The following is a 61,218-nucleotide window of genomic DNA, read 5'->3' as shown; positions in this document are numbered from 1 at the left end:
GCATAATTCTTGTGGAATATAGTGGCAGGTTTTCATTTCTTATGCAATTCTCATGTATATATCCTATAAGATTTTAAATAAGCTTAAAGCTATCTTTGAAAACAATATTTGATTAAGTAGAGAATATCTACAAATATTTCAACGTTTTAAAATGAAAATTTTATACAATACCTTGTTTTTGAAAATGACTTACGCCAATATCATGCTGTTGAATCCGTCGTGATCAAGGCCTTAATTTGCATTAAAACTGGCGTGCATGTATGTGTCTCAGTACTACAGGAAAATAGACACTTCCTTTTTCATTGCAAATTGGTACTTAGCACATTAAATTCTCTTTTTTTTTTGTTGGCTTAAATTTGTAAAAATTATTTAGCAAGTTTTTTCCAAAAAATATTTACAAAAGTAGAATACAAAGGTAAATTCAACATTTTAATTTTATGCAACTGCAGATTTTTTTTTAAGAGTAAGTTTCCAATGTAGTCGAAGTATGTCAATACAGAGATAGCATATTATTTTTGTGCTGTTACATTAAAAGTTCTAAATGTCCACCAATTTCATAACTTTTTAAAACTATTAGCAATATGGTATAAAAGTAAACAAATATTACATCTGCATTTATTAACTTTTCTGCAATCATTAAACCATGTGGAACACTGCTTGAATTATTACAAAATTTGCGTCAAATTTGTGCTACATTCTGCTATAATTAGAAAAGCAGAATACCCGTATTTTATCCCACAAAGATCAGGTGAAGTTTCAAACTTATATTGCTCAAGTTTTGACTTTAATTCTAAGCACAAGGTGTCAAAAGATACACTACTAACTTTAAAATATTCCTATAATTCAGTACATACTTTTTTTTGTTCATTTTTAAAAGTAAACGACTAGTTCAATGGTAAAATTGGAGTATGATCTTCACAAACCAACGGGGAAAAGACCTGAATCAAAATGCTCTTGTTATTCGAAAACAGAACGTTTTTGGTAAAAAGTGTGGTTTCTAGTTTCAAGCCATGGGATATTTGAAAAAAAAAATAAATAAATAAATTAATTAATTAATTAAATTCCATATAATGCTGCAAATTAAAAGGAAGCAATTCAAATGCTGTTTTCAATGTCATTGAATAAAGGGTTTGCTCAATATAAATATCGCCTACCGTACTGTTGCAGGATCTGTTGATTGTAATTTGATCTCAAAGTCATTGCTGAGAACCAGTGACCAGTTTTCACCCTTGTTCTTAAAGGTACGATCAGTATCCGTAGACAGCTAACCCCATCATTAAAAATACGATTTTCAGTGGCATTGAACAAGGAACTTGTTCTAACGAAATACAATTTAGCATCATTGTGCAATTCACCTATTCATGCAGAGAAATACTATCTCCATTATGGAGAGCGCATATTTTTAACATCTGGTTTTTTAAAAATTATTTTTACGAAACATTAATGCGCTTTTTAAAAAATTACATAAAGCACTATGAAATGTAAATGCTTTAGTGCGACTAAAATTTGATCAGAGAAATATTAGGCTGGTACCCTCCCTCCCCCCCCCCCTCCTTATGGTTTGATGAAAGTTTCCGTATTTGACTTATGTAGGCTATGGTAACGTTGTGAAGATCACTGTCCAAACAGTTTGTTTTCAAACCTTTAAAGTGTTTTTTAATAAGTTTTCCAAATCCATTCTGTCACATTAATACTGATTTTAGAAAAAATTTTATGTGAAAAGAGATAAAAAATTTTTGAGTATGCTATAGCTGTAATATGTAAATTGGTGAACTTCACGATGCGCTTCAGTTCATTTCAGTGAATTAATAGAAAATGAGAAATTAAACAAATTTTTGTTTTTTGAAGTTGAGCGTTGAAGTTCTGTTGTGTGTTGAAACAAAATTTGCTTGTGTTGTAATTACATTTTTGTTGCTGTGAAATAATTTGATAAGTAAAAAAGAAGATAAAAGTAACAATTTTCAAACTCATAAATTAAAGCAGTTTTTTTTTTTTTGAATTTTTAAATTTTTCCAGTTTTAAAACTTAGAGTGCAACAAACATTTAACTTATGTTACAAATGTCTGTTTTTTTTTCAATTATTTTTTATAACTTTAATTTTATACAATGTGATAAAATACTTAAAGCTAAGTTTTAAAGGGTATCAACCACCCTTCAATGTATCGGTTTTCAAATATCCTTATCAGAATTTTTAAAATTCTATTCCTTATGCAAGCTTAATACAGTCGAGGACCCAAAATCTAGCAACCTTCATATTCATTTTGAATAATCTAGATCTATCTTGCAAATCATTTCATACCTAAGTCAGATTTTTTATTCTATTCATTTTTCCTAAAGTTTAATCATATTATCTTCAAGGTGGTTTCACTAATGTTTTTTTGTATAAATATGAGCTTCCTTTCTAATGATTTTTTCTCCTTAATCGTGTCTCTTAATTTGTTGAGAAGCTTCCTTTCAGAAGCCTGCCAAGAACGGATGATTTCCTCTTTGCTCATGGAGTAGAGGAGAAGTTCATCAACTTCCAGCAGCTTCCTGACCGCTATTTTCGGTTCAGAAGCTACTGGTACAGTTTTTCTTTTTGGGCTGAACGTGATTTTTTTCCTCCAGACGGTTTCATCCAAGGATTTATGCCTCTTTAGGGAAGGCCATTCGTCGTGGGTGGATGAATCCATCAATCGGAGGTCCTCGACACTTATGCTGAGGACGGTAGTGTCGAAGGTTTGCTGCTGCAGCTGCTGATCTTCACCAACTGAGGAACTGAAATCTTCCAGAGTGGAATCGGCTCTTACCAAACAGTGAGCTCGCCGACACATTGGAGGGGATTCGTTCATGACTCTGTAGAAGCTGGACTGTTCTTCCTGCTGCTGCAAGTGACTGTAGCGAGTACTTCCAAAGAACGGTGGTCCCCTCCTATACAGATCTGTCCAGGAGCTGCGAGTTTTTGGTGGCGATGCTGAACTTTGTGGCACGAACAAAAGGCGCTGCTTGTCCAAGGGGGAGCAAATCGGAGATGCTATCTCTCGTTGTAGAGGCAGAGGATGAACTGGTATTGGTACTTCAGGATTCCGCCGCTGCTCTTTTTGCAGGCGAACACTGCAAAGACATAATTATTTTAATAAAGGTCTATATTATACATTATGGCATTGCGGTACTAAAGGTACGCAAGGGCTGCACGGGAGGAGAAGGGACACCTGTTAATCCGGGCTCGAGCATGAAGGGGGCCCGAGATTTTAATATGAGGGGTGAAATATATGTAGAGGCGTAGGGGTAAACAATATAGAGGGGGCCGGTAAAAGTCATTTGTGACGGGCCCAAATCTTCTGTGCACACCTCTGAAGGTACGTAAGATTTCAAATTCTTCGAAAATAAATAAATAAGAGCAAATGAATGAAAAAATAAATAAATAAATAAATAAACAGATAATAAAAATAAAAGAATCACATAAATAAAAAGTGATAGTTAGGATAAAAGGAAACATGGCGTAAATGGAAACAAACTATTATCGCACGTGTGGTAAGCTTTCAAAATCATTCTTTTCATAACTTAACATTGACTTTTCATAATCATTAAGAAGATGAGAATGTGATAATGTTGTTTTTTAATGTTTAGTGATTTGAAAGAAAAAGAAAGAAAAACCAAAGAAGCATTCATTTCTGAAAAATTGAAGTTTTTGCAACCAAGTACCACTGCAGCCTGGCTTTTTCAACAACTTTTCAAAAAGTTTTTCAGTTTTTATGGCTACATATTCTCTTTCATCCTCCTTTTTTTTCGTCTGTTAAAATAAAATAGTTATAAGAATATCATTGAAACTACAATATCTTGAGAGAGCATTTTAAGTTTTAAAGAAGATATTTTAAGTTACAATATCTGAAGAGAAATGTTTAAGTTCTGAAGAGAATCACAAAAATATATTTATGTATTGAACAAAGTCGTTTAAAATCTGAAGAGAATCGTTCAAATTAAAATAACTGAAGAGAAATGTTTAAATTCTGAAGATAATCGATTAAATTACAACAAGTGTAGAGAAATGTCTAAATTCTGAAGACAGCCGATCAAATTAAAGCAATGGAAGAGAGAGATTTAAATGCTGAAGATAATCGATTAAATCACAATAATTGGAGAGAATTTTTTAAATTCTGAACAGAATCATTCAAATTACAGTATTTGAAGAGAGATGTTTAAATTCTGAAGAGAATCGATTAATTTGAAGCAATTTGAGAAAAATGTTTAAGCTCTGAAGAGAATCAAGTTACAGCGTTTGGAGATAAATGTATAAATTCTGAAGAGAATCGTTCAAGTTAAAGCAGTTAGAGAGAGAAATGTTTAAATCTGAAGATAATCGATTAAATTACAACATTTGAAAAATAGTTTGAATTATATAATGTATTATCAGAAAAGAATTGTAGAAAATAAAACTTATGCGTGGAAGATATAAAAATATTCTTGAAATATTTTTAAAAATAATAAATATATAACACGCCAGAAATTATGGAAAATATGAAATGTATAATTTTGAAAAAGAAGCGGAACGGCACTCGTGGTGCAAAGAAAACATTAATTAATTTTTGATTTTCAAAAAACGAATTGAACGTTTTAACTCAAAATTTCCGTTTCACATTTGGTACATAAAAAGTTTTGTAAATGTTTTAGCAGTTTTTAACTTTAAAGTTAAACACACGTACTATCCCCAAATTCAAACTTTTCCTAAGATTTACCCCAAGAATACATTTGCCATTAACTACCGTTACGTTGAATTTGCTTCAAGAAACAAAGGAATAACCAGGAATGTTTTGGCGCGTTGTCTAATTTTCCCCATGTGTTATAATACTTTCTCTGGTTTTCTAAAACATAAAACGTTTACTTAGGCTGCGTAATAAGTCTTACTAAGAAGTCTTCCAGGGAGGCAGTCATCCTCTAACGTATTCTGATCCCAGGCAGGCCCGTCATTTGGGGGGTCTATTGCCCCCTGGGTTTGAACAATTAAACTTTTTATATTAGTGGGCGTGGCTATTGCTGTTTTCTGTTGAAATTTGCATCGAGTATTCTGCCGTGCTGAGCGCAAAAGTCGTATCTGCAGTTGAGCTCAAACTGAGAAACTGCTATTTAAAGTTTTACGCCTCCATATATTTGGTTCCGATTCCACTTTTTTTAAAAGAATTTTTGAAAAATATTTCCCATTCACAAATGATAATAAAACATTGCAAATAGTTGAAATATATTTTCAAGAACCTACTCGTGACAAAAACTCAATTTTGACAAAAGGTGTAGATACGACTTTTGCGCTTAGCACGGCAGTATTGCTCCCCCTTTGTCCCCTCTGGAAAAATTCCAAGACCTACTCCTAGTTCTTGTGCAAAGCACAAGGTAGACTTAGTAGCCGCAGCATCCATTAATACGGCGGAACCATTCCAGTATCCAAAAGAAACGAGAAAATAATAAAATGCATGTGATATGTTGTTATTGCTATTGGGAGACCCAAGCCCCATGTATGGGGTACGGATTTTCCGCAGAAGGGCAACAGAGAGACCTTCAAATGGGAAGGAGTCCGACTTCTGTCTCAATAGATGGCAGCCCCACCTATTGAGGAAACCTAAACCGTTTGAGCGTAGTTCTGCAGGGGTGGGAAAAACGCCTAAGTAAAACAAATTCTTGTACCGTAAATACATGCAATACAGTATTGCGAATCAGCAATAAATAAGTTAAAAAACCAATTGAAAAAAAAAAAAGATTTTTTTTAATCATTTTACTGTACCAAAAATCAACACATGACCACAAAAGTATGTTTTAATTGTCTAAAAACTCTTTTCATTCCTCTCCAAATGATAATACATACTGATCAAAGACTGATAACAATAGTGTTGAAATTATATTGTTTTAAAACTTAAATCAACTAATTTTTTATTTATTCATTAAAATCTCTCTCTAATCAAAAATCTTCTCTCTCTCCACAAATTTCTCTCTACAATCTCTTATTTTCCTCATGAGATATTATTTACTTAAAAAACAAAATTGACGAGTTTATCAAACTACTTCTTTTTTCAATGTGTTATTAACAGAATAAAACGCAGGTTATTGCGATGATACTTACACTTTACTAATCTCTTGAATTATTTCAAAAAACTGCGACTTGCTTTTCCTTCTTCTTGCTTCTTCTTTTGCTTTCTGAAAATAATGAATATTCAATTAAAACTCAATAAAATCGCTAAGAAGTTTTTATGGAAAAAATAATGTGATATTATTTAAGTGACATGAAAAGAAATTTCTCTAGCACGCTAACTTGTTGAATCCAACTGCTTTTTTATTTTAAAATAACTTATAGAATTTTATGTCATGAAGGTAGTAGTAAAATTTTCAATATAGGAATTGATTTCTATGCAACTAAGCTCCATTTCAGAACACACAAGTCTTTTCTCTTTTTTCAAATTTCGATAAAGATGAGTTATGTATACGTATCATTGTATTATTTTTTTTTTCGAGGCATGAAACTTATCAATTATTTACCTTCTGGATATTATTATTTTACAATTTATACAGGATGAACGATCTTTTATTAGCTAAGCTCTCTCTAGGGCAGGCATGCTTGTACTGCACAAGCTTGCAAAATTCAAACAATCAGCTTGAACAAGCATCTTAAAGTTTGCTTGCATAGATATAGTTGTACATGCATGCTTGTCGTACTCGTACCATGTGTGACTAGCTCTAAACTCGGTCCCACTAGCTCCTGCTGCAACAATGAATTTGTCGAAATAAACACATATACATGGATTAGAAGCAAAATGTTTTCCTCCATGCATCCTGATTTAAAATCCGTGGTGACATGTTTACTTCTGTTATAATATCTATGAACTTCCGCGAAGGAACCGGAAGCCATTAGAACGATCTAAAATTTGTTACTTACCCTTTTTACGCTCTTCTGGAAAAGGCTGAAAATTTGCCCTTCCCTGATATTTTCAACAATTTCCTTGGCAGAATGGTGTGGAGATACCAATTCCACTGTGTTTATGAATCTGTACAATTTCTGAAAGATTAGTGAACATTAATTGATTAAGAAATAGTGAAATATTTTAAAATTTAAACTAAATACAGTTGAACTTCGATTTACCGAAGTAATTGGAACCTGACCTCCTTCGGTAAATCAAAAGTTCTGAATATAAGAGAGCTCTTAAAAAGGCTCTAAGGAGACCACAGTGGCTTTAACTCTGTAGCTAAAAATTTACAGATTTACAAAATTAACACTAACTAAAGGTGATATTTTTAATAATATAATAATATAATAATAATTAGAAACGAAAAATGCGATTGAAAGATGCTACACAAATTAAAAATTTCAATGTGAATTTAATGGCAAACTTCAATTTTTATTGTATTTTTCATAATGAAACTAACTTGGTGTTTTGTTCTTTAGTTTTAAACTTAACGACAAAGTGAATGATAATTGTTTAATAAAATAAAATTCGAGAAAAGCACCGTTGGCCTTTTCTTTTGCAATAGAAACTGTAACTGTTCTTGGTTTATTCCAGAAAGTACATTTTAGAGGAGAAAGTGAAACTAGTTCTTCACAGCAATGTAAAGAACTCGCCGTTCTTTGAATGGCGTTTTTCTACCGAATACAATCGGTTCTCAGCTTTTAAGTAATTAAATTCCGTTCAAGCGGGGGGGGGGGGGCTCAGATATTTTCCCATGGTTTACCGGGATATTTTCCCCATTGAAACCGATTTCAGTACTTGATATTTTTAATAACTTATTCATTAATGGCTGAAAAAGAAATGTTTTTACATTTTTGCAAAGAAAAAAATACTAAAAGAAAGGAAATTCTAATTTTTAAAGGGGGGGGGGGCTCCTTGCCCCCTTCTATATGGGTGCCCATGGGGGGAGAAACCAAAAACTTTTATATTATGGTCCCACCGTATGTACTTATATTTTTCCCTTGGAACTTTCAATTGCAAGATTATATCTCATTTTACCTCACCAAAGATGCAAAAAGAAATTATTTTTGAATGTTACTTTATTTTGTTGAAATGTAGGAAAAATCTTTCACGTACTGTCTGGCTTTCACGAGAAAAACTCCCGCCGTCAAGTCTGAACCCGTCTACTACCATAAGAAACGGACTTCGTTCATTTTCTGCAAGGGTTAGCAGGAAGGCTTTTAGCGCCATTTCACCACTCGTCTGCTCGCCTTTGTGCAGTCGTACGGGTTTTTCCAACATTACCTTGGAAAAATTAGACGCGCCTCGTTGCTATAGCAGTAGACAGGAGCAGACATTTCGGCGGTGGCTTTTCTCGTGATGGTCGGACAGTAAGTAGTCCATCATAATAACAATTTTTTCCCTAATTCTTACACTCAAGCACTTTGAGATGGAATTTCACAATATATCTATGGCATTAGAACAAAATGTATACAAAAATACTGGCACTGAAATTAATAAAAATTTGACAGTAATAGCAATTATGAATGAAGCAAATAACTAAGATATATCAATTAAAATTTGAGGCAAAGTACCAAGTTTTGTTATGCGAGGGACAATAGGTGGGAGACAAAGCATTTACGTTAGGAGGAATTGAAATAATCGATACAGAAGGGGCTGTTTCGGTGTTTAAATTGTCTTGTTCAATACTGAAAAGGAAATTCTCTTTAGCATATTTGATTGAACGTGGAATCTTTTCAATGATGATTAACTACGGTTTTGAAATAAGTATTGATTTTTCTCTTATTTCCTTGAGTGTATATTGAGATTGTACTGTCTCTGCTAGTGTTATGAAATATGTGTTTCGTGAATCAATCGAATAGATAAATTTTTGACAGAAAAGAGTGCGAGGAAAAAAATTTATCTTATTTCTTTCTTATAAACGTGCTTTAATTGAAAATCAAAACAAGAGCACAAAAGGAAAACAAGAATTAAATAAGCAATCAACTTAGAAGATGAAATATAATTAAAATATTTTTATTTTTTGCTGCAGTTCCGACAATTATTATTCTGCAGTTTATCTTGTAAGAATAAAATATACTCACTGCATTTAATTTGAAATCATGGGCTATTTCGTTTGGCGGTACATAAAAAAAAAAGAAAATTATAAGCAAAACAAATTTAAAAAAAGAAGGGAGAAAAATTATTTTTCAATTAACCTCTGTATAACAAGATAAAAGTTTTCGTTTCCAAATAAAAGCATGAATGTAAAAATTTGAATTGAATACTACTTTAATATCATAATTTTTACTGGAACGGAATTTTTTTTTTTTCAAATTTTTTACTCGATATTGGCAATGAATCTTTTATGAAGCTCATTGTATTAAGATTAATACAATCATAAAAAACCTTTTCCAATATCCTGCATAAGTAAAGAGAAAACTGTAGGTTTACGAAAAGTGAATTTTTTAGCAGTTTGCGACGCACATCCAAAAACCTTTAAAAAAAAAAAAAAAAAAAACCGCTCGGAAAGTCATGAAAAAGGAGTACTATAAAATCCAATGCTAAATTTTAAAATTATTTTGTCTACATTTCTTTATTCTATTCTGTACAAAGAATCTAACTAGTTAAACCTAGTTAAACCAGGTGTTCTTAATCTTTCAGGTTCTGCGCTTCCCTATTAACACTGGTACGAGGTGACGCCCCCCCCCCCTTCCTCACACATGAAATATGCGGTCGATATAAGTAGTGAAATTGGCAAACCGGAATCTGAAATAAAGCTCATTAGGATAGCTGATCTTAGGAAGTTGTTAAATAAAAATATAGAAAAGTTCCTCTGAGACATATGGATGAAAACTGCATGAATAATCTCTAAAAGAGGCCGATAATGTCGAAAATACTTACACACGCCCTCAAATAGGGAAATCTAGAGTTAGTTTTAGTTTTTCATTTATTTTTTTAAACATTCATGCCTACCTTGAAAAAATATGAGCAACTGAGCCAGAAGTTAAAAATGGTCTATTTTATATTCTTCGCAAGGAAAGGAATTGGTTTTTGAAAAGTAGTACAACAAATAGCGTAACAAGCTCCGACTTAAATAGGGCTTTTTACGTCAGTGACTGTCTCAGTCGTCTTCATTGAGAGAGCTTTTTCTTTGATTGGCAGCAAGATATAGAAAAGATTACCTGCGAAATGAGTTTTTTTTTCTTCTGTTCCCCTTAATTTCTTTTTTTTTTTTGCATTTGTGCTCATCAACACTTACACGTTTTTCATGGTTTTTCGCCATAAAATTCGGCATAAAATGTTTGAAGTGAAAAAACAAAAAAAAAAAAAAAAAGGGTCGTTGGAGAAATAGAAACATTATTTCAATGTTTCAACTTTAGATCCTTCCATCTTTTTTTGATGAGTTAAGACCTAACAGTTTGTGCATTGTGTTCTAGACTACACATTTTGAGAGCATTTGGATATCAAAAAATTTGACTTTATGACTGTTAATTAGACAATGAAATCGTGTTTACAACCCCAGCGTGTTTTCTCCCCCTCCCCATAGAGTAAGTTTTTATTGGAAACCGATTTCTTTCTCCATGAGGTTGATGTAGGTAGATTAACACAGTAAACGCAATCGATTTTGAATTTTATGCATTTCTGCGTCAACAATACTTAATTTACGGCCCATAGGTAGCATGCGACCCATTAAATCCTCCAAATGTAATTTAAAATCGTCTAAATCATGTAAACAAAAATCATACAAAAAATAAATCACGCGCTAAATGTATGTAAAATACTCACTAAAGTCTAACTTACGTTAAAATTTAATCTTGCAATAAATCGGAGGAATGACAAACTTAATTGTTTCCACTTGCCCCTGAGTACATCATGTATGGGGGTTAAATGGAAACGTATAAAGTTAAAGTAAGAAATACATCACAAGTGTAGCAGTGAAGGTGAAATTCATTACTAAATAATTTTAGTTACCTTCCACATGACAAATAAAACTAGTTGACAATTTTTCTTTTTATTTAATAGCCGTCACAAAAAGTATTTGAGTGCAAAGCTGATAAAAATACTGTAGTAATTAAACGTAAAAAACATTTGAGAAAAATTGGAAAAAAAAACTAAAATTAATCGTGACACTTACGCAAAAAATGGCGTATAGTTCGTGTCGTTCGATATTATTATTTCTTTTATTTTAATTTTTATTTTATTTTATTTTATTTTACTTATTTATTTATTTGAATAAAGAATTTTTTTTTTAAACGTGAGTCAACAAAAAACTCTGATGACCGGTCAAAATTTTCTGCGCTGGGCCAGCGATTGAGAATCATTGTTCCAATACAAAAATAGTGGGCTGAAAATTTTCATTCTATACGTTTGCTTTTTGATGAACAACAGAAGGCTATGTTTACCCTTCCCTTTTCTTTTTTTCCCACTTTTTAATGGCGGAAAAGTTGTGACAACTATTTACTTATTCTCAGCATTTTGTAAAAGGCACTCACAAAACCTTATTAATGTTTTACCTGTAGCTCAAGTTTGGTTTATGGCCTGTTAATTAAAAACAATTGATGTAATTCTTCATGCTAAAGTTAATTAAATTTTTCACCTGAATGCTGCAAATCTTCAAACACTTTTGAGCATGTTTTGAACACGGACATTTGTCCCTTTTTTTAGAACTCTTTGGAACAGTTTTCAAAGCACTTCAAAGGACACTTTTTTAACACTTTTGGGACGCAATTGAGTTTACATTTAAACACTGATACAAGTCCTTTCTTTTACCACACTTTGTAGCACACTTTTTGGGACACTTTTACAGAAATTATGAAACACTCCTTTGTTATTAACTAACTAATAAATACCAATTGTGCTTGAAAAGTAAATGAATGAATTATCAACGTTTTAACGCACAGTTTTATTGCAAATTTGTTTTAGTACAACGGCAACGTTTTATTGCAAATTTTTGGGTTAAAACGTTGGGAAATCACTCATTTAAATTAATTTGATTATACCAGTATTTTTTGCTGCTAATTTTACAGAAATCTAGCGGTTAGTGGTAAATTGACCAGTGGATGGTCTTCGACAAGGGAAGACTTTTGGCAGCAGTAGCGACACCAACCAACAGCCATTTTTGCAGCAAAATTTCGATTAGTATCGCATTGAGAGATTTTACTGTCTGGAAGTCAAAAAAAAAAAAAGAAACAGCTGTTGAAATCATATTTGTACGAAAGAAATCGATAATTTCACAAGTGTGTCCAAATATGCCCCCTGCCTGGTCTCAAATGTTTTCCCACGTTTATATTTAACCAAAGTCCTGAGCGGGACACATTCAGGGCACGTTTCAGTACACTTTCTTTTTAACGGAGCACTTTTGGAATAAATTTTAGTGCACGTCCAGGGCAACTGGAACCCTTTTCTGAATTACAGTGTTCCAAACATGGTTATAATGTGTACTGAGAACTTGCTGTGCACCAAACTTACCTGGCTGAAAAACATGACATTCGGACTCTTCCAGAAACACTCCGCTGGCTTCTTCCGCAACTGAGGCAAGGCGTGTTTGAAGACCATGTGTTCGATGATGAGGATGACGATGCCGACGACGAGACCCAACACTAACATCACAAAAACTCCCGCCACCGCTCCAAGGCTCAGGGGCTTCGGCTTGTTGAGGCGATGCACGGAGTGGTTAAAACAAGGCACTCTTCCGAACCATTTCTTTTGCAGCTGCTCGATGAAACCATGCTCGTTGTACCGAAGTATCAGTGTGGAAATGGATTTCTTTCGAGGCAAAGAAAAAGTAAAAAAAAAAAGTGTTAATGTCCTGATCATTAAAGGTGTCTTACGTGATTTGATCTTTTGAGTAGAAGTAAGTTGTTTATGGTAGAAATGGTTTAAACAAGGATTTACTCTGAACCAATTATTTTACAGTTGCTCAGTGAAACTGTGTTCGTTATACTGAAGTATCAGTGCAGAAATGATTTTTTTTCGAAACAAAGAAAAATATTTTAAAAAAATGTATCAATGTTCCGATCACTTATTTTGTCTGATGTGATTTGATTTTTGGAGCAGAAATTAGTTGTTTGTGGCAGAAATGATTAAAACAAAGCCTTCTTCCGAACCATTTCTTTTGTAGTTGCTCGATGAAACTGCTTGTTTTGCCAATCTGGAAACTGATTTCTTTCAAAACAAAGAAAAAAAAAGGTATTAATATCATAATCATTTAAGATGCCTGGTAAGATTAAATTTTTTGAGTAGAATCTAGTTATTTAGAGTGGGAATGGTTAAAACAAAGTACTCTTTCGAACCATTTCGTTTGCAGTTGCTTGATGAAACCGTGATTGTGGTATCGAAGTATCAATGTGGAAATGGATTTCTTGTGAAACAAGGATTAGTGGAATTTATATTAATATCCTGATCATTTTAAGGTGTCGGAAATGATTAAATTCTCTAAGGAGTCATTAGCGGTACTCTAGAAAGGTCGAAAAACTATTTATGTTTTGGGAGAGCACGAGTCAATATAATATTTTCTTTCTTCAAAAATCATGAAAGCTGAAAGTATTTTTTTTTTAAATTAAAAATAGTTACTTCTTTTATATAAAAATAATCTATATGTAATTTTCCTATCTTCTCAGTTTCTTTTTTCGTTGAAATTCTATTGTGTTGAATTTCTTCCGCTCAGAAATACACAATTGTTACGTTTTAATTCATATTTTTCATGCAAATACATTACAAGCTTTTTTTCGCTTTAATGAAAATTATTTTTCCTGATAAGTGTCTAAAAATCTGCTTTTACAGGAAATAAAAATGCGCTTCACTTTAAATTTAGTCTGTAAGAATTTTTTAAGTAACAAATACGCCTCACTTAGCCGGATTCAGCATAAAAAAAGATAATTGGAAAAAATGGACGAAAAAAAGGCTCAATGTGTACAAAAAAAGTCAAAAGTTAAAGAAATAGTTGAATAAATATAAAAAATAAATAATTTAAAAGCAGGGCTATGACTTTTGGAATTGTGTATCTGTCTGTCTATCCATTTCTAATAACTTTTGAAAATATAGTGCAATTCAAGAAAATAAATAGATATAAATTACGATCTTGGTCAGAATTTCTCCATTCCCATTTTTCATTTTTCCACATCAATATTTTTTCGTTCAAGTTAAAATGGCACCCAAATCCTGCTTGATCTGACGGAGGGATTGCTTCAAACAGGCTTTATATTGGAAAAAGCTCTTCACACAAAACGTGTAAAAACTTTTTTTTTCTTTTGAATATTTTAAGGTTATTTTTTGAGCGTTCAAAAATTTTTAAGACGAGTTACTACGGAAAAATTCAAACTTTTTTTAAAACTACTAACACTACAAACATTTTTCATTCCCAAAAAACCCAGAAATATATAATATGAGTACATTTTAGTCTTTCTTTCAATTAATATTTAAAAAGTTAAGAGAAAATTGAAATAATTATTTTGGACAGCATCAACATGGTGATTGATTCAATGGTTCACAAATTTGAAGCGCTTGGTGGAGTTTACAGAGAAATAGTAGACACAATTCAAAGCGTGAATGAATATGCATAAGATAATAAATGTTATTTCGAATAATATAAAATCTTTTAAGCGTCAATTTACGAAAAATATTCTTTTGAAAATGAAATAAATTTTGATGAAGTTTTTTTTGACGGGCAGTGCAAGCTGTAATAGCTGTGCACTATCTACGAGATTAATCCCAAAAGTAAGATCTCTTTGTTTTAGAAATGAATAATGTTTAGTTTCCATAATGTTCAGACTAGTTCAAATCTTTCGGTTTTGTACATAATCACCATTTAAGGATCCATATTTATGGCTATCTTGTAGATTTGTGGCCATATGTCATATAAACCCCCCCCCCCCCGACATATCGAAACAGCTTTGAACTCTATATTTTACCCCGTCATCGTTTCTGAAGCGCAGTCCAATCAAATTTTCTTTCAGAAAAGGTGACAGTTTCTTCTAGCTTATGGCATTGGTGGTAAATGATTTACCCTTCAAACGATTGAAAGAAAGTCAAGGTTTGATGAGCGATTCCTTACAACCCTTGTGAAAATTTATGAGACCCATGCTCGATTGCCATACACATTTGTTATTTGGCATTTGATTTCAATTTGGTCTACCTTTTCCATACGGGATAAACTTAAAACTTCGGCACGGAATTCTCTGTAGAACGGGAAAAATCCCCAAATTGGTTTCCATCTCCTAACCGTTAGATGTATACTCTAGCTTAAACAAGAGAATTTGATTGTATTAACAATTGGGAATTCCACGTACAACTGTCTCGTCAAAATCAAGTGTCCGAGCAAAGGTAAATGCGAAGAGTCCCCCCCCCCCCCTGTTTTTGGAGAAGGGAAGGAATAAACAAAGCAATGTTGTCAACAACCGTTGGAACAAATTTCCTACCTTGTGAGATCTTCCTTTTGGGACCACCCAAGTATCTACTGCTATATGTTTGAGTACATGTAGAAGACTCACTTTGAGTCGAAAACCCTTCTGCATGCCTACCGCGTAAGCGTCGTCAAAAATAGATTGTCCAAGAAGATGAAGGCCGCAACCAGGATCATTTCCTCGAATGTAATCTAGCACCACAGTATCACCAATAAGCACATCCAGCTCCCCTTTCCTAGAGAAAAATACAATATTAAGGCAAAGAGAATTGAAGGAGCATAAGAATAGTGATATCTTTTAATAACGCAAAAGGAAAACCTATAAATTGCGATTAATCTTATCTAACAACGAGGAAAGCTTTTTCTAAAGAAAATATGCATACTGTTAGCGTTTGTGGAGAAATGTGAAAATAGTGTTAATATTGAGAGATATGAAATAATCTGCTTTCCATTTTAAGGAGTTATTGGAGAATGATTTCGTAGCATTCATTTATAATGAGTGAATAAAAAATAATACTTTTCACTCCAGGGTCACCCGTACCTACCACTATTTATGGTCTAACCAGTTGGATGGGACCTTGAAGACAGCTCTGATTTTTTTATCCAGACCAGAAATCGAGCAATCCCTGGTCCAGCACCCCCAATGATATCGTTTTACTAGGAGGACTTTGTGACTACGAGCATATTTAACGTCCCTCAGTCCCCATTAATGAAGACGGAGGACCTTCGGCTGGCCCGGAACCCTCCGGTCGCAAGTACGATGTCTTACCGATCAGGCCACTAGGGCCCCAATAATGAATAACAAAGGTCTCATACGTCAGACCAAACGAAAGTCAAATCTTTCTGGTACACTTAGTGGGTTACATTTTATTCATGCCACAGGAAAGCATGGATGCATGACGTAATTTGCTTTGTTTAAACCGGATTTCTTTTTTTTTTTAAAGTGCGTCTTTAAAAAAATTGACAAAATTACTGGTTGACACTCGGAGCAAAGATTTATTTTCCTAATTTTGTACACATTTCGTACCTTTCTTTCATCAGTCAACGAAAAGACAAATAAGTTGAAATTGCGAACAAGTTACATCAAAGCCACCCAAAATAAAATCGAACACTTTCGGACAGTTCTTTAAATGATTCTGATTCCAGTTGTATTTTTTTTTGTCAAAGATGGTCAATTACAGAACTTTTTTACTCTAATGTAGTTGAAATGCTTTTGTAAACAGTCATGGTCAGCTAATAGTGTGAGAGACTTTACTTCAACCCCTATGAAAGGATACCAGAGATATCAAATATATCACGATTCAACAAATTCCAGGATTTGGTTAAGAAGAATTTCTTGTTAATGTAATATCTATAAGTTTCTTCTGCAGAAGAGATTACTTGTGTAACATTAACTGCTTGATGGGATTAGGGTTTCTTTCAAACATTTTTGGTTTGTCTTAAAATAATGTCCGTTATACAGGTTGTTTCTGAATTCTTGGGCAATACTTTAAGAGGTGATAGTATATGTCTAGACAAACAATATAATGGCAAAAATAAGGGTCCCAAACGTTTTCCTAAGGCGATAGGCGCCATTAAAGTTTAGAGTCCAAATTTTTAAATGATCATAAAAAACGGAAAAATTGATCGATGGTCGATTCATTTACGCTGTTCGCTAAAATTATTAGTTTTATTAGTATTTTCTTGAAAATAATTGATTTGAAGATGTAGTTCAAAATATGCCAATAAAGGGCGCTTTAGACTTTGGAGTAACGAACAAGTATTTTTAACCGCTATTTTTGAAACTCATCAAATGTTTTCAAATGCTTGGACTCAATGTTAAATTTTGAGCTCAAAATCTGAATTGTTGGGAGTGATTAAGTAACGAAAACTGAACTGTCTTCAAAAGTTGAAATGCACTTTGTCACAAAAAAATGTATCAAGAATAAATTGAGTTGCAACCAATAAACTCGGCAGGAATGTAGTTTGGAAAGAGATGATTTAAAATTCGTCGCCAGTGACGAAAGGATAAGCGCACTATGTGCATGCAAGAGATACGCAGATAGGACGATTGAAAGTGTGAATGCCTGTGTCGAAAGGCACTTCGAACGAAACTGTCGAGTTGTAAGGACGCTATTGTGACCTTTTAGAGGTATACGAACAATTGTTGGACTTTTCAAAGGGACGTACAGTATGTCTCAGAGAAGCAGGTTGGTTGTACGCACCTATCGGCTGCCACCTCGGTCAGAGCGATATGGTAGTAACTTAGTGTAGGAAAAATAAATGAATCACTCCATTGCGGTCGGTTGAGGGACTCCAAATCGAAAATATTCTGCTTTCAATTCTTTTGTTTTTCGCGCAATTAATATTTGTTCTTCATCGGAACTTCTTAAAGTGGAACTTAATTATCTTAAAGCTGTGGCAATTGATAGAGACTATCCGCCAACTTTGGTTGATTAAATTTATAAAAAACTTTCAAATAAATCTCAAACTAATGTTCTCAACCGAACCTTCATCAAAAAGAATTTGGTTGTTTTGCCATTCTTTCCATCTGTAAGCTATCAGGTTGCTAAGATTCTAAAACGTTTCCAATCCAGGTGGTGTTCTCTCCTATTAATAAACTTTTATTCTCTTCTCTTAAAGATCCTATTCACCCTCTTAATTGTTGTGGAATTTATAGAATTAATTGTAGTTGTAAACTTGCCTATATTGGACAGACTCGGCGTGGTTTAAAAATTCGCTTGAAAGAGCATCAAAATTATGTGAAAAAACAACAATTAAATAAGTCTAGTATTGCTCAACATTGTTAGGATTCAAATCACTCTTTTGATTTTAACTCTTATCAGATTATCCAAAAATGCCCCAATTCATCAGATCTTGACTTTTGGGAATCTTTTCACATTTTGAGGAACAGTTGTCGGATGTCTTTTCATCCATAAGCTCATTACTTTTTGCATTGAAAAAGGCGTATCCTGTAACGCCGAAACACGTGTCTGCTGTAATTGGCAAATTTGTGCTTTTTTTTAACGTTGTTTTATTTTACTTTACTGTTCAGCACAAGGGTATTTATTTATCTTAACATTTTTAAAATTTTATTTTCAAGAAAACACCAATAAAAAGAATAATTTTAGCGAAAACCGCAAACGAATCGACCAATTTTTCCGTTTTTTATGATCATTCGAAATTTTAGATCCTAAACTTTAATGGCGCCTATCTCCTTCAAAAGACGTTTGGGGCCCTTATTTTTGCCATTATATTTTTTATCCGTACGTATACTATCACCCCTTAAAGATTTGCTCAAGAGTTCAGAAACACCCTGTATAATATTATTTCTTCGGTATTTATTTAACAGTTTAGTTAATTATTAATCTTCGTTAATACAAGAATTTTTCCCACACAATCAAGAACTTTCATTTTCAAGAAATCAGATGAATTTTCTTCACCTGAGTTTTTCCAATCCTTCTTCCAAATCTTCAAAGCCATATTTTTGAATATGCTGCCAAAGTTGAGGATTTTGAGCATGTATGTATGATTCCGCTGAACTTCCTTTCGTAGCCCCCGTTCTTTGATTTAAAAGCTGAAAATACAAATTTGAAACAATTTATGCATGGGCGAGTTTTAGAATATTGATAGTGGACATTAAATAATAATAATTGTTAAAAAAACAAGTAATGAAAACAATGTCTACAAGGCACAAATCTCATAAACAGCTACATAGAATCAGATTTCAAATGAGGGCAATACTAATTTATTAGATACCAAATGCAAGAAATATTCATGGACAGCATTAATACAGTTCAACGTGAGAAGCCAGAAAGGATAAAATGGAAATGATTTCAAAAGTGGCTCGAACTTGTAGCAGCAAACTTCATATTACACCTGAAAGCTGAATGTACCTGAAAATAATAGTACTGTGGAAGCACAAGCTAGTGCTAAAATAAGACCATATACATTGAAATACCTTCAAAGTTTTATCACCTGCTTAATACACGAGGAATGAGATAAATGGGGTTTTGTAGAAGCTTGTTCTTTTTTCCAACTGTTTGCGCTCGACATATTAGGCAACTACAAGTTTCTTCTAGCAACATTGAAAATTCCGAAAATATTTTTTTCCCATAATGTATAAGCATACTATTGAGTCCGCAACTGATAGATTAGAATGATGCTGTAGACAAGAGCAGTGAGTTCGGCATGCGAAACGATACGAGTTGGAACAGCTTGCAGCTTTTGGGGGTCGATGAACGGTAGAGAGCAGGGGGCAGTGGCCCTTAGGTTAGAATTAAAATTTATGTTTGTGCTTTTGTTCATCATTTGCATGTCTTTCATTCATGATAGTTTTTGCTGATTTTTGCATTCAAAACATCAGCTGACGAGTTATCAGCAGATGTTCTAACATTGAGATATTATGCGGTTCGATATAGACGGTTTTACCTTATGCTTTTCACGCTTTAGATGCTTGCTGAGTTTGTTTCCTAGCTAAGAATATTTGCAAAACAACTCATTAAGAGAAAAGAGAAATTGGAACAAATAGTTCTATCTCCTCCTTTTCACTCAGAAAACTAAACCAAAAAAGGAAAAGTTCTAAGTTCTTTTTTGGTGTTTTCTTTTAGTGTAAAAAATTAAAAATTAAAATCTGAAATCTGTATTAAAAAAACCATTATATATATATATATATATATATATATATATATATATATATATATATATATATATATATATATATATATATATATATATATATATATATATATATATATATATATATATATATATATATATATATGTGTGTATATATATATATATATATATATTAATTGAAAACTTACATGTGCGAAGTGATTGCGTTCTAATTATTTCTAAAATAAAAGTCAAAGCAGCTTTAACAATATCTAAAGCGAGGGCTGAATAAAAAATCACATAGGAAGAAACCGTATTCAAAGAAAAAATGCTGAGAGAAGAATAAAATGAACGTGATTCAGCTTTTAGTGCAAAAATTAGGCGAAAGTTTTTCACGTTAATTTGATGTGCCTCTTTTATCTTTTTCAGCTCATGTTTAGTGCTTGGCTTTGATTTTAGCTTCGTTATCTTGCTTCTTAAAACTTAATGATACAGGTGAACCTTGTTAATTTTAATCTTATTAGCGTATTTTCTGCGCAGTTGGTTATAAAGTATGCCACACGTCAAGCGAGTGAAACAAATATGCCTTTCACTGAACATGTATTGTCAGTGATATTTTTGTGCGTGCTTGTTTAAAAATAATGAATGAAATTTAAAATGTAGGGGTATGTGAGGAAAAGTGAAACGGCGGGGCAAAGTGAAATGGTAAAGTATTTTCAGTTTACAATGTCACCTATCTAGAAATATTTTGACTGGAATCCAAAGCATGCAGTGGATTTCAGGAAAAAAAAAAAAAAACTCTAAAGATAAAGGAAAATAAATAAGAAACATTCTATACACATACACATATTGCAACATTTTATTGTTTATCAAATGATTTTTCGTTATTATAGAATGAAAAGTTTGATTTACTTGAAGTTTGATTAAAGTTAGACATGTTTTGATTTTGAATGTTCAATGCGGTTTATCAAACACACGCAAGGCAAAGTGAATGGAATAAAGTGAAATACTTCATTTCGTTTACGTATTCATTGATTTATACAATGACTTACATATGGGTGATTCTGAAAAAACCAGACATTTTCCAATCACATTTAAAAAAAAATATAAAACTGCTGAAAAAAATCTGAAAAAAAAAAAAAAATCATACTTACGCTTTGCTAGGAACTTATACGAAGAAAAATAAAGGGTACTCACTTTAACCATGTTACACCCTCAAAAGAGGGGTCAAATTTTCATACAGCAAGAGACTGACAAGCAGCACCAGGAGAGTTACAAAATGAATTTCTTCATGAGTTATCTAAAATGTAACTATAGTAATAAAGAAATAACTGAAGCCCAAATCAAAAAGTATGGTTCTTAAATGACGAAACAAAATTTACTTAAAACCTCCCGTAACGGACACCCCCAAATTCTCCGAGTACAAGTCCCACATAGGTTTTTCCATATTATTCACTCTGAATAGCTTACATTTCGTATAACGGAAAAAAATCAATTGGTACAGTGAAACTTTAAGTTAGCCATACACAGTATGATAAAATTTACAAAAAGAAAAGTTAACTTCTCATTACCTGCGAATTGTTTTATGGTTAAAAGAAAAAGGGAATTAGCGATATTAATAACACATATTTTATTTTTAATTTATAAGCTACTAAAAAATTTATAGCAACTTCACTAACCTATTCGAGCAACATTTAGATAAACAAATGTCTAACTAATAAATCTCTTTTGGAACGATTCGTCTGAGCAACAACAAAAAAGTATTAAATAAATAGAATTATTCCACTGATACATTTTTTATTTATCGTTTGCCGAATTTAACTTTCTTTTTTTAAATCAATCTTATTTTCCTACTAATGTAATGGAAAAAAAATCCTTCTATTCTACGAGATGCATTACCAGTGCTTGAGAAATAATGCTAGGAGAGTAATTTTTTTTAGGACAGGAGTATGACATTTTCAGGGGTCGAAGTAGTCCTATATATCCTATATTTCCTATATTTTCAAGAAAAGCATAAAAATCGTCCTGTATTTCCTATATTTTTGAAAAATGTCGTATATTTCCTATATTCCCGTTTTTTGTTGTTGTTGTTGAACTAAGAGGACATTAATTTTACAAATTTTGGTGCTTTTTGCACTAAAGGAAAAGATGATTTTACCGCTTTTTTGCCATTTTTGCAACTGTTCAGTGCCTATAAGCAATAGTGGATTTTCGCAATTGAGGCAGCATGCTAAAACATTCAAGCATAAAGAAGACTCTGATAAACGTCAAGAGGATCCTTCTCAAGCTCTGTTTGTTCTTAATACAAGTGTTAAAGGGTTCAGTTTAGACATAAAATCAAAGAACAGTGGAATTAGTACTTGGGTCATGAGTGAGGAAAAAAATATTAAAATTTTCTTTGTTCAAATTCTGTTTAATTTTTTCGTCTATAAAGTACACTGTTTTTTTTTTTTTTTTTTCAAAACTTATTCTTTCAACTTCATCAAAGTCATTTCAGGTGTAAAGAATAATTTTATTTGAGGTTTTTTTTAAAAACAAAATCATTGATAAGAATAAATAAATAATATATGATACGTATTATTTCTTTTTTCATAGCAAAATTATTCATATAATTGTCCTATATTTGTCCTATATTTTTTGCGGAAAATGTCCTATGTGTGACAAGTCGGTCACTTCTACCCCTGCATTTTACATACATCTTGCCTGTTGCGTAAGCACAGGATTATAATTAAGGTAACTAATCTCAGTTTTTGATTCTAACCTCTTAATTCAACTACACACTGTATGAGTACGTAGAATTATTATTTTTCTTTTATTTAACACAGAAATTTTGTCCAGGAGAATGACAACGAAAATGTTTCATACCCATTTTTGAGTTTAATTAAGAACAGCAGGCAAATCATATGAACTTAATACTCAAGGAATCTAACAAAATGGTGATAATAAACAGTGTTGTAGCACAGCAAATAAAAAATTCTCTTTTTTAATCTACAATAATTGAACTCATTCCTAAAACAGGAGAATGACATAAAACCTGGGGACAAAGTTTAAAACGATGTACGTTGATGGTTTAAAAAAATTAATTTATTTAAAGAATGTTACTTTACACCTTTAAGTATGCTTAATTTTGTACTACATATTGAATTTGTGGAAAGTTTTGATGTAAATTTTTTAAAATAATTTAATTCCATTTGAAAAACGGCTGAGGACACGCCAAAAGTGTGACTTTCTGGTAATTTAAATTTTTTTTGTAGAAAAATCTAAATGAGTTATTATTTTAATAAGGGTAGAATGACATCAGATAAATTATTCCTAACTATTAAAAAAATGAAAACACTTTCTGAGTTCAACAATTTTTGTGTTAGGCTACTGGGACATACTACTGTTAGAATTTTAGAGAATCACCCAGTAGCGTAACTAGGGGTTGGCAGGAGTGACTCTCACCAGGGGCGCAGCAGCCAAGGGGGTGGCATTTCGACTGATAAAAAAAACAAATTTAGTTAAACAGTTTTTTTTCTTTCTTTTATCATAGAATTTGAAATATTCTTTAAAAAAATTGGAAAAAAAAAAACTCGCAAGAAAAAAGAGCTAGAGGTGGCGTATATATGTACACACAAACATAACATCTACCGAGAAGGAACATTGGGCATCATTGAAAACAATTCTAAAAAAGAAAATAATAAAAAAATTACATTGCTGCCTCCTATTTGTCGAACTTTAATCAATCAAAATGTTCTGAAAAAAAAAAAAAATGGAGGTCACAATGACCTCCGATGACTTCCCATGTGGGCGGCCCTGAGGGGGGGGGGCGCAATTTCTTTAGTTCGCCAGGGGTGCTGGACCCCATAGTTACGCCACTGGAATCACCCATATGTATATTCATTTATTAATTCATTTAATAAATGAATATGCATATGTAAGTCATTGTATAAATGAATATGCATGTGTAAGTAATATAAAAATAATTTCGGTAGTAAAACGAAGGAAATGCCTGTCATCCTTCACATGACACTCAATTGTGCCGCGTGTGCCCGGCACAGCAGACACATGTGCCAATATACCATTCTCATCCTTTCGAGTTGAATCAACTTTTTAGTTGATTCAATTCATCGCGACATTGCCAAACATTCGCTCCGTAATTTCCAGCTAAGTGTGAGAAACTATAGGAAAAATCACGCAATTAAAAAACTTAAGGAAGATCCATAAATCGCATTTGGAACTTTTCCGTTATAAGTGTATAAATTGGCTTTTTTTTTTTTTTTTTTGGAGAGTTGTTTTCTTTTACCTATGCAATATATATAACTACTAAAAGACCACGTGAATGGTTCAGAAGAGAAATTTAAATACTTACGCTTGCATCGTGAAAGTCATCAACCCTGAGATGAAAAAACAGTCCGGCAAAATGAGCTGCAATGTTTGCTGTGTACGACGAAACGAAAATAACGCTGAAGCATCCCCATAAGTTTATCAATACCTTATTAGGCCATGACTTCGGTGCCTAGAAGAAATAATGCATATTAATATTTGTGAATATAAATCTGTGATTATGTAGAAAAAGATGAAATATAAATTAACTAAAAAAACGGGTAGAAATAAGATGAGAGTTACCGCCCTTTAGGCGGAGCTAGGCAGAATTACAAGCTTTTACTCTACAGTTCCAGAGTTCCTGACTCTACTACCACGCCAGTGGCGGGTACAAGGGGAGGGTCATGAAGGCTAATGACCCCCCCCCCCTTCCTGAACCGTCGACCACAGTATCCGTCCACATTGAGTTCAAACATTTTATGCATTAAGTGTAACCGATTGCAGTATCTTTTATATTCATAAACTATTTTTGAAAGTAAATATTTGAACAACTACTTCGTTTCCCAGCTTATGAAATTAATTTGAAACATTTATCCCTAATTAGGCGCCCTATTCCTGGCCTACTTGGAGATTTTTATTGATCCCCAAACAGTTGTAGAAATTTTTCGGACCCAAAACCGTATGTTCGTTTTTTTTGGAGGGGGGGGGGGGATCTTCTTCAGCATGACCTCTCAAAAATGGTTTTCTATATCCGCCTCTGCGTAACGGATGCTTTAAACGGGTTGGATGAGGTCCTGACAACAGTTCTGCATATTCATCTAGACCAGGAGCCGAGAAACTCCTGATCCAGTACCCTCTGAAATATTGATTTGAAATGCGAATTTGGTGGATTTTGTTACCTTGAGAGATTCAACTTCCAGCAGTCACCATTAGCATACATGATTACATAAGAACTGTTTAGTTTCTGCTAAAAAAGAGTAGGAACTTGAAAATGACAACTTGAAATTCGTGACAAAAAATTGAAAAAGCTAACGAATTTCGTAACAAAAAATTTAAAAAGCTATCGAAATTCCCTGAAGTATGAACAAGCTTGTAGCTTTGATGAAAAACTTGTAGTTATTTTTCGAAGCCTTCTGATGAGAAGAAAAAAATGAGTCGCAAGATAATGTGTTACAATAAATGTTAACTTTCAAAAACCTTAAAAACGAAAAAAAAAAAAGGAAACATAAATGAAAATGTAAGTAAAATAAATTAATAAATGCAAATGGAATTGGCTGATAAAAGCAATTGGGGAAAAATAAGAGACAAACTATTATTTGCTTAACTGACTGTAAACTTCCCTCAAATATAAAAAATAAATTATTTCTGTGAGATACAAAATAATTTTGAAGCTCTGACGTCATTAAGGATGAGTTTAAGTGGAAATATGAATGATGAGTTTTCACATGCAAGTAAATTGACTGTTCGGCGTTTCTTGAGTACCATTACTTGAAAATCGAAAGTTAGGAAATAGTTGTCTTACGTCTACTGCGGAGAGAAAGCTTAATTAAAAAAAAAAAAAAAATATCTGACGAGCAAAGATGTAGGTGACAGAGTTTTATTTAAAAAAATATGAGCAATTAATACGTACGAGTTTAATTTCAGAAATTAAAATTTTTAAGAAAACAATATTTACAGAATTCTGTCTGTATTATTTGACAGCTCAAACAAAATTTATTAATTCATTTTAAAAGATAGTTTTAATCTTTTATGTAAAGTATCATGTATTAAATATAATTATAATATAAATTGCAGCGTCTTCAGTCTACGTGGATACTACATTTATAACATATCGCACCTCTACAACAAAAGTAGCATATACATATAAGGAAAAAAACAGCTTTAGGAGAGGGGGCAAGGTTTTACTAATTTCTTCTAAAATGCTGCAAGTGCTTGAAAAACATTCTCGATGTTATATATTTACTGTTTTTGTAATCTAAATGAGCAGTGTATAGTGTAGTTAAAGTTTGAAACAAATGTTCTAAATTATGAAATTTGTTTGTTGATTATAACGTCTATGCGGCACTACAAACCGGCTATGTAAAGTAACTTCGTGCAAGTTTTGTGGCTGGAAACCGCTTTAAATTTAGATAAATCTAAAATTTTTGTGGTGTGAAAAATATTTAAGTTTAATGAATTGCAATGTGATGTAAAATTGGTTTTCGAGCAGAACAATTACGAAAATGAAAGCCTGTAAATGTTTCTTTTTGACAAGTAAACAATCATGTTGAGAAAGAAAACATTACACATTGTGATGTGAAACCCCGGTAACAATTCCGTATGGTCTATCGCTTCAATAATACCAATGTGTTGGTATTATTGAAGCTTTTTTAAAGCTTTTGTTTTCTTTTTAATATTCGGAAAAAAAAAACGATAATACATACATACATCATATAAACACATTTTTAAAATTATTTATTTTTCAGTGTTCTATTACAGAAAAATTCTGTCCTCTGTTATTGGGTATTTTCAGGTATCTCATAACAATTTCTTTTACTTTGAAACAACCACGTTTAATAAAGTCAAACGAATATCACTATTGTAATATACTATCTCAAAAACCATGTAAACTGCTTCACGTTCTCCCGCATGATCCTAGTAAACAGTACTATAAAATATGCTCTCAAATCAACTAAAAACCTACCTTTTTGAGGCAAATTTTCAACATTTTCTGAAGTAGGCACACTGGATCTCCTGTTTGTTCTGGGGAATGCTTCCGGAACTCTCACTATTGTTTCTCTCCCCCCCACCCCCACCTCGGAATTCACAGCCTATGACAGATTATTTTTAAAACGAGCTGATGTGTGCCTCACATCATTTCCTTTTACTCCAATTTAATGTCATTTTCCCATTATTGGTAATTTTAATGTGATTCAATAGTTTACTCTCTAACTATCACCAACAGTGGCCAAACTGAAACCAGATTAAAAAAAAAAAAATCCCCAAATTTGTCGCCAAGTTGGCGACAAAACTTCGGGACCAAAAGACTGGCGATATATCGCGAAGTGTCCGCCAAATTGTTACACCACTTGAGTTTACATCGAAATTAGCAATGATTCCCTCCCTCCAAAGAAAGGGGCAAAAGAACCCCTAAAAAACATCCGAATGCAACCAAAAGGGGAGGTGCACAACTAGACCCCACTAGGAGTCTACGTACCGAATTTCAACTTTCTACGACATCCCGTTTTTGAGTTATACGACATACATACGCACATACGCATATACATACATACATACGTACATACAGACGTCACGAGAAATATCGTTGTAACTAACTCGGGAATCGTCAAAATGGATATTTCGCGTGTCTATACGTTCTTAAGCACTTATCCACGTGTGGTCGAGTCGGAAAAAAAACTCAACATTCATTCGGGGGTGAACAAAATGGAAATTAAGGTCGATTTTTGAGTGAAATTTTTTTCGCGAATACAATAATTCCTTTTTTGTAAAAGGAAGTAAAAAAGGGTATCTCCAAGGACATCTCTTAGCTATTTAAAGTATTTCATTCACAAGTTCATACATTAATTGATATTCTAAATTTATGGAGGTTATAAGGATAAAAAGAAAAACGCCGATAAAGAGGGTTTAAAAGAAGAATGACTGAAATCTGTGTTGCGTAACCATGTTTTAGTAAAACATATTATATTTTTCTTTGTAAAATTTAGATTTAACCAAAATACTTTCCCGTAATGAGGTAATGAGAGAATTTTTTAGTTCATATTAGAAGGTGAGGACACAATTCAGAAAATATTTTCATTTCATACTTTTTATGTTGTGTTAACGCTTTGATTTACGGTGACATCCGTAAGTTACGGTGACGTCCGTAAGTTACGGTCTGTTTAAACACAATATTTAAAAAATTAAAAAAAAAAAAAAAACAGCCGAATTTTGAAATTATTGTGTCAGTAAACTGAAAAAAATGCTGGCGAACACTTACCTTGAAGGCAACCAGATGAGAAAAAAGAAGCGACCACATAACCCACAAAGCAGAAGCCAACGAAAAATTTTTGCTGCGCATGCGCCCCCACGGATTAAGCCCAAATGGTGACAACCACTCGTATATGGCAGCAAATATGGCTGTCAGATTCAAGGCAGTGAAAATGGCGATCCACAACTGGGCGCTGCAAATATAAATACAACTTAAAAACTAAAACAATAGAAATAAATTAGCCCAGAACTTAAAGAAAAACATGAAATGACTGGAGGTAAAACCACCAGTAGATGACATCCTCACAATTTGTTGACACTGCACCACTAGTTATCACTAACGAATAAAGAATAAATTAATAAGAAAAAATCAGGTTCCAGAAGAGCAGCTAAGAATAAGCTGAAAGTTAAGCATTGCAAATTTAAACACCTTTGCAAATTAAATTATATAACTTTATACGTTTTGTGCAATTTTATTTCACTTGCTAATTGATTTTTTTTCACTGTACACCCTTGTGCGAATTAATGGAATCAAGTAGGGAATTTTTAATTTTCGAATTTGTTAGGCTGTTCAATCTTTGTTTATAACAGCAATTTAGCCTACCAGTTGATTAGGCGCTATAACCTCAAGTTTTTTTGTCATAAATATTGTGCTTTGTTTAAGTATATTATAAATTTCTACATATATTTGCTGTTTTTTCTCTATTCGGTCACATTTTATCTTTTTGTTAGCCCTGGATGTTTCTCCAAGGGAGAAGCAGGCCATTGTGACATTGAGTGAAAATCTGATTGTACAACAAAAGAAAAAATAATTTGTGCTATGCTAAATACATGGTTTAGAGATCAAAAATTCAAAGAATAGTGCAAAACTCTAGTTGACTTTATGCCCAGTAGAGTGGAAATGGTGTTGGACAAAAAAAAAGGGGGGGGGGGGGGGGAGAGACATACTAAGTAATGATTTTGCTTTTATAATTAAATGATGTAAATAAAAGTGATTTTGTAAAAAAAAAATTGGCTTGATTCCATTAATTCGCACAAATGTGTAAGTGTAACTTCTTGTGCAGTGTCAGCTATTATTGCGAAAGTTTAAATACCGGTGGTTTTATCTTAAAATGGTGTCATATTTTCGTACGAAATATATTTTCTGCAGATGAGCAATAGTTATCTCTTTTAAGCATAACTAATAGTAACAATGCTGCTCAATGGAACAAATGCAATGCGTTATTTTACAATGAAAATGTCGATGCATTTGTTCCGTGAATACAGGATAATTGCATAGACATTTTCATCTGATAAAAATGTTCAACAATCTACCAAAAAAAAAAAAAAAAAAAAAGCAACGAACAGTAAAATTAGTATATCTTGAGGAAGAGAAAGGTTAGAGCAATTAAATTGACACATGTACCTCACAGTTAATGGAAAACAGCTCCGCAGCAAAAAAAACTGCATAACTGCATTTGGTTACGAAACGCGATTGGTACAAAAACACAGAGCCGCAAAGGGAAAATGACCAACTCTCCGAATCCGGGAATTTTAGAGCTTTCGTCTCCAACTTCTTTCACTCACACACACACACACACACAAAATTAGACCGACTCCGACTCTGCAAGCACTGACAGAGTTGCGGACTTAATACTTAAGTCCGCAGGGCTTACTAAGTCCGGAGTTCGTTATTTCCCCTCGAAATAACGGACCGGAGTCCGTTATTTCGAGGGAAAATAACGGACTCCGACTCCGATTCTTGAAATTTTAAACTTTTGACTCTCGACTCCAACTAAGACTCTTTTACCCCGAAATCAAACTGACTCTGACTCCGTAGCCCTGCAAAAACGAGCTCATTTCTTCAGTTCCTATTCCTCTCGTCTATTCGTTGTATGTTGTGGTTGTTTGGTGCTACTTTCTAAACTGTTTTTGTTCCAAAATACTTCCCTGTTCCAATCCCACTCTTCTTAGTACTAGGAAGAATCATGTTGTTGATTATTTTTTCGCTATAGACAGGGCTTTTAAAGAACCTTTACCCAAACGGGAGAACCTTCCGTCTCAAAATTTGAGACATTGAAGTGTAACATTTAATTTTACACTTGGACAGGGACTAATTGGATACAAAAGCTGAGGTCCGTACCCCGTATCCGTATTCGCGGATCTAGACATTAATATACGGATGAATTAGCAACGATTTGGTCCATTACTATTTAGAACGTTGTTTCTCTTGCATCCAAACGTAATATAGCTTTTGAACTTGAAGCGAGAATTTCCTGACGAACTTTAATCAAAACGCGCCCTGCATAATTAACATCAGACCAATCAAATGAGAACTCAGAATAAGAAAGTTTCAGGGGCATTAATACTATTTGATGTGATACTAATTAACTGAATATGAAACTAATATTCAACAGATTTCTCTAAATAATAACTTGGATTTAACTAATGCAGAGTTCAACTGCTGCTCCTTCATATTTATTAAATCAATACCATGTCTTCATGCTGAGTTAAGTGATGTATTGAAGGTATTATTTAGTGAGCCTGGTTCGATGTTCGTAATCACGATGACAAATTATAGTTATTTCAAGAGTGCTTTTGGTAATGCATCATTCACATGGTCCCGAAAATTTAATGTGAAATCAAATTTTACGAATTAATTTTGTTAATTATATCGCACTCCGGCTAAGAAAATGACACAACTCAAAAAAAAAAAAAAAAAGTTTGCGTTCTCTAGATTAATCATTTATACTTAATGCTCAAAAGTTTGCTTATAAATTGTGAAATTTTAATGATGTGTCACTATTGATGCTATCGTTTTTACGCCACCACTCACCAGTTGCGTAAGCTAAATTTGTGCGATTTTTGTGGAAAAAGCATTCCATTTAGATTTTAAATCAATAGCTAGTAGGGTTTTTTTCCTAAATTTTGAGTCCAATCAATTTCCTTGCCGATGTGCGATATTATGTTTGAAATAAATTTAAAACCTGAACATAAAATGAAAAAGGAGAAATTATAAGAATATGTTAACTTGCCCCGATAAAAAAAAAAAAAAAAAAAAAAAAAAAAATCATTTGAACTTTAACATCTTGAATTCAAATTATGTTTTTTCGCAATCACGAGTGTGTGTGCATGTAGGCGTGTATGTTTGTGTGTGTGTGGGGGGGGGGTATGTAGGTATGTGTGTTGTGTGTGTGGGTAGTTGTGTGTTTTTATGGGGGGTATGTTTATATGTGGGTAGTTGTGTGTATGTGTAGGTGTCTGTATGTATGCGTGTGTGTATGTGTTTGTGTGTGCAGGTGTATGTGTGTGTGTGTGTGTTGGTGTATGTGTGTGTTGGTGTATGTGTGTGTAGGTGTATGTATAAGTGTAGGCAAGTAAATGACGCAACCTGGAGACGGTTTTCGCTAGAGGAGCAGCATCGTGAGGCGGCCGGCCGACAGTAGTGCTGCAGAGGGAGGCGGGGGGAAAATAAAATTATAGGAATTCAAAACTGTCAAGTGAGAACAATAAGCAATCGTGATTGCTCAAAAAAAAAAAAAAAAAATTCTTTAAGCAGTTAAAAATAAAAAGGTAATTTTTCTTCCGTAGCATATAGCTCCAAATTTTTCGATAATAAAATAGTGGTATCCGTAACTCCATTTAAGATACTGGAGGAGTACAAGGGAAAGCAACGGTGTTGGCGCTTGCTCTAACCGTTATTAGAAAATTTGATAATTTTAGTGTTTAAACCTTGGTGTAGAAAATTATGTAATTATACATGTCGATGTGTTGTAAATACAAATATGTAGAGTAACCTAGAGAATGTGAATAAACAAATAATCATAATGTTAGTTGAGTTACATTTAGTTGATATTAATGAAACTCGACATACTGAACCACTTTGGATAACGGGCGAAGAAAATCATGATCCGCTAACACAGGTATGGTGATGAAAGTGATGATCAGGTGGAGAATGATACTAAAGTTTTTAGTCACCCTTTATTATTTAGTCCCCACGCGACGAGTGGAGACCGATAATCTTGATCCTTAATCCTAAGTGAACGAAAAGATATCCTCATAAATGAAAGTAGCACTCGACACTATTCATTTTTCGATTTGTCTTCTGATATGCATTATACTAACCACATAACTAAAACCCTAGATGGTAGTTTAAGTAGCGACATGTCCGCCATCTTGGGGGATAAATGCCACTTTTTTCCTATGTCTGCTGTAATGAAGTAGTGTGTTTTGTTTCTTGATTGTGGTGCTTCTCCATTGCGGATTAAAATAAAGTTAAAACCACAATCTAGAAGCAAAACACGCTACTTCACCATAGCAGACATAGGAAGAAAGCACCGTTTAGCCCCAAGATGGCTGACGTGTCGCTACTTATTGTGAACAAATCCTTCATCTAGGGGGTTAAATTCTGCTTTCTTCTCATGTCTTCTATAATGGGGTATTGCATTTGCTTTTTGATTATGGTGCTTCTTCATTGTGGATTTACATAGAGTTAATAAGAAATCACAATCTAGAAGCAATACACGCTATTTCATCATAGCAGACATAAGAAGAAAGCATCTTTTAGCCCCAAGATGGCGGAAAAGTCGCTACTTAGTCCACGATTCAGGGCTTTACGCACAACAAATGCCTGCACATTTATTGACAAATTCTTTTGCGATCCTACCCGCTGATTTGTTAGCAGCTTCATCGCCATTTATTCCAGCGACGCGTGCTGCATTTTTCGACGCTATAAATCTGCGTTAGCTGAGACTCCGTCGTGATCTCGGAAATTATAAATTACCTGAAGGGTACGAGGAAGGCAGACAGTGGTACATCTCTCTCCTGGTGGAAAGTAAGACAAGACACCCCCGAATGATAGAAGGGGACGGAATAATCGATGACTTGTGAACGCTCGCTTGTCAGGCTGAAAGCCGAGAAAGCCATGTGGGCTGCTCCGGTTTGGACGTCATACGTCATGCCTGCGAGGTAAAGAATCACCTGGTGATATATTCAAACATAAAGAGATTGCAAGTAAAATATGAAAGATGTGTTTGTTTTTGAAGATTAATTGCGATTTATTTTTGTCGCGGACTTTTGCTGCCAAGAAGTTTCGTGTATGACATCGATAACCACAAGCCATTAAGTGATTTTTTTTTAAAGTTATGTCTTTAGTTTGTGAGTTACGAGTAATCTACGCATTTCTGTTTCAATGTAGAATGCACTTGAATACACTACACAGTACTTTGGACAAATTGCAACGAAATGAAGCATGTGACAATTTGATGACGTAATTAAGAAATATTTAAAAGTATGAAAAAAAAATCTTCGCGTCAAGATTAGTAGCAAAAACAGATAAAACAAAAAAGAAAAAAAAATGATTATCTTAAAAACTATTTTTTGATCAATTAATTTTTGATTCACCCTCATTAAATTATATCATTGCTCAATTAAAGGTGAACTATTTTCAGTCAAGAGAAAAATTGGCTGATTCTGATTAAACACATAAACATCCACGCTGTTGCTCAAACTGATGAATTACACCTTGTTGGTATTGATCCATTGATAGAACCTTTTTTTTTTTTTTTTTCAGGATTCTGTTAGGTTTACACCTAGCAAAAACATAAGTTCAACTATAATAAAATCTTATAGTAATTTGTGGCATTTAGGATCCTTTTTCGAGTCTGTTTTGGTTAAAACTAAGGAGAAAACTGATTTTCTACAAATAAAATGCATTAAATTAACACTTTTTCAAAAATATTAGCCTTTAAAAAATATTTACGTTAGGAAAAACTATTTCTCAAGAGAAAACAGTAGAAAAAAAAAACTTGTGCAGGAAATACAACTCCCTAAGCACCATGGCTGCTCTTAGCCGTGTGCTGGTTTCTCTATCAGCAGACAAGTCAATGAGCAATCCTCCCTTTTTGTAGCTTGTTCAGAAAAATCAATGAGCATTTGGTAAAAAAGGATTGCGCATTGATTTTTCTACTGATCGCGATGTCACCACGCGGCCAATGATTAAGAACTTAAATTACAAGTTACTTACCGTTGAAACGTTTTCCTCTTCTGGTGCCAAAGAAACCATCAGCCACGAGGTAGAGATCAAAGGCAAAACAGAGATCTTTGGCAAGGACTTTCAGCAAGTCGATTGCCATCCCTGCACAGCAGCTAATGTTGTACTCCACTCCCTCCAACTCACGCACACTGTAGAAGTCAGCGAAAAGCCGTGAGAGTTCGGCCTTGAAACTAGTGTGCACCTTCATGGAAAAAATGATTTTTAAACAAATACTACACAATGAATGGAAATTTGATTGCACATGTGATATATGACAGAAATACTGACGTGGTAAAAACATTAACGAAAAGTATTTACACTAAAACTAATTATTGTTTCGAGATTCTGGAAACTGATTTCTAGATATGGCTACCATTGTGAATGTAAAACAGTAATTAGCGACAAACGAACTCAAATTATTAAAACGCTACGTGGGTGCTCAACTTTTCAATCTGATGTGAAGGAAAAATGGCAAGAACGATTGGGAGGCTTGTTCCGGCACAGGCATGGCATCATTTCACTTCAGATTGACGTCATGAACCTTCCCCTCAAACCAATATGCATAGAAATTTCACAGAGATGGTTTGAGGCAAGAGTTATGATGCTAATCCGAAAGGAACTGAAAGGAACTGCTATCGATTTTTTCTGGAAAAAATCCTTGAGTCAAGCTTTAAAAGTTCGACTGAGACAAAAGTTCTTAATTATGTCGAAAGTTAAAATTCATAAGGTGAAAAGTGTGTCATACTTTTCTGAAAAACTTCCAACAAGCTTCAGTTAGTCAAATTTAAAACTCATTGAGGTTGTGGCCTTGTTTATGAGTAAGTAAAAGGAGAAAAGAAGGAGCGTGCTTAAAAAAAGGGAAGATTGTGGCTTTGTCTTCAGATTATTTCAAGAGACACGTGCTTGGCATCACACAAGTTGGGTGCACAGTGGAGAGTTGGAACATTAGTTTTCCTTTTCATATTCTATTACTTCATGGAATAAGCTTGAAGTCATTAAGTATGTTTGATGGGGGACGGATTATCGTAATTGCTTGGAATATAGAAGTTTCAGATTAACAATGTATCATTTTATGATTTATGGACGATCTTACACGTTTTGCAGATGGACGTCATGACATATGCCGACGACAAAATCGTCGGCTAGAATTTGGTACTCTCAACTTCTCGCCAATTCTTTGAATTTGCCACTTTTCTTCAAATTTCGACAGACTTCATGACCTTATAGCTCGACAACGGGGGCAAAAGAGAAAATATTTTTTTTTGTCAATGCTCTTTCGCTTGTTACTTATTTAATTTTTTTCCCATTATTACACTATTTGTGTGGTTCCCTGATAAGAAAGATTCCTTTTAAGCACTTTTATTATACTTGTTTATCATGACATGACAACATTTCCTCTCACCTGCAAACAAGGCAATCCCATCAGGCAGGAACCGTTTTCTACGCGGGTGGCAGGCATCACAAAGGGTGGAGCAAACGCTGTCACGACTCGGTACCTCTGACGTCCCTTCTCTGGTGGACCGACACTGCTCCCGCCCAACCAAAGAACAGCATTCAGCGACACTCGGCCCGCTGTCACATTGCCGATGCGTTTCCATCGCCTGGGCAGCAGATCGTCCTCTTCCTCGGTCACGTGATGGGGATGCTGTCCGGATGCGGGTAGCAGGTTGTAGATATCGAAGACAGGGGAGAAACGGAGCGAAGAGTTGGAATGCCGGTAGTCCAGCGCCGACCTGGAAGAAAACGTGATTAATCACTTCAACGAAATACCAGATTAGTTCGTTATGTCATTCAGAGACTGCAGTTCCCTTGCATTTTGAATCATTAGCCTGGCACGTTCATAGTGCTGAGGTAGTACATCTCTCATTAAAGTTGAAGTTACTTTCACACTGGAAGCTAAATTAAATTCAGCACATGAGTGAGAACTACCAACCATGTACGGCTGATCTCGTAAAGGTAATTGGGTTACCTTTAAGCTGTTCTGCCTTGCTCCTGGGCATTGAACACAAAAGAAGAAACGAAGAAACCATCGTCTCCTTTAAATTTATTGAAAAGCTACTTTATTTTTGGGGGAAGAAAATTTTCTGAAAAAGTTTCTTTCCAACCTTAAATTTTAAACCGCTCAATTGTTGTGATTCGAATGAAAAGTTTGACGAGAAAGAAATTGCTAGTCAAAATTAGTTAGGTAAAGTATGATGCTGCCGCAAAATGTCCCCACAAACTTACAGTGACGTCACTAGGAGTCGCAATGGTCCCAGTCACAAAGTGACGGAATTGTGACGCTTCACATGACTCCATTTGAAACACATTTGTGACACGTTCCATGTAACACCACTGTGACGTCGCAGTGACAGTTAATTAGCGACCAGTAACTTTGCAACCTTATGAAGAAGCTACTGCGTAGTCACTCTGTAACGTCACCTTTGTCTGACATTCATCAGTTGTCACAACCTGTTGATAACTTTGCAGTGACGTTTCCTAACCATCGTGCGACAGGGACCCTAACCGTTGCGGCACACAACTTTCACTTAGAGGTTCCATATCTGTTGCTGTGTTGTTAAGGAAGTAATTTCAAATGTTATTAAAGCTACTAAGCAACATATAGGAAAAAATAAAGAATACTTTTTCAACCTAAATGGGTAATGTATCCTTTTTTTTTACTTAAACACAAAGCTTCTAAATATATTTTTCCTGAATGATTAACGGTTAAGACCACTTGAAAGCACCGCAACTATTTCAGACGAAAAGTTTTATCAAAATAAAATCCTATGTAATGGTAACAGAAGCGCCATATATAAAGTCGAAAGAGCATAAAAGGTAACAATTTTTCTACTGCGTCTGGTAAGAGTCAAATGTTAGAAAAGATTTACGTTTCGGAAGAAAGAGGTTAAGTAATTGGATTAAGTTGATTTACTTCTCAGAGCAATGCTCTCATAAATACCCGATTATTGTTGTCATTTATGGCATAAAAGATATCATTTCGCACTGTTTTAATTACTTAACAGAACCATAACCAACGCTTAATTGTTTTGGCTTAAAGCTCTGACAATACTTTGAATTCCATTGATTTTTTAAATTTGTGTTGAGAAAACAATTGATAATAATAATTATTTTTAATTATTGTTTTTGACTCTAAAAATTATAAAAATAAATGTAAGCAATGGTTCGTTAGTTGAAGTTTATGTTGAATTAATATATTATTTGCGTCTTGGGTTTATTTATGTTATAAAAAAATCAATATTTCCTTTAAACATCATTATGTTAACTCAATATTTATCAATAGAGAGTGAAAGTTGAATGAAAACTTACACCACAAGTTAAAGATTGTATTATTTTTACTATATCTTCCGAGGCTCAGCTCTAACGCCTGGCTTTGGCATCCCAGCAACACCGTACCTATCAGTTTTAGTTGGTTTATCGGGTTTAAATGTCACGTGGTAAATGGGTAACTAGATGTCCACAATTTTCATTGAATTTTTTTCTGAATTCATGCTCTATAGCAGCACCTACCAGGGCTATTAATACTTGCCCCGAGAAAGAGGAGAGGTTCACCTACTATTTGTACTGGTTATCTCCCAATTTTTAATTTTTCAACTTACATCCCTTTGCTTCTCACTGCCTCAATTAGGAAGTGTATATGAAAATTTCGCCTAAAATAGGAACTAAAATAAAGGAAATTCCTTTTTTATTTTACACATTTGCGATAGAGTATAATTCGAACAATATTTTTCCGAATTATACTCTACGATTCCATTATAATAAGTTCCCCTACTTTTGTCAATTGCAGACAAAATGTACATGAAATCGGTGGTATTATGTATCCTGAGTTTTATGATATTGTACCCCACATTAGGCTCTTATCCCCTTCGGAACCATCCTGTCCTCTGCCAGTTTTCACAAAAGTAAGTAAAAAAAAAAAAAGACGGACTAAGTATTCGATGTTCAGGTATTAGTTTAACGATTTTTACTTGCTGCCGTCAATGCCTATAATATCAGTTTAAGAAAGGGGTTAAAAAATTTGCTTCAGAATTTTGAAGCATTAAAAACTCTTTCCAACGGTATCATTATCCACTAATACAGTAAAAAAAAACATTAAATTATTTTAAAATTCCACTGAAGACTGTTCCGAGTTAAGTCATTTATTATCGAAATAAATCATCAGATACAAAATCCCCGTAATGAACTTAACGATGCGTTTTGAAGTAGAAGCACTCTAAAAACATCTTAAAAAAATAAATAAATAAATTTTCTACATCTTTAGTGCTTCCACTTCTTCTCAAAATTCTTTATTTATGCATGTATATTAGCAGCGCAATAGTTTTACAGCGTACAGTTTTTGGTGAATTCTTATTTTTAATGTTAAAATTTTTTAAATGGGTTTAAGTTGATTTTTTCGATGAAAAGTTGGATGAACTAAAATAAGAATCCTGAATTGAGCAAAAATATGAGTTTAACATTAAATAATGAAGCAAGCCAGATGATAATAATAAAAAAAAATTGTAAAAAGAAAATTGGATCACTTTAATAGCTTTCTTCATTTCTTTTCTTTGTTTTCTGCTAATTTAAAAATGTCCCCATTTTAACGATTGAAAATTACATAAATGGAAAGCTTTTGTTTTGTTTTGTTTTATTTTATTTATTACTCTTACTTTTTTTGTAACACGACAATTTCTCTGAAGAGTTCATTGTCGTGATTGAAAGTTTTATGATCAGTCGTTTTTTCTACCTTTGTGTTTTTTTAAAGTGTTTCAAAATTGTAACTTTAGTGAAAGGACCGTTTTGAAACATAAAAGTTATCTTAAAATAACTTTAGTATGCTAAATTTTCAATCTTTTCTTTTGCAATGTTATTTAACTTTGAGCGCTGAGATACAATAAATATAGATGGTTTATTCTTTAAATCATACAAAACTTCAGAACTTCGGTATACGAAAGCCATTGGAATCGTTTAGAATGTGGTTTTCAGTCTTCTTTTGTGTGTTCGAAAAGAACTTTAGGCTCCGAGGAAAAAAAAAAACTTTGATCTGTTGATGCTTAGACGATTTTTTTCAAAAGGGAAGAGGATCTGACGATAACCATTGTTGGCATTGTGCTAACCCAATAACTTTTTCCTTTTCAACCAAAACAAAAATGAGCTCGTCCAAGACAAAATGTTTCTTTTCCCCCCAGAGTCTGGCTATAGTTAATAGCAAAATAAATACTTAAGAACTGTATTTGTAAACATGGGTGAGAAAGAAAAAAAGATCTATGTTGTATCAAGAGCGCATTGCAAATAATTTTGTTACGCTCAACTGATTTCCAAAAAGACATTAAGCAAACAGGAACAGTCACTGATGCAAATTACAGGTACACAAAGAAACGTTGATGTATCTTTTCAATGCAATGTCATTGAAACGAAAAAGAAAAAAAAATGAAACACCTCTCGTGAAACATTGCCAGCGAGCGATTAGACCGCACACATCCTCCCTCTTCAAAAAAGCGAATCTTTCTCTTGAGGTAAATGGACCTTTTCAATTTCTTAAGCAATATTTTTTTTCTTCCTCTAGCTTTTCAATCTTCTTTCATTGATTTGCTATTGCGGGGAGAACAAATTCCTCTTTATAGCATTTTTTTTCCTTGCTTGCTAAACTTCCGAAACAGGAGAGCAATAAATTTACTTTTCTTGATATCTCTCTTTGCTATAAAATTGATATATATGCTATCAGTGTCTGGTTTATCGAAAAGTTTTCTTCGGAAGAGAAAGACGGTAGTTTTTTTTGCAGTGAAAATTTGTATATTGTGGGGAGAAAACCATTTATGTTTTAAAATTTCATCAGAGAAGTGGAAACAGTTTTCTGGGACCAAGGAAATATACTTGACTCCTTGTTTTATTGGGGAGTTTACTTTTATTTATGCAAGTATTTTTAGAATTCTAGAAGTATAGCCATGGCTTTTCTTTATCCTCCACTGACCCAAGTTCAACTTTGAATAATACATTTTTTCTTTTTGTATTAATTGGTTCTAAAGACTTAGAAGAGTACAGAAAAAAAAGTTAAAAAATACCCCACTTTTTTGTTTTTGAGAAAACTAGTGTCTCCTGTAGGAGCGACAATAAAATAAGTGCTTTAAATCAGAAAACGGAAACTTTGAGTGGAAACTGGTAATCTCATATGAAAAAGCATGATTTTTAGTAAATTCGGTTGTGTATTAATAGTTATCTATAGTTTAAAATAATGACACTTCTGTAATGCTGACATTACATGTTACTTATTTTTGGCCTCGCGAGCAGTAAAAATGTGCGTGTGTTGGCGCTTTTTGACATCACTGATTAATAACATCATCACATTTATATGTGATGATGTTGTTAATCTGTGCTTTTGGTAAAATATGTTATATATGGAGGTTCATTTGTGATATTATTAGGTTCGGTAGAATGGAAAAACAGGGCCGTTACTATTATTATTCAGCTTTTATTTTCGTGAATTAATTATATATATATATATATATATATATATATATATATATATATATATATATATATATATATATATATATATATATATATTATTGCAAATAATACTCAGCCCACTATAAGACACTTAAATATTCAAACATTAACGAAAGGCAGATTTTCTACAGATATATTAATAAGAATGCCTTACCTCATTTTTCTCAAGGCATACGGGCTGTATCCGAAACATCTGCACTGTGCTTTCTATACTCTCTAAAAATCTTCTCCTTCGTCCCTTCTCCTTTCCAAACATTCCCCCGGAACCCAGGCAAGTTCCTCGCCAATTCGCCTCCTCCGTAGTAAAACAAAATCCCGCCAAAAGCGCCAACACACGCACATTTTTACTGCTCGCGAGGCCAAAAATAAGTAACATGTAATGTCAGCATTTGACACTTCCTGATACGCATGCATGTGATTATCTTTTATTTTTCTTCAGAAAATGCTATTTTCATTAGACTATAAACAAGATAGGAATAAAAATCTTTCAATGAAATTTTTTTTTAGTACTGACCCCCTACTGCTAAGAAAATTAACTAATACTGTGCAACACTGACAAATATAATTAAGGTAATTTTTCTAAATTCTTATTCTTCGCAGAATAGCAAAAAAAAAAGGACATTCTGAAGCTCAAAAAACTAGGCAAAACACACATGCAACCCCCTATTGTCATTTTCCATCAGAATTGATGCTGATATTTATAAACTAAAAAATAATTTAATTTCCTCTTCAGGGTGTATTTTATTGGTACTAGCTGCGTTGCATGGTCTGTTGTTGTATCAAGTGACGCATGTACAAGTACAAAAATCTGGATTACATCAAAGAAACAAAAAGTGTAAAGTTTTCCGTCAATGTGTAGAGAAGATCCATTTTATGATTCAAAATTAAATTTTAGGCCTCTTTGATATTTTTTATAAATTCCAAGAAGTCAGACACTGTTAGTAATAGCAAACAGTAAGCATTGCGTTTCACATACTTTTTGGCGACTCTACTAAGACAAGCGAAGACTCCTGTGGGAATTTCTGAGCCTCTCTGTGCCAAATTTGGCAAATATCCGACTTAAACTGTGTATTTGTTATAGGAACATACGCATAAATACGCATATACATATATCCATGTATACAGATTGGCAGCAACGAAGCTTCAATTTGTTCTTATTGTATGTAAGGTGGTCATACAAGTGTAACTAATAATCGCAAATCTTCTTGTGACGTTATTTAGCAATGCGCGCCGTGCAAGTTAAACTGAAGATATCGCGCATCGCCACTGAATTTCAGTGATTCCTCGCACAATGTTCTGCTTGCGATAAATGTGGCGGATACCTTACTTGTACAGAAACATCGACGAAAGTTCGTTAACTCCACAGAGCTACAACGGATGCTTGCTGTGACTTTAAATTCGCTGAGGTGTGGTTTACCATGGGTTTCTGTTGAACAATGTTGAATTTATTGGTCTATTTTGTCTGTCCAAGAAAACGGTACTTTATTTAGGCTAATTACTCAAGGACCTGTCGCAGCAAGGGATATGCTGTTGAAATTCAAGTAAGTACTCCGATTTTGCTCAGTGGCAAAGAAAATAATTAGTACTTTTCTTTCGTGCCTACATTTATTACAGATGTTTTTTTTAAAATCAAAGATTGTGGTGTTGCAAAAAGTTTCATTAAATTTTGTATAGAATTTGTATAAATTGAATTTGCTGCAAAGAATTAGATACTTCTAAAGAAGGAGAAAAACTGTTTAAGAAATTGTGAACAGAACACTGATTTTTGATTGACTCTAATGATTTTGATGAAGAATGCCGGATGCATTTAGGAGTTTCAATGCTTTTCAGGAAGTGCGATATACAGTGAAATCTGGTAACAACAAATAATAATACAACGAAATATCCGTTTCAACAAAGTAACTTTTCAACCCTGATCTAATTTCCATTACGTTGCTTGAATTAAATTACAATGAAATTCCCGTTAGAACGAAAAAAAAATCTGCAACTCCTTCTAGTTTATGTATTGGGATTTCACTATATATAGAAGTAGCGATTTTAGCAATTCATTTCCCTTGGATGGGACATATGGTTGTCACTCACCATATCACAAACAGCCGAACTTAGTGCTTTGCGATTGGTGGGTTATATTTGCACGAGCACCAAAATTGGGTAGGCTATCAAATAGAAACACACGGTGTTAATCTATTTATGATTTAAATTTTGTAAAATAGATCAATTTCATATGTATTCATTTATACCCTGCAAGAGTTTGTAGAAATTACGAATTTTATTCATTGAAAAGCGGATTAGTGATTGTTGATAAATATATCGTTTTATCGTTACATTGAAAGTTTATAATTCTCACTTCAAAGCGAGAAGCGTGGAATTTCCAGTGAGAAGGTTTAGCTATCTTGAAATTGTTACCATCGATTCTCCATGTTTACAATCTTATGAAGAAGCATTGTTGTAAAATTGGAAGAAAAGTAAATTTCTGACAGACGAATAAAAAGCCTTAGAAACAATTTCAGTATCTAATTCCAAAAATATTGATATTTTTGTCACGGTGTGCCAAATTTTGAGTTTTTGAAATTTAAAAAAAAATCTAGTTCCTGTTTTTTATTTTTAAGTTCTTCAGTCTATCGTTTTTTTGGAAAGTTTCAAACAAAAACCAAGTCGTTCGTTATTAAATACTTCAAAGAGTTTGAAATAGGCAACGCTCATGCCGAGCTTCGTCTATTTAATGCTATTTATAAATTATCTCTCTAACAGGTATTTTTAAACCACATTTGGGTGTGATTGATGCTCTTAGCATTAAGCTGTTGTTATTGTTTAGGTCTTTATGCATGTATACTACATAAAAAAAAATCTTCATTTTCCTAAGGGAGATCTAAGTCGTCAAGCATTAATGTTCTATCCTATTTGTAGACATTTAATTAATTTTTTTTATGCATTGAATTTCTGAGTATCAGTATCTAAACATGTACACTAAGTTGTGAAAAAAATTCTGCCATGGGCAGGTAAAGGGCAGTAACTACAAAAATGTTTCATTATTCATATTTGTCATCGATTGTATGTCAGCTTTTTTGTACAGACTTGCTTACTTGGTTTCAGCTAAAAAAGAGAACCAAAGAAAAAAAAAAAAAAACTGTGACCCACTTCCCCTTATCAACTCTATTTGAATTCTGAAACTTTGAATTCAAATTATGTTTTCCGCAATCACGAGTTGCAACAAGACACTACTCATTAGAGTTATTGTTTCTAGAAACGGCTCACCCTCCCCCCAAGCATATCCCTCCTCCTGGGAGGCTACGTGTTTATACTGCCGCGTGCAGGTAAAGGGCAACAACTAAAAATTTCGCATTTTTCATTTTTTTTTTGCATTTTTGTCATCTATTATACGTTAACTTTATTGTACAAGCTTGCTTATCTGGTTTCCGCTGAAAAAAGGCGCGGAAAAAACGTCCAATTCCAAGATTTCCCTATGATTAAAATTGAATCCGACAGACATTTCTTCAAATATCTCGAAAACTTATTTCTTCAGGTACTGCCGTTTACCTGCACACGGCAGTATAGTTAAATGTGTGTGTGTGTGTAGGCTTTTGTGTGTGTACGTAGACGAGTGTATGTGTGTAAAGGCGTGTGCGAGTGTGTATGCGTATGAGCATGCGGGTGTAGGAGATGGACGCCGCTGCCCAAGAGAAGTGGATTACGGGGGACAGTGCTCAGGACCAGAGGAGCCGCGCCGGTGCTGCAGACGCCCCTGGTCCAAGCTGAAAAAGGAACCACAACATGAAGGATGGTCAAATGAGAACAATAAGCAATCGTGATTGTTCAAAAAAAAAAAAAAAAAAAAGTCTAATTCAAAGATTTCTGAGCTGTTAGTGTTGAATCCAAAATGCGTTTCTTCAACTATCTCGAGAACTCATTTCTGCAGATACTGCCGTTTACCTGCCCACGATGAAATTAGTTTGTGTGTCGTGCAGAACATCCTTCATTTCTTAACCATAATCATCGCTTTGATCCTAACTGCCGATTTTCACCTTCTGTGCCATGAAAAGTCCATCCTGTATTGTTGTTGCTTGCTCTGAGATAGAAACTTAGACATGGTATCCTTCACTGTTTCATGCTAAAGGAAAATGAAACAGTACGCGATAGTACGATTCATGCATCTTACTAATTTCATGATCTCATAAAAATTGTAATCACACTTTTTACTTCCTTTTACAAAAAAAAGGAAATATTGTATTCGCAAAGAAATTTTCACTCAAAAATCAGGCTTAATTTCTATTTTGCTCACCCCCAAATGAATGTTGAGTTTTGTTTTTGACCCGACCACACGTGCATAAGTACCTAAGAATGTATAGACGCCCGAAATATGCATTTTGACGTTTCCCGAGTTAATTACAACGAGTTTTCTCGTGACGTCCGTATGTATGTATGTATGTGCGTATGTATGTCGCATATCTCAAGAACGGTATGTCCTAGAAAGTTGAAATTTGGTACGTAGACTCCTAGTGGGGTCTCCCTTTTTAGATGCATTCGAATGTTCCAAAGGGGGTCTTTAACACCTTTTTGCGGGGAAATCATTGTTAATTTCAATGAAAACTCAAGTGTGTAATAATTAGGCAAACACTTGGCGATATATCGAGAAGATTTTGGTCGCCAAGTTTTCTCGCCAATTTGGCAACAAATTTGGCAACATTTTTTTTTTCAAATCTGGTTTCGTTTTGGCCATTATGGGCAATATTTAGAGAATTGACCATTGAATCGCATTAAAATGTCTAATATTGGGAAAACTAATCTATAAATCTGTATAAACTTTTTTTTTTGCTCCGGTTCGCAGCAAACTTGGGGTAAAAATATTTAAAGTTTTTCTTTGCTTGATCCAAGGCACTACTATCATTAAATTGACGTAAAAGAAAGTCTCGTGATGCACACATTAGCTTGTTTTTATCTCCCTATAAAATAAACAAGTAATGCCAACCATTTTGTACTATACGCTGATGAGACAAAACGGTCTAGGTCAAGAAAATGTGCCTCCAAAGTTGTCAATTATTCGTAACGAACTTTTGTTCCCTTTTGCTCTGACAACAGGAAATTGAATGAGCCCTCGTAAATGGCTTTTCAATGACAGAATTTCCCATCGGCGGAAATTGAGAGCATTTTGTCATTGGCTAGACGTTTATTTTTAGATTTGTTGAAAAGATTCTTCAATTTCACAATAACCTTGACTTTGTCCTACTCTGTTATATTTTGTTGCAAAATGGATATTTTATTGATCTTTTCGTTCACAAGTTATATAATTTTAGAAAAACCTTCCCTAGGTTATTATAAAACTAAAGAATCTATTGGTGATGAACAAACTTATTCATGTGAAGTTTAAAACATTAATGTGGAAGGTAATAATTTGTTCTTTCTAGGAAATTAATTTTTATGACTTTGATTTGGGTGTTACTTTAAGGGATAAAATATTGATTATGAAAAAAAGATAAATCGAATGAGTAATAACGCAATTACGAATGTAAACTCTAAAGTAAGTGAAAACTAGTTAAATGAAGTTTGTCTGTAACCAAAGAGCACATACATCCTGGTTTTTCCATGTGAACTTTAACTGAGCAAAATTTGACACCAACTGTATTTACAATTTTCTGTTACTTCATGCAATATACCGATAGGCTGGTTAAGGCATTCAGAGCCTGCAGTTTTCGTCTTTGTTAAGGACTCATTAGTTTTAAATCGTCAATAACTGAGTTGGAGACCGATATTATTTTATTGTTTATACTGTTACTTGATTCGGATTATTATTCCGATCAGCAAGCGAATTAAATAATTATCGACCAATAGATCATTTACAGCTGCATATTGTTCTGCATTGAAGCAATAATACGCTACATTTAGTCTCATGGTAGCAAATGATTTGTTTTATACAAAGAGTACATCAAAACCAACAATAGTCCCATAAACATTTTATTAAAGTCCAGAAGCGGTATTTCTCGAGAAATAATAAATTTGACGGTCACAGTAATTACAATTCTTCTATTACTTGATTCGCATTTCTATTTATGTAAGCTACGAGTTAATAATCGTCGGTCAAGATATCACGTACAGTTACAATTAATATTGTTTTGAAGTAGTACGAGACTTGTATTATATTTAGGTTCAAAGTAATAAATGATTATTTTGTTTTCAAGTACATCAAAAACAACAGTGACCCAAGTACTTTTCAGCATGTTCTATAAGTAGTATTACTTTAAAAATAGATTTTAATGGCATTGACACGTAAGAAGACAGCTGACTCTATAGTTGGGGGAAAACCTAAGTTGACAGCATCGTAATGTTGTGATTAGAATCTGCGTAGCCTTCACAATGCTGACAGGCTAAGTTTGCCGCAACTATAGTTACCATATTTAAATATAGTTAATATGGTTGAGTACATTGGAATGGAACTAATATTTGCACTAAAATTTCTATATTTCATGTTGAAAATAAGTTTCTCGTTCATTAACAAATTGACCAAAAAAAAAAAAAAAAAAAAAAAAGGAAACCGACGATCAAGATGTTCTTAAAATGTATTATTACATAAACCAGAAATAATAAGATATTAAGTTCATAGGAATCTGTAATTGAAAATTTAAACCTTAAAGAAAGAAACAATGCATTACAAGATAACTAAGTACATTTAAGTCGTTTGTGTAGTTTATAATGAAAGAGATTAGCCGGAACGCAGTTAATCTGTTATTTTTTAAGTAAGTCGAAATTTTTTTTTTCTTTTACAGCTGCATTAATTCACTAAGCAATTATTTTTGTTCCTAAAAATGAATTTGATTACGGATCAATTTAAGTTCTTAAAAGAGGGATTAAAATACAAAAAGGCCGCTTTTAACAATTAGGTAAAAATATTTCACGTCATTGTACATAAAGTGTTTGGCAATCTTAAAATTTTAAAGGTGGTTTATTCTAACGGGGGGGGGGGAGGTATTTTAGAAAGGATGTTTCCCCTTTTACAAAATCAAAATGTAAAAGACCTCATTTTAGCGATTCTTGACATAGTATTTTTCTCAAATCGACAGCTTTCAACATTCTATTACTTCATTGCTTTTCGAATCAGTTATACATACTCTTGTGACTGCAACATGAGCTAAAGTAGATATAGCTATAAGTAGCTGCATGCTTTGTTACCATATGTCCATTGTAAAATTGTCTTGAAGTAGTCTTATTTGTTAGCTCTACCATTAGCTACAGTCCTCCCAATTCTCTGCTAAAATACTGGTCTTGCATACCGTCGTCTTAAAGGAAAAGAAATTTTACTGGAATTTTAGGCCTTAATGTTGTTCTGAAGCGACGGCAATTTGAAATCCAATTGTCAATCTTTACATTGCCCTCCAATGCGCTGAGACAGTTCCTTATTCCCCCAGACCCGTTGGTTCGAATTTTTCAAGGGGGGGGGGGGGGTAAATTTAACACTAGTTACATAAAAAAAAAACACTAAAAACCACGCATACATTAACTTCTCAAAGCTAGGGCGGGCGTCGGGAATCCGGGCCTTCTAAATGATGGGCATAGTTAAGTTCAAAAACAACTATTTTTGTCAGCATTGCGGGTGTGTCATGCAACACATGATCGAATTAAGTTGATACTGGGTAGTGCACTTGAAAATTGTGGCTGATACTCAGTATATAAGCACATGACGTCTTAGATGTTCTAGCTTCAAAACTTGGCCAACTCTGCCAGGTTGTACTGAAAATCAGCCAAAAAGCAATTTAGTTTAATTGCTAAAGGAAATTGCAATTGAAATTACAAAAATCACTTTTGCTGATGCCGAAGAAATGAAAGACCATTGAAAGATGTCGATTTCAAAAAACTACTTGGAAGGAATCTGATCTAAAGGAGCTGTCTACCGTGCCGATGAGAGACCATGTCAACCTAGTTGGAAAATAAAGGCCCATCCCTCGAGGGCTTTTAATCGGATTAATATAAATTTGACAAGTTTTATGGGTGAAAGGGTACCGGCGACCGAACTGACTAGGGGTCCGTCTTAGCTCTCGGCGGCCCTGCTGTTCACAATTGATATCTCGCTTTGAGGGGGTAGGGAGGTTTATGTAATTGAAACAGTTCGTGGCAAGGGGGAGGGAGGAGGTAACAAAAGTGTGATATCACACATTTTTCTAAGAAAATGTTGATGAAAAAAGCGTGACATGTGACAAAGGCGGGGAGGGGGATGGTGAAGTGTGACACTTCGTGGCAAAAAAGGGGAAGGGGAGTCGAAAAGTTGAAAAAAAAAGTGTGACATTATTTATGGACAGCTCCTAAGGGTTTTTATGGGTAGAAAAAGAGTTTTGAAGAAAAATATGTCGTGTCTACAAAAATCATCAAATGAAACAAAAAAACCTAAGCAAAATCAAAAATGATGTGCAAATGACTTGCCCAAGTCTGTCTCATCAGTCATGTGCTAGAGCAGAGTCCAGAAGAGAGGAAAAAGAAAAAGCACTGATTTTGCAGAAAAAACGGAAGAAATGTTACGATATGAATGCATTGTGTTGAAGATAAAAAAAGTTTCATTTTTATATTAAAAGTAAACCAACTGGATAAGAGAACATAGTAACAAAAGGATTCTAAAACACGCTTCATCATAAAAACTCTCCCGTAACGCAATTACTACAGTTAGAATGGCTGCTTTTTGTCGTTTTTTACGAGTTTTTGCGTGATAACAATTTACGGTACCATAAACTTCCGGATGAATTGCGGGAAAATCGATGGCGTAGTATGTTTTGAAAGTCTGCGGTTGAGAAGTCTGATTTCTTTCGTTTTAGAACAAAGGATTCTTCAATTTTAAAGATAAAACTGTTTTCTCGGAAAGAAAGCATTTGCATACCATTTACATTAATTTCATCATTCGGAGTGCAGATGCTTTGTTTCTTTTTCAATATTTGGGTATAACGTCGGATGATAGCAATCTTTGTCTTTAATAAATGTGTTTAATAATTTTAAAACATTTGAATGTTTAACAAACCTCTTAAGTACATTTGTCGGTTGTTCTTCCATCCATACGCTCTTTTTACTTCCTTTTGCAAACGAGCGGATGTGTGCATCACATGACTTCCTTTTACTCCGATTTAATGTCATTTTCTTATTATTGGCAGTTTTAATGTGATTTAATAGTTTACTCTCCAAATATTTCCTACAGTGGCCAAATTGAAACCAGATTTAAAATTAAAAAAAAAAAATCGCCAAATTTTTCACCAAGTTGGCTACAAAACTTGGCAACCAAAAGGCTGGAGATATATCGCCAAGTGTGCGCCAAATATTAACACCACTTGAGTTTACATCGAAATTTACAATGATTTCCCCCCAAAAAGATCCAAAAGACCCCCTTTGGAGCATCCGAATGCAACCAAAAAGGAAGGTGCACAACTAGACCCCACTAGGAGTCTACGTACCAAATTTCAACTTTCTAGGACATACCGGTCTTGAGTTATGCGACATACATACACACATACGCACATACATACGTACATTCAGACGTCACGAGAAAACTCGTTGTAATTAACTCGGGGATCGTCAAAATGGATATTTCGGGTATCTGTACGTTTTTAGGCATGTATCTACGTGTGGTCAGGTTGAAAAATAGACTCAACATTCATTCGGGGGTGAACAAAATGGAAATTAAGGCCGATATTTGAGTGAATTTTTTTTCGCGAATTCAATACTTCCTTTTTTGTAAAAGGAAGTATTGTATTCGCGAAAAAATTTTCAATCAAAAATCGGCCTTAATTTCCATTTTGCTCACCCCCAAATGAATGTTGAGGTTTTTTTTTCGACCCGACCACACGTACATATGTACCACAGAATGTATAGACGCCCGAATATCCATTTTGACGTTTCCCGAGTTAATTACAACGAGTTTTCTCGTGACATCTGTATGTAGGTATGTATGTCGCATAACTCAAGAACGGTATGTCCTAGAAAATTGAAATTTGGTACGTAAACTCCTAGTGCGGTCTAGTTGTGCACCTACCCTTTTGGTTGCATTTAGATGTTTCTAAAGGGGTGTTTTGTACCTTTTTTGGAGGGGGGGGGGAAATCATTGTTAATTTTGATGCAAACTCAAGTTTGGCGATTTTTTTTTTAAATCTGGTTTTAATTTGGCCATTGTTGGTGATATTTAGAGAGTTAACTATTTAATCACATTAAAATTGCAGTAATGGGGAAATAACATTAAATTGGCGTAAAAGGAAGTCATGTGATGCACACATCAGCTCGTTTTACATTGTAAAACGTTACTTACATTGTTTTACATTGTAAAACAAATTACGTTTTACATCATAATTTGCAGTTATAAAACACGTGTACGAAATGGTTTGAAATATTTTTGCTTTATTAACGTTTCTATAGGTATCATTTTTATTTTAAGCACAAAAGCATTGTGTGTATGCGTGTGTGTTTCCTCATTCTTTTTAACAACAATGAATGAAGCTAAATAAATACTATATTTAGTGCATTGCAGAAGCATAGATTTTAGGTACAGTTTATGTCGTATTAACTATACAAACTGTAGGACTGAAACCAAGTATTACAGAAACTATAACGCAGCTTTAAAGTGCAAAATTAGTTGAATAAACTTGGGCTTAAAATTACAAAAAAAAAAAAAAAAAAAGCCTCTATACGAATTAAGCGAAATAAAATGTTTAACGTATTGTATTGACAACAGACTGCTGGTTTGTTGTCAATACAACAAACGTGTATGTAATACAATATAACGTGTATATAAACGTTAAAATATACACGTTTAATTGTAACGTGTATGTTTCACGTTACAATTAAACGTGAAACACAGCTTTCACGTTTAATTGGAGAAACTCGTGACTGAGGCTAAATAATATATTTTCGCGCATGATTTTAACTAAGTTAATCATTTAGCGTGCTGTACAGAAGCCTGGGCCAGTACCAGATGGGTATTGAAAAGATTCAGACTATTTTATGATTTGTAGAGTAATGGTTCATAGTCCCACACAAGGATACTATGTTCCAGGGTCACCCGTATCAAGCACTGGACGTGGTTTGCTCCATGTTTTGGCAAAATAGTCGAAAGAGCCGAGAGTTTGGTGTTCAATTGTTTTATGGAACGTTTTTATGGTATCAACTTATATGTTTCCAGCCAAGTGGTGCATTTTACTTGGTCCTCTTGCTCACGGGCGCAGGGTGAAGATGAAAACATCCGCTAAGAATATAAGCGGTGAAATAATAGAATGGAAGAGTAAATTGCGGAACACGGATGGTAACTGCGGGAAATGTAAACCAATAGATTAAAAATGATAGTAAAGTTGGGGGCAGTAATTCCTTTTAGCCTATTTTCTCGTAAAAGTAAAAGAAAGAAAAAAAAACATAAAAAATATCACTACAAATAAAAAAAAAAGTCAAAAATAAATTAAATAATTGAATAATATCGACAAATTTAAAACGGTAAGTAGGGTTTTGAGAGGGGGGAAAACGTGTGTCGGTTGATCGGTCTGTCTGTTTGTTCCTCCTAATAACTTTTAATTAAGGAGTCAGATAAGAACTTTTTTTTTTATTCGAACGATCCCGGAAAGGACATCTGATTCGCCTGTTTAACTTTTTGATTTGAACAAATTTTTGTTCAATTTTGAACAATTCAGAAAACTTATCATTGACGTTTATGGGGTTTAAAGCAAATATAAATCCCCAACTTAAAAGGCGAATTTACTTCAAAGAAACTTAGATGGAAAAGGCTCTTGATGAAAAACATGTGTAGAGAAGATCTTTTTGATTAGATCGATTTTTCGTTTAATTTTGAACTCTTCAAAAAGCCTTAACATCTGCGCCTACAGGGACATGTAAGAAAAATAAAGGTCCCGAACTTAAAGACGGCTTTACTTGAAACAAACTTTATTGGAAAAAGCTCTCAATGAATCACATGCTCCCGATTCCTAGAATTTCAAGGTCGTCGACTCAGACTCCGGTATCCCAAAACTAGTTGGAATCCAACACCATGACTCTGACTCCGCAGCTAGGGCAGAATTTCAAATTTTAAGGGACGCAAAATGAGGGTTTTCCGTCGTCTTAACGATCTCAATACATTAACAAACTGAACCCAAAAGACGCAAAGCGAAGTATTTATTTAGGTCGTTGCGTACTCCTGCATAACTTTTGACGTACCTCTAAGGGCACGCGTATCCCAGTTATGAACAGCGGGTTAGCACCACTGTAACATGATACTTTTAGGGCACACTCTGAGACTTAAATGAATTCTGGCAACAGCACGAAATCATTCTACATCGGAATGATGACATAGTTCTTTCTTTGAATCTTCTGTTTGCGGAATTTCAGTGCAGAGACGGTTTGAGGGAAGAGGTGTGACGTCAATGCGAAGCGGAATGATGTCGATTGTTTTTGGCATAAGGTCCTCAATAAAGGTCATCTGAGGAAAGAAGGTAGTTCATTGCAATGAAAATTAAAGCAGCACATGAAACGGCCAGTGTAAATTTTATCCTTTAGTGGATTAATCCCACGTATCAACAAGTAAACTTATTTCTCATCCTGCACTCTAAAACTATTTCATAGAGTTCTTCGTACCTGTAAATAAATTGTGCGAATTCTTCCCTCCTCTCTCCAGGACCAAACCAGCAGGAAACGGGATCGCTGTAGTTGAGGAAATGTTCGTCTGATGTCCAAGGCTGTAGACTAGCACGTGTGGAGATGGAAGAAGCTGCGAAGAGCACGGCCGATCGAACGGCCAGTCTGTCTGGAGCGTGCGTGCGCAATCGCAAGCCCAAAACTCCGGCAGGAAGTCGGTATTCTCCTCGGCTCGTTGATTTAGGGTTGAAGGCACTCTCGATCTAGAAAAATCAGACGACGACTTAGAACAAATTATAGTGATGGCAAACTGATGGTTCTGTTAGTACTTTCAACAATGATTAATTATATGTAAGTTTTAATCTTGTGTGTTTTAGTAGCAGTGATAGCTGAAACAATTGAAATAGATTAAAAAGGAAAATATTTGTTGAACATACTGCTTGTTTCATAACTATACTGTCTGTAACGATAAATTTTGGGCTGACTAGAATTTTCGTAGATATTGATGCAGCGGAAGACCACCTTTGTTGGACTGCCTAAGAACAAAAGGCCCCGTCAACAAATGTATATCGAAACAAAAATAAGTAAAATATCAAAAACCAAATTTAACAAGGAACATAATTCAATAGGTATATTTTCTTTAAATATGAAAATAATGTATAGATAAATTATTTTTAACGAAGTTGCAGAAGTTTAAATTTGGACGATATGCGGCCTACTGTGGCACAAGTCTTGTAATAAATACTGGTTACATGAACAAGTGTTGAAGTAGCGTTTCTGCCTTCCGCTTTTGTGTGAAATGGAGATATGTCTGGCAGCCTTGTCATCAACCTTGAAGTCTAGGCCCAGCACCATTAGATACTAGAGTTCACCACGTTCAGAACTAAACGGAAGTTGTGGAAGTCTCTGACACACTTGCCACGGCTTGTCGTGGAATTTAAACTAGACAAACCTATCAAGTTGGTAGATGTACGGGCCGTGGAATTACCGTGATATCGTCTCCTCAAAGCAACAATAGAGTATCTTACTGTTATTTCTGGTGTTAGATGTCTTACTGTTGCTCTGAAACTAAGACACAGCAAATCATATTACTCGGACCTACACTTACGCACTCATTCCATAAGCATAACACTCCAAATTAATAATTGTGCTTTGTTTCGTCTCTGGTGAAACAACCTTCTTGCTAGTGCAACAATCATTTAAATATCCATTTGTTCAGTCACCAGTCCTGGTAATAATATTTTCTTGGCGGGCGGGGCGCTGTCCTTGATGCAAGTCAAATTACCAATTCATTTTAACCATTCAGAATGATCGTGATAACGTCGTCAGTCAGAACAGCTTCCGCATTCAAAACATTAAAAATGACAAATCCTGTTTTGAAGAACTTTTGACATGGAATTTGCTGGGACGTAAATAAAACACATCTTTTAAATTTCTTTCCAAGTGATAGATAAAAATAACATCGGCGGCTATCTAATCCGGTAACTGAATTTAGGAGTCAAAATAAGTGTTTGAGTGAAACATTTGCCAAAAAATACTTTCGTGTGACAGCTTTTTCTGATAACTATCAAATACAACAGGCATGAGGAATATTAGAAAAAAAAATTAGAAATGCTAAATACAAGAAAAACTCATTGATAATCTTGAAAGTTTCTTTGTTCAGTTTTAATACTTTTTTCTTCTAACAGGATATTGCCGTTTTCTTTGCTACTACAGAGAAATTTCCCATTCAACTTTCATTTAAGTTCGAGAACGAATTGTTACACCATTCAATCATTATTGCCACAAAATTTACACTAAAATGGCACAACTACTGACCTTGATTTCTATTTAGAAACAGAGCCCTCGTTACAGAATATTGAGGAAACTTCTCGTTGTTGGTATTAGTTTCACAAAGATTTCTTGAGTTATATCGCCTGTGTAACTACTCTCATTTGCATATGAATGCACTTTTAATGCTTCAGGAGCGATAAAGAGATTGTGCTGCTTGATATTAGAGAAGTAGAAAAGGAAAGGTGCTTAGGTCTACGTAACAGTCTGCTATTACACTAAGAATTAATTAGATAACCTAAGAACATCGGTATTTAATTAAACTCACGCCATTAAGCCGGTCATATTCCTTTGAGGCAAACGGAGTCGGCACATTGTTCTTCTGTAGCTGAATGTTCTTGGAAAGTTTTGTAATGCATAAAAGCCAATAAAGATAACCTTCTTTACAGCGCTAGTTTGCAATCAGGTTTAGAGGTAAAGTAAAAAAGCAATTGCCATTTTCTAGCTACTTTTATGCACTGCTGATAACATTCAAACTCGCAAATGCAGAGCGTTGTATATGAATGCATTAATCTCATGTCTAAAAGCATGGTTTTACTCTTTTGGGTTTGAACATAGTTATTTTGTAAGCTACTGACTACTTCCTTAAGCTGCTAACAGACTGGACATAAACATATACATAACTTGGATTTCTACACATAGTGATGCAGCTGTAGGTAAAAAGTGGAATTCCCTGCTCAATAAAAGTAATAAAATCCCCAATTCATTGCCTCGGTTTATTGAAGTGACTTGTTTTCGTGTAATCAGTGATCACGACTTTTTGCCAAAACATCTGCATAGAATTGGAGTAAAGGATTCACCTTGTTGTCCTCTGTGTCGCCAAGGTGAGATGGACGGTAATCATCTCAGGAACTGCCCCATTATTTTGAAGCTTTTAGACGACAGCACTCTAAGTACGCTAAATTTTATTCCCATTATTGTTCCACTTCTTCATCTTATTGGACTAATCGTCGATTAGAGGCAGAAAAGCCGCAGTCGGGGGTAGGAATAAAAAAAATAATAATTTGAATTTTGACATCTTGAATTCAAATTATGTTTTTCGCAATCACGAGTGTGTGTATGTAGGCGTGTGTGTTTGTGTGTGGGGAGTATGTATGTTTGTGTGTAGGGGTATGTGTATGTGTGTGTAGGCATGTGTGTTTGTGTCTGTGTGCAGGCATGAATGTGTGGGTAGTTGTGTGTATGTGTTTGTGTGTATGTGTATGTGTGTGTAGGTGTACATGTGTATGTGTTTGTGTGTGTGTGTGTGTATGTATGTGTGTGTGTGTGTAGTTGTGTATGTATGCGCGTGTGTGTAGGACATGGATGCAACCTTAAGGGGGTCCGGGACACAAAAATCCTCAAATTTTGCAAATTTTTTTTATAATTTGAAAAATTGCTCCGTTTTTTTCTGCTTAAGAGGACGTTTGAATCTTGTTTCTACCTTAAATAGAACGAAAGTTATAGTTATTTTTGTTGCATGCATCTAACGAATGTGTACATAACTTTAAAACTTTAAGCGCGTTTTTCTCCATGATGCAATTTTTTCCCGATTTCCTGCATTCAAACTCTTATAAGTCAGGAACCGATAGAGATAAAGTAATGAAACTTGGAGCATATCTTTTTCAAGCAATTTACTTTAATTTTTATTCGGCGAATTTGAAAGAAACGTTTACTGCAAAAATTATGATTTTTTTAAAAAAAAAGTATCTTCGAATTTTTCGAAATTTTTCTTCAAATATTTTTTATTTTTTATTGAATCAATATTTTTAAAATCGGCCGAATAAAAATTAAAGCTTAGATATTTGTGCATACTTTTTTGAAAAAAAATTGAAAATTGACCAACAATATTTTGAGTTATAGCAATTTAAAGCAACCCCCATTTTTTTGAAAAAAACTAATTAAATTTAAATAAGAAAATATTTTTTTTTCATATTTATGTTATGATTTTGCTTATTAAATAAATGATGAATCAGTTCAAAAAATTTCAAAACTCTAAAGTACATAATAAAAATTTTTTCAAAATGTGTCCCGGACCCCCTTAAGACGGCTTTCGCTGCAGGAGCAGCATCGTGAGGAGCCGGTCGACGGTGATAGTGCAGAGGGTGCTGATGGGAAAATAAAATCATAGGACATCAAAACTGTCAAATAAACGCAATAAGCAATCGTGATTGCTCAAAAAAAAAAAAAAAAAAAAAACTTGAAAGCAATTACTCCCAGCAACCATTCAAGTAGTGAAGGAATTGACGAAAACCATTCACATTAAAGTAGATAACTTGTAAAGAACTACCGTAAAGAGGGGCGAAATTAGCAGAAAAAAAGCAAAGCTTTAATTCTCAACTTCTTTATACTATCAGAAGTATCTACAGCTTTCGGGAACAGAAAAATGAATAGAGACATTAAACTTCTACTAAATGCTTAATGTTTCCCAAATTTAAGTTTACACATAATACTTGTAAATATCTGTTAATTTTAATTACTCGCTTAATATTTTCATTCGTTGCAACTGTGTTAATTTTCAATGTCTTAGTAGAGGAATATGTTTTGCTCCTAATTTCACAACTTGAAAATAAACATAGAGGAAAGGCACCAAAACTGACATATCAATTCGGTTTCGCGCTCTAAACCTAAATTCGAGAAGCTAAATTTGTAAGTTGATGCCCTTTATGCAAGTTAAAATTTATTTTCTGCCAAAATATGTGTAGAATTTTAAAAATCTGTCGTATTTGTTTAGCAACTGGCTTGTCACTACGAATATTTCAGAAAAGGGAGGGTGAAGGCTATAAAATCAATGGTATGATATCAAAACACGATAAAAACCACGTTCACTTTTAATGCGCATACATTAATTTCCAAAAGTTGGGGGGGGGGGGGTCACAATAACCCCTTCCTGACGCCCTAAATGACGGTCTTGTTTGGCAAATTTTGATTTGCTTAGTTTTTGCAAATGGAGGCTGAGAGAAATGAGTCTCTAAAACCGACATACCAAGAAAAATTATCATGAGATTGAGCTAGACACTGAAACCATTTCCTTATTAATAAATAACTAGGTAGGTTGTTCGTCACTAAACATTTTTATATTTCAAAACTTACATGTTTTTGGTATAGGCCGATTACAACGATAGGGAGACTTGTGGCGGTGGAAATACAGTTTCAGTTTAAATAATAATCTTCACTAATAATAAAGCTGAAAGTCTCTCTTTCTGATCTCACTTTCTGGATCTCTCTCTGTCTGTCAGGATCTCTTGTGACGTGCATAGTGCCTAGACCGTTCGGCCGATTTTCATGAAATTTGGCACAGAATCAGTTTATAACATGGGGGTGTGCGCCTCGAAACGATTTTTCGAAAATTCAATTTTGTTCTATTCCTATTCCAATTTTAAGAAAATTTTTCGGAGCAAATTATCACAACGTGGAAGAGTAAATTACGAAATTATCATAACGCGGAACCGTACCGTGGGCGAGACTTTTAACATAGCAAATTGGCGAGAAATTCATCATCCATTATTTGTAAATATACAGGTGAACCAAATGACCTTATAATTTTCTACTATGGGCAAAGCCGTGCGGGTACCACTAGTAAAAAATAAAGCAAAATCGGTTAAATTTAGCTTATTCGCTCTGTGATTTAGCATTTGCTAAATATTGTTTTGTATTTTAACCTTTTTATTAGCAGTATAATTATTTAGAAGACCGTGATGACCTGAACGGTAAGGCGTCGAACTCGTAACCGAAGCATCCCAGGTTCGATGCCAGGCGGTCGAAGATCCCCGTGTTCGTTAATGGTGACTGAGCCACGTTAAATATGTCGTGGTCACAAAGTCCTCCAAGTAAAACCTCTGGGGGGTGCTGGATCAGGCATAGCTCGGGTTCTGGCTTGGATCAAGCAAACAACTATCTTCAGGACCCCATCCAACCGGTTAAACCATAGGTAAGGGGTACCATAGGTAGTTAAAGGGTGCCCTGGAGTGGGATATGATATCCATTAGAAGCACTCAGGCGTGTCGGTTTATGGAATATTATAATCCTGTACTCCTACACTTGTTTCACTAGCAAAGATCAATAACTAATAAAGATGAAACTGTAACTTCAAAACTTCAGTACTTCAGCAACACCAGAAGATATTTCCCCCCCCCCTCTGATTTCTAACAGCAGAATGCTCTTGAATATAACACAAGGTAAATTCCAAGGCGTACAAAATCTAGCCATATTTTCTACTACGCGACAATACAAACTGAGAGTCGGGTGGAAATACAAACTTTTCCTACAGCACGCAATAAAAAAAGTTGACTTTACCGACATAGTGGAGCCATATATGTCGGTTTACCACACCTTGGTTTTGGTGCCTTTCCTCTACCAAAAACATACGAAATGAGAAGATTGAGCGCCGGGACCATTGGGCGCCGATCGTTTTTGGGTGCCGGAACATTGGGCGCCGGGCATACTGGGTTCCGGGAACATTGGGAACTCGGCGCCCAATGTTCCTGGCCCCAATCGACGACACCCAATCTTCCTAGACCGAAAAACATAAGCAGATAAGTAGATATCCGTCATGCAACTTCATTAAAATAGAACTAATTTCATTCAAATCGAATTTCTTTGCTACATACCGATATGTACTTACTAGAATCCAAATCCACCGTCCATTCAGCAAATTCGCCCTCCGTGCTTGCTGGAACACCCTCCTCGCAATCGCTCCTCCGCAGGCGACAACGATAACTCGCACTTCACTGCGCGGAAGCTCAGAGATCACCCCGAAGATTCCCGTGTCGTCCATGTGGTCATCCACTTGTAGTTCCAGGTCGACCATTCTACCGTCAGAATGCAATTTGCGCGCGAAGACAGCAGAGAAGGTGGATTGGTCTTTCAGAACAATGGCACGGCTCCAGCCGTTGTGCTTTAGGAAGAGACCGACGGCTCGGCCTAGGTCCACGGCACTGGGGTCTAGGCTCAAGTAGTAAGGATTTACATCCTAGAAGACAAACAAATCGCTTGGGGTTCTTTCGAAGAACATATAGTAAAGCATAAACATAATACAGGGTAAGAAATGAATAAATACCTTTGCGCTACAAAGAATTAATGAGAAAAACAACGTTTAAAGTGCACAAATCTGTACCTCAGAGTCAGACTGAGGCAAGTCCAAAAGTTGCGATTTTCCGTTTATTAGTACATTGTATGTAGAAACCTATTCCGCATCGAGTCATGTGAACGTAATTCTTAAAACAAATCCTATTCAGTATTTACCAGGGTTAAAACAGCGCGCGTCTCATCCTTTGCATGTGCCAGAAAAAAGTTTTTCCTCTCTCCTGTAAGACTACCATAATGTGACTTACATCCTTCTGGTTCTGAGGTACAGAAATTTGGCCGAACGGTCTAGGCGCTATGCGCGTCACAGATATCCAGACAGAGAGACTTTCAGCTTTATTATTAGTAAAGATGCAACATATTTTTGAGCTTACCATTTTGCATTCACATTTTCGGACGAATTTTCTTTTTGTTGTTTTCCTAGAAACCTTGTTTCCCCTCATTTTCAACTTAGAGAGTACAATACATTACTAAGGCACTAGCGACACTATTAAACGCGTGCATCAATATGCCATCGCTATTTTCCCTTTTCCCCTGCGAGATTTATTCAGATGGAATCATTTTGACTTGGCTGATTTCCAAGTTCCGTATAGTTCATGGTCTGACTGTAATATACAATAGGTGGCAGAAATGCAAAATAATGAAAAATACGCAGTTACTGCCTGCTACCAGCAGTATAACCTGCCCACAGCAGTATGGAACTAGAATGTTTAAGGACTTAAACACTGTACTTCACGTCATGATATTTCACAGACAAAAATAGAAATATTTCTTGCATAATCAAGCATGAAATATGGTGAACTTCAAGCGACAGAAACAAGTGTAAACAAGCAGGTTTCCTTTTCTTATTTATTTTTTTTAAGGGACTTAAAAAAATCTTTTTTACTTAAAAATTACAAACGCTATTTAAATGCGCACATTTAAAAATGATGTCATTAGAAAATGGGGTTCAGTTGAACAAATTCAACTTTTATTTGAGTTGTATAATAAGACAAGTAAAAGGAATTTCTTTTCGAAAGCAATAAACGAAAATTTATTTATTTATTTATTTATTTTTTTGAAGTTTCAATAAAAGT

General features: G+C 34.3%; 1 protein-coding gene across 1 annotated transcript; it reads right to left on the bottom strand.

Annotated features, from left to right (window-relative positions):
- Positions 1-2,353: 2,353 nt before the first annotated feature.
- LOC129226427 (glutamate receptor ionotropic, NMDA 3A-like) lies at positions 2,354-35,663 on the bottom strand. The gene is given in 11 exon segments (XM_054861030.1): positions 2,354-2,377; positions 2,379-3,093; positions 6,089-6,162; positions 12,378-12,674; positions 15,398-15,545; positions 18,732-18,865; positions 24,257-24,403; positions 28,187-28,370; positions 32,939-33,116; positions 34,181-34,391; positions 35,592-35,663. Coding segments are annotated over 11 exon segments (2,169 nt in total). The 5' UTR covers positions 35,649-35,663.
- Positions 35,664-61,218: the final 25,555 nt, after the last annotated feature.

The sequence above is a fragment of the Uloborus diversus genome, chromosome 7, assembly GCF_026930045.1.
Source record: "Uloborus diversus isolate 005 chromosome 7, Udiv.v.3.1, whole genome shotgun sequence".
Classification (NCBI taxonomy): Eukaryota; Metazoa; Arthropoda; class Arachnida; order Araneae; family Uloboridae; genus Uloborus; species Uloborus diversus.
Note: the sequence above shows the minus strand (reverse complement) of the source record. Positions and strands in the feature narration are given on the sequence as shown.